General features: G+C 38.0%; 1 protein-coding gene and 1 long non-coding RNA gene across 4 annotated transcripts; one reads left to right on the top strand and one right to left on the bottom strand.

The window, feature by feature from the left end:
• Positions 1 to 7,021: 7,021 nt before the first annotated feature.
• Positions 7,022 to 11,304, bottom strand: LOC122889506. Its single transcript, XR_006380929.1, has 3 exons — positions 11,236 to 11,304; positions 10,783 to 10,871; positions 7,022 to 7,110 (listed from the first exon to the last, which is right to left on the bottom strand). It is a non-coding gene; the product is annotated as an uncharacterized LOC122889506 (long non-coding RNA).
• Positions 11,305 to 11,440: 136 nt separating this feature from the next.
• On the top strand, positions 11,441 to 60,985 carry GASK1B (golgi associated kinase 1B). Of its 3 annotated transcripts, none has more exons than XM_044224704.1 (5): positions 11,441 to 11,553; positions 12,697 to 13,833; positions 29,092 to 29,306; positions 56,311 to 56,537; positions 59,304 to 60,985. In XM_044224704.1, exons 2-5 carry the CDS (start codon positions 12,936 to 12,938, stop codon positions 59,509 to 59,511), a joined length of 1,548 nt encoding a protein of 515 aa, XP_044080639.1. In that variant the 5' UTR covers positions 11,441 to 11,553; positions 12,697 to 12,935; the 3' UTR covers positions 59,512 to 60,985. The 3 variants fall into 3 exon arrangements, with proteins under 3 accessions (XP_044080639.1, XP_044080638.1, XP_044080640.1); XM_044224703.1 differs by lacking the exon at positions 11,441 to 11,553 and adding an exon at positions 11,686 to 11,999; XM_044224705.1 differs by lacking the exon at positions 11,441 to 11,553 and adding an exon at positions 11,686 to 12,003.
• Positions 60,986 to 67,199: the final 6,214 nt, after the last annotated feature.

Genomic DNA, 67,199 nt, shown 5'->3' with positions numbered 1-67,199 from the left:
CTGACTTGCACAGGCACATGGGAAGAAGACTGGCCAAGAAGTAGCCTGGGCTAAGGGAAGTCCAGTGTGTAGTGAGGTACCCTCCCAGATGCTGAATGTGGCCAAATAGCATTGGACTGGGCTTCTCCAGGTGGCTAGGGCCAGCAACACACTGCTCTTGTGGTGGCCATATAGATGGCACCTATATCTCTTTATTTCTTGCCTTTTCTCTTTGGTCATTTGCTCTTGTTTTTAGTATGCTTATAATTTTCAGTTGCTTTTCAGATATGGATGATAAACTGTAGAGGCCTTAGATGACATTCTTCCAAAAAGTGTTGAGATTTTTAGTCAAAGCATTGTAGTGAATTACCTTGATTAAGTCAAAACTTGATTTTCAGCTTTGTTATGCCTTTTCCTGTTCTGCATTTCCTCACAGGGGTAGGTCTCAGGCCTGAAGTCTCCTCCATATTTAATAGCAATCTTTTAACACCCCTGTGCTGTCTGGTTGCTGAAATCCACCTCATTCTTGAACTTCCAGTCTGCCGTTTACTGTAGTTCTCCAGGATTGCCTTGCACATTCACAGCTCAGAAGCTGACCATCCAATTGAGGACATTTTTGAATGCAGTTTTGGGGACTCCTTCTGAAGTTCTAAAAATTTTATCTATTAATTTTTAAAAATTTTATTTATTTGTCAGAAAGAGAGAGCAAAAGCAGGGGGGGAGAGGCAGACAGAGGGGGCAATACACTCCCGGTTGAGCAAGGATCCCATTGTGGAGCTCCATCCCAGGACCCCAGGATCATGACCTGAGCTGAAGGGAGATATTTAACTGACTGAACCACCCAGGTGCCTCTATCCATTAAGTTTTAATTTCAACAGTTTGTTTTATCCTCTCTGAGTGTTATTTTTTAAAATTTCTCTTTAATATGTTTCATTTAATTTTTTTGTTGCATACTCCCTTTGTCTTCCTTTAAACATTTTGTATATACACTAAATTTGTATTTAGATTCTGATAATTTAAAAATTTCAGTTTTCTTTTTTTCTTCTTCTTTGCATGCTTATTTATATTCACTTCATACAAAGTGATAACAATTTGTGAAAGCTATAAATTGGAGAGTCCTTTCTTTTTAGAAAACTTGTAAACAGTGGGTTATGTGTTTTTTTTTCCTTATTTATCCTGGGTTTAGGTTTAAAGTAAGAAGGCCTTTGAGAGTATCTAGCCTGGCATACTGTTGAGGCAGAAGTTATATATTTTGATCTTGAATTATGCTCTCCATGGAAAACTTAAGAAAGCAGTACAAATGTTTTGTGATATACTTAGATTCACCAACTTCTTGGACATTTAAAAGCTTTAGCTGCAGAAATTCTAAACCCATCTTATTAAACTTATTTATTTAAAAATATGTATTTGAGAGGGAAAGTTACCTACTTGTTAGCTGAAATTCAACTAGTTTTAAAGGATTCTTTTCTTACTTAAGGAAAAGAAAAAAATGCATTTTTTTTTCCAGGATCCAATAAGGGAATAAGTGAAAATAAGCTTTGGTTCAGTTTGAAATTTATGATGGATGGTGGGTGAATTATTCATTAAATGAAAATGAATAATTTATAAAACGCATCAACCCATTCTAGTACCATTACTTGGCAGATGACAGATTTGGTCAGATTAGAATTGTCATATTTGATGCTGTGTGTAGGCATGCTCTTCAAGACAATGGGGAGACTTGAAATCTGAATGTAGATGCTGTGTCTGTTGGGTGTGGGCAGGTTCTAAGGGTGGCAGGTGGGCAAGAAGGTGGAGAAAGCTGAAAGTTTTAGAAGACAATCCAGTCTGGAAGGTCGGATCCTGTATATTCCTTGACTGCTAGCCCACTGAGTATCTTTTTTGGTGCTATGCCCAAAGTGACTTGATAAGGCTTGTCACATAGTAGTTGCACCAAAAAGGTTTTAAATAAAAAGTCCCCAAAAGAATAGAAGTCTAAAGATAATTAGACTCAGTCTCTGAAAATTAGAAGTTTCTCCATAATAGGGAGATACCTGGCAGAAGAACTGGCGAGATAAAGTGAGCCAATAATTGAATGACCTCTTGGGATCAGTATGTAAATGGCACGATGAACTCTGAATGTCTCTTTGTCCATAAAAGGTGAATATTTCTAAGGTCTATTTTTCCTATCACATGTCCCAGTAGTGAAGAAGTTAACATTTTATTGTTGCATGATAATGGCTTTTATTTATGGATTCATCTAATCCTCATACCAACTCCATGAAGTGCTGTTATTAAACTATTGTACTACTATTATCATAAGTTATTATTGTTCTGGGAATACTGTTAGAGACCTAGAGGGGGTGCGCCTAACCAGGCTGAAAGTGTCAAATTGCCTGAGGTCAAATCTTCAAAGTATGATCTACACTAAATACCTCGTATGACAAATGTCCCATGATTTCAATTACATTGTCAAGGACCCACCTTACGAGAGCCTCACCATGGTTACCATAGACTTATTCTCAATACCAATGGCAAAAATGACCAAAGATTTTAATCCAAGGTAGCATGCCAAATATGCTCCTGATTAATTTTAAGTACTTTGTCAAGTATAGAAGGAGATAATAAGCAAATTCTGAATAATATGTTGCATCGGTAACTTGGTAAGATGACAACTATTTTTTAAACCCGAAATTATGTATTGATCAATGTTTTATCCATCAGCATTTTCTTGGGATCTCTTTAGAGAGATCTTAGTCACTGGCATCATCTTGCAAGAAGAAAAGAGCAAGTGAATGAGCCATTACTTCTTTCTGTGTACAAGCACTGTGTTAAGTGCTTTATGTATAACAGATTTTTAGAATAACCCTATGAGCTAGATATAATAAATTTTTCAGAAGGTGAAACTGAGCAGAATAAAATATTCTGGTGTCTTAGTTTGGATTGCAATAACAAATTACCCTGGACTGGATGGGTTAAAGAACAGAAATTTATTTCTCACAGTTCTGAAGGTTGGGAAGTCTGAGATCAAAGTGATAATATGATTGGCTTCTGGTGAGGATCCTCCTTCTGGTTCCCAGATGGCTACCTTCTTGCTGTGTCCTCACAAGGCAGAGATCAGAGAGAGGAAGCAAGCTCTCTTTTGTCTCTTCTTACCGGGGCAGTTTCCATCATGAGGGCTCTACCTTCATGACCTGGTTACTTTCCGGAGGCCCTGTCTCCATTTACCTTACATTTACCTCAGGTTGGTAATTAGAATTCCAACATACTAATTTTGACAAACATTCAGTTCATAACACTTGCCAAAAGCACCCAGCTAAGAATATTTGTTTACAAATTCCTTAAATCAATGGAATTAAATGTAGATTTATTGTCATAAACTGTATTTTTGGCTATTTCTATACTATGAGAAACTAGTACAAAGATTAAAAAAAAAAAAGAAAGAAAAAGAGTGTTGTTTCCAAGCTGGTGACTACCTCAATAGTTTATTACCAACACAAAGAACTGCAAAATAATGTGCATTCTTAACCAAAGCCTTGGTTACTTCCTGGGAAAAAATGATTGAGGTGTGTTATATATAAGGAAGCAACTTGTTAATTCTTATGCAAATATTTAGTTTTCTTCTATGTGTGATACTGTTTTATATTTGCTCACTTTTCACAATTCAGAACCCATTCCAGGCTCCTCATCAAAGCTTTTTGGCTTATAATTGCTGTCTATGCTACACATTATGTGGCCCTGGGAACCCTATGACCGCCTTTTGGAAAACAGTGTGATTTTCCTATCAAAGGTTTCTTTATGGGTCCAGAGCTGGTGACGGCTTGTTGAGGATTTGATTTCTTCCTGTAATTTTCCATAGAGAGTTCCTCCACACCCAAGAGTGTTCCTGGTTTCCATTCTATGGTTTGTGATTGCTGTCTCCCAGACTCCTTCTTTTCCCAGTATCTACATGCTATAACCCTGCTTTGAGAAAGCGCCAGAATCCATAGGGCTGGGTAGGTGGGGTGCCTGGCTGGCAGAACATGTGATATTAGTGTATTCTGTCTTTTCTCAACCAACGGATGAGGTGTCAAAGAGGAAACGAACTCTCATAAAGAAGGAAAAGGTAGAGAATAACTTCACATAAATTACAAATGCTGTTTCGAATCTTCTTACAACTTTTTGCTTTATTCTATCATTTTTCTTTTGGCATTTTCCTGTCTTCTTCCTGGCCTGCCCCATTCTTTTTGGGGTTCCTCGACCAGAGCAATGGTTCTCAAACTTCAGCACACCTCGGATTACCTGGAGGGGTTGTCACAATACACATTGCAGAGCCTCTCCTCCAGAGTCCCGAGGCCAATAGGTTTGGGGTGGGGTTTAAGTATTTGCATTTCTAGTAAATTCCCAGGGGAAGTTGATGCTGATGGTCTGGGGCCACACTTTGAGAAACTGTGGTCTAGAGACTGTTTTATTATCTTAATAGTTTCATTCATTCATCCACTATTTCATCCATTCACCCACTGATTCATTCATTCATTCAATATTCATTGGGACATTACTGGCATTTAGTGGGTCTTTAATAAATGTTAAGTGGCTGTGCCTTTCCCTGAGTCTCAGAAGCATGTGGGTCCCAAGCACTCTTTAGTGGGAGTGACTCAAATTGCACTGACTCTTACCCTCTCCTGCATAAAATATGATCTCCAGCACCTCTCAGACAAGTATGCAGCTGTGTCACAGGATGCCAGGGCTTCTCACTTAAGTTCTTATCACCCAGTCAGTTCTGGTTACCATATTCCAGCTCCTCCTCTGTGTTTCCTGTCTGTGCAGCTACGTAAGGCTGCTGCACCACTGCTGCACCACTGAGCCTGCTGCCGCCTTCCATGGGAAGCCTGAGGTCCACGTGCTGCCCGGCAGTGTGCCTGAAATTGGAAGGGCAGGGACAATGGCGTGCTCTCAGACTCCACATCACATTTCCTTGCTTGGCAACAAAAGCAGCCTGCTGATGCCTTGATATCTTCCAGAACAAGATGTGAAAAATATCTCCATTCGTGTTTGCCTGTAGTTATTTCCCAGGGCTTGAATATCTAGATCTGGGAAGGTGACAATGGGTGGATGGGCAGGGAATGTGATAATAATACTTGAATCCAGCTAGTCTCAAAAGTTCATGAAAAAGGCATGTGCAGTTTTCACAACCCAACATCTTCTCAGATACGCCACATGTGCCTCAATCCCAGTGGAGACACAGCTGAGTCTCAAAACCACTAGTGCAGATGAAAAAAGGACCCCAAATTTCTCCCTGTCTCCTCTTGCTCTTTGAAGGTGTTTGTTTATAACCCCATTGCATTTCTAATAGGCCAAATTTAGTCTAGCCAGGGAGACTTCCTTCCTCTAACTCTACTCTGCAACTCATTTCTTTCAGGCAAATGATGCCTTAGGTGAAGAGAAAAGAAATCATTTGTAGCCCTGCGTAGTTTTCTGCAAGGAGCCTAAGGATTAAGACAGCTTTACCCAATCTTTACGCTTTATAGAAGTCCCAAACCACTGCTGCTTTGGTTTCCGATCCGAAGCCAAGAACGATTGAGGGCCGCTGCATCTGGCCTCGTTTCTGTGTGTGTGGCCTGGGAGTGGAGGTGGGAGGCAGAGCGTGGGGGCTTTCAGCACTCACTGCTGCGGAAGAGGGGCTCCATTGTTTAGACTGTCTAAGGGGCTTTTAGAGGGAACTCAGGGGCCTCTGATTTACCTGTCTTCTCTTATTCCATGAAGAATTATGCGTTCTTGGGTTTCAGAACTATGGAAAAATGCTGGTTATTAAAACATGCAGAAATGACCCAATTATCCAGAAATGAAAGAACAACAATATAACAATATAATAATATAAATACACTATTTCAAACATATGTCAGACATATGTCAAATCGGCTATCATACATTTTATTTGTTTCCTGTATTACGCTCATTCCATACAAACGTTGCCCTGTTTCTCGTCCTGTGACAGAAACATTCTGACCCAAACAAAACTTTATATAAGTGCAACAAACACTAACAGGGAAGAGAAGCTAAATGGGTGATTGCAGATTTCCACACTGGCACGGAGGCTTGTGTTCCTCTTTTCAGGTATAACAGGGGTAGAGGGGAGAACACCCAAAGCAATAAAATATCAAGCACTGCGTCCCCTGGAAGTATGCTTATTTGGTGTCCTTCTAGTCACACACGAGAGATCAAGAGATGGCATGCAGCGTCACTTCACAGATTTGAAAGGCTAGCTCTGAGAAGACAGCGAGTTCTTTTTCAAAGTGCTTCTCCTACGTATGGTAAGTAGATGTAGTAGTGTAGGTCAACCGGGAAGATGTCCTTCAGAGTGACCGAATAATCAGGTGTCTGATGAAAGGGCACACGTTTTTTTAATACAGCAGAACACTGTGATTTCTTTTCCATACAGTTCTGAAGACCTATATAATATAGAGCACTATTTAAGGAACTACAAAATTCTTGGTACCAATCAAACATCTTTATTTTTTTTTTAAGATTTTATTTATCTTGAGAGAGAGAGCCTGCAAGCATGGGGTGGGGCAGAGGCAGAAGGAGAGGGAGAATTTCAAGCAGACTCCACCCTCAGTGCAGAGCCCGATGTGAGGCTCGATCGTACGACCCTGAGATCATGACCTGAGCTGAAATCAAGAGCTAGATGCTCAACAGACTGAGTCGCCCAGGCACCCCAGTCAAACACCTTTATGACAACATTTCACAGATTGTAAGCCTGAGAATTCTACAGTGTCTGGACATGCCAGGTTGGGGCTGCCCAGGCCTGGTGTTAGAATGGATAGCAAAAATACTGCAAATTCCATATCACAAGCAAGACAGAGGTGGTACCTAAGAACTTAGGCTCAAGCCAGGATTATAGTTCTAGAACAGCTATAGGTCCTAGAGAGTGGGGAAGGCTGTGAGCAAGGGTTAGGGACCTAGCGAAAAGGTCTGGTCAGCACAGAGCTAGGAATAAGGTGTTCCTTTGTAGGTCTGTAATCTATGTAACAAACATGAGTCCACAACAGCAAGGAAAAGCGTGATACTTAGTTTCTCTATGACTGGAGCCCTTAGATTTTTTTCCTCTTCATTTTCTGAATGGCTCTGAGAAGGTGGCTGAGCTTGAGCCCACAGTAGGCACAAAAGGTACACCTGACAGGAGTGGAGAAATGAGAAATGTGAGTAATGTGAATGACAGATCTGGAGCCCTATGCACTGTCCAATCTTGTCCTGGAGTTCTCCTAGCCTGAAGGAGAAGCAGTCTTTACCGCACTCAGTGCTTACAACTGGAAGCCTTGGAGGATTTAAAGATTATTTTACTGCCAGTGAAACCTTAGACTTATCACCTGATGGCAAGAAGGTGTTAATTTCCTTCTGAAACTAACCATTTAGCTTTTAGAAAAGTGAATTATAACCCCCCACACTGGAAGTCTTTCCAAGTTTGGATTGCTGGGTTCTACCTCAGATCAATTAAACTAGAATCTCTGGGGAGGTGGATGGGGCCTAGGTATCTATATATTTTTAAAATTTTCAATGATTTTATTTTGCTTAGCTTCTTTAATTTTAAATGTTGAAGATATCATGAACTCTTCATTGTAAATAAAAATATGTAAAAAATTATTACTTCTGGGTGTAGTGCATAAACAATGAATCCTGGAACACTGAAAAAATAAAACTAAATTAAAAAAATTATCTGAGATCTAAAAAAATTACTACTTCTACCCCTTTTCTATATAGATGTAGAACATAAGCAAGATACAAAGTATATAAGAAGAATATTTATTTACCTACCACCTGTTTCATAAATTGTAAGTGTATAGTCAACAAAATGTCTCAAAATAAACATCTTTTCCTAAATACCATATAGGTGGAGAAATCGAACACCGCCAGAGGCTCTGGACCCTGCTCCCGTTGCTTCTTGTTACCCGCTTTTGCCTCCTTAAAGGTACAAAAAGTTTCCCTGGTAATTTTAATGAGCCATATCATGGTCTTGTTATCTACCTTTCTGCTTTGTTTTCCTCATGGATTTTTTTTTTTAATGAAAAGAAAGTACTTTAGGTATGAGGATATGATCTCTCTGATCCAATATTAATACCAATAAAAAACATTTGCAGTGTTATATGTGAACACATATATATGTGTTACATGTGAATGTTATATTGTGACAACAAACTTTTGAGCTATTATGCATTCAAGGAATTTAGGTTTATTTTTCTTTCTTTCTTTCTTTCTTTTTTTTAAGATTTTATTTATTTATTTGACAGACAGACAGTACAAGTAGGCCAGAGAGGCAGGCAGAGAGAGAGGAAGGGAAGCAGGCTCCCTGCTGAACAGAGAGCCCGACTCGGAGCTTGATCCCAGGACCCTGGGATCATGACCTGAGCCGAAGGCAGAGGCTTTAACCCACTAAGCCACCCAGGCATCCCGGTTTATTTTTCTAAAATGAAATTAAACTTCTCTCTTGAGCTTGGGGGTAGAAAATACCTTTCAGTTTCAACCTGGACCATGAGCAATAGATGGTAGTTGCTTCCCCATCCCAAAATGAGGGTCCACCATGCCAAGGGAAATAGATAGCCTGAGGTCGCTGAGGCAACTGATGGTGACTCTGTGTATCAGATCACTTGCGGGTGATGCAGACACGCTCACATGAGAAAGCCACCCACTGGCCATTTTAAATGCTGTCCAAGAGAACGGCCTGAAGAGAGAATGTGACCTCAACAGGGCAGAGGGCTGCCAGAACCCAACAGGCTGAGGAGAGACAGTCACAGTGATGTTTTTGAAGAAACTGCAAAATGCTCACCAGATGGTCAGCTTTATATACCTGTGCTAAGCCCGGAGAGCTTATAAACCAATTCATGACAATATAAGGGAGTCGCAAGAATCTTTCCACTGTAGTTACTACTTTTACATCTCCGCTACCCTTTAAGTCTGGAATAGCCAGAGACAGACCCAGAGTGGGGTGAGTGGGTATGTAGGTGAGGAAGAAGGTCTAGACAGTAAAAACAAAGAAACAAACAGTGCATGGGTGATTTCTTCTCCCCCCTTTCAGTAGGCTTTTGCTATGCTTTTTGAGGGACAGCTAATTTCTGGAAAAGGAAAATACTTAAAACTTAAGAGAAATTTTAAAAATGTTGACTATGTTTAGATCAAACATTTGATTAGTTTTCATGCAGTTGTGTGTGTGTGTGTGTGTGTGTATGTGTGTGTGACTAAAATAAGTGGAGACATTTAAAAAAATCTAAGTATGACTAGAAAAACCACGCCTGCATTTTTATGCAAGGAAGTTGGAAAGTTCTACTAGGACACAATGCAAGTTTGAATAGGTAGTGGGGAGAATGAGGAAAATGGTTTTTCTTTCTTTTCTTTTCTTTTTTAGAGAAGGGGAGAGACAGGAAGTGACTGAGTCGGGGGTGTGGGGATGGGAAAGGGGCAGAGGCAGAAGGAGAGGGAGAGAGAATCCTAAGCAGATTCCCCGCTGAGAGCAGAGCGGGACACAGGGGCTCAATCTCAAGATCCCAAGATCATGACCTGAGCCTAAATCAAGAGTCCAACCCTTAACTGACGGAGCCACCCAGGCGCCCCAGTGAGAATTGTTTCTGGTAACATCTGATGAACATTCTTGTCCACTATGTTGGTTATATCCATATATTGACTACTCCAATGATTCAGTGAGCATGTTCCTAATTATGTGATGATAGCTTCCCCTTTGATGAGGCGGTGATTCCCTGTCAAGCTGCCTGGGCTTGGAGAAGGGTCTCTGAGAAGTTTAGTAAGGTGCTGAGGAAATAAAAAATATTGACTAGGGGCGCCTGGGTGGCTCAGTGGGTTAAGCCGCTGCCTTCGGCTCAGGTCATGATCTCAGGGTCCGGGGATCGAGTCCCGCATTGGGATCTCTGCTCAGCAGGGAGCCTGCTTCCCTCTTTCTCTCTGCTTGCCTCTCCATCTACTTGTGATTTCTCTCCGTCAAATAAATAAATAAAATCTTTTTTAAAAAATATTGACTAATCTTTCAAATGATCATTCTGTCACCGTTACCTCATTTAACCATCACAAGAAACTTGTGCGGTAAGTGCTATTATTAGTCTTCTCTTAGGGAAACTGAGGCTAGAGAGGTAAGGCTATTCGTCATAAGGGACTACAGCTAGAAGGCCAAAGATGATTAGGAGCCAGTCTTTTTCCCTCTGGAGCCCATTCTTTAAATAGCCTACCCTTTAGCCTCTACTCCTCATTTTTAGGCTGTAAGAGGAGGCAGTGTGCTGGTCTTCTAATAAAAAGACTTCTGTTGGTGTGAGGGTCAGTCAAGCAAATTTACCAACTCATACAACTCTCGTCTATTTCTGAAACATTTCTTTACTAAAGAAGTTAATTTAGAAACAGCCAATGAGGCTTTTGCCTGTTATAACTTGGCTTCTGCCTTTAATTTAAGAAGCACTTTTAATTTTTGGAATCAGGTCAGTTATTCTTCTTGGTATGTGAGAATAATATCATTGCAATATTTTTAAAAGATTGTACTTGTGTATTTGAGAGAGAGAAAGTGAGTGAGAGAGAGAGCATGAGCAGAGGGAGGTGCAGAGAGAGAAGCCGACTCCCCGCTGAGCAGGGAGCCTGACGTGGGACTCGATCCAAGGACCCTGGGATCATGACCTGAATGGAAGGCAAAGTCTTAAATGGTTGAGCCACCCAGGTACCCCTAATATCATTATAATAAAACAAGTCTCTCATGGTTTCCTTTCATGAAGTTAACAGTTACTACCTAGAAAATAATTCAAGTGAGCTTTAAGAGTTTTGGAACACAAAGAAAAATGCTTCTGGAAAAATGCTTACAGTCTCATGAAGTTTAGCCAGAATCCACAGGTACTTCTAGACCATTGTCAATATTGGAATTGTTCCTCTCTTTTCTCCATGTGGCAGAACTTTTAAAAAAGAAGACGGGAGAGAGTTCGAGTGTTAAAGTAACAGCTGTATTATACTTTTTGAGCATTTTAATCACTTGGAAGCTTATTCTTTCCTTTTCTCTATGTTTCAATCCCCTTGATCTGGTTTTTTTTTTTCATTATAAAATGTAGTGTTTTTACGATTCTACACCATATGCTAATCTTTTACTGGCCTCCCAGTATCACAAACTTCTTTTCCAGTGAGACCCACAATCCCTGTCACCTTCCTACCTTCTGATTCTATCTGCCTTTGAAGCAAAAAGAATGAGCTTAAGCGAGACCCAGAGGTCATTTACCCTGCGTTTGTGTCAGGACATGCAAACTCCCCAAGCCAATTACTAACCTGTTTTTAAAGACAACCTCCAATCAGAGGGAATCCATGACTTCTCTTTGTGAGCTGTTGCACCGTGTAAGAGCTCTCTATAAATGTCTTCTTCTATCTGGGTGCACTCTTATCTCACCGGTCTATTTTTTTCCTCATTTAAGTTAACCCTTTCTTACCTTTTTATGAACCTCTAGGCCTTCTCAGGAGTGGTGGGAGACAAATGTTCTGTAAACAGTCAAGATGGTAAGATGAGTCGTAGTCGCTGGGAACTTTGGTGCTCCACTCCCCCGCTACCTGGGATGGACAGCAGGGTTATGACATTCCTCCTTTTATAAGGTATTTATCCTGCTGCTGCTAGCAAACACTTTCAATCCTTTTTAATACCGTGAGACTGAAATTTCTGAGTCCGTTTCCAAACAGGACACTAGAGGGCTCCCAGGGGTTAAAAATAAGTGGAAAATTATTTGAATGAACACTGCTTCTGTACGGCTTTGGCTTTTGTTTTTTCAGATCTTAAAATTAAAGTTTATTTTTTAAACTATAAAAAAAAAACCAACCTTGTGTGTCTTAAAACTGGGCTACCAATAGCCAGTTGACAAGTAACCGTTTTGCTTTGCAATCAGGAGTTTTCAAGAGAGCTTTTAAAGCTGAGCTGAGATATTTGAAATGTGGAACACTCTTGACCATGAAATATGTTCTACTTACATGCCTCAGCCTTTAAAAGTTCTTTGCATTACAGTCAGGGATTACATTCTTCCTGGAGCCAAGCACGGGCCAGCTGTGTAAGTAAGGTTGCTTATGAGTTCTTCTTTTTAGTAATGTAAAAAAAAAGAGAGAGAGAGAAAGCTAGAGATCCCTTTATTTTCTTTCAGCTGACTTTTGTGGGAAGAAAAGGAATGAAAGGCAGTTGGATTTGTGTTTTGTGTTTCTGTGTGTGTGACTGAAAAAATGTAACTTCTTCTGAGATATATGGACATTTGGCTTTATATTGAGATCATTCTTTATGTAGAGATGATGAAACTTACAGTGAGGAAAAAGTTGTACCATCAGATTAAGAGAAACTGTTTCTGAATTTGAATGTTAATACTTGGTGCTTCTGCCCAATCTGTAATGCAGAACTTTAAAAAATAAAAATGTGATGCCTATAGATTGTTTTTAAACACCGTCTATCCCTTGTCTGAAATCATTTCTAAATTTCAAAAAGGGTTTGTCAGATTTTAATGTTTTTCTTTCAGAGTCAAATTAAACTACTCTACCTACAAGTTATAAAATATTCTAAGATTTTCGTGGTTTGTTTTCACTAGTTTAAACTGAATATTGACTCTATATTGTCCCATTTCTCTTTTTAAACATAATTAAAAAAAATCATGGTGGTGGTATTTATGAAAGGAAAGGGTTACTCTTTTTCTTTACTGTTGAAGAGGAACTGAACTAGTTTGAGATTGTGACTCAGTTAACTCTGTTTCCATTCATTCCCAGAAACAAGCCACACTTCTCCTTGGGGAAGCTGATAGGAGTTTAAAAGGTTTGCTGCCGCGAGTGTCAGAAACATTCCCAACTTCATCACCAGCCCTTTACTTCCACCTCTACCCTACCCACTGGAGACCACTTATATACCGAAGAGGAGGCGACAGCTGAATTCAGGAAACCATGCATCATGTCAGCAGGAACGAACTGCAGACTTTAAACTCTGTTCAACATGTGGATGCAGCAGAGAAATGACCTGTCCAGACAAGCCAGGGCAACTTATAAACTGGTTCATCTGCTCCCTGTGTGTCCCGCGGGTGCGTAAACTCTGGAGCGGCCGGCGGCCAAGGACCCGGAGGAACATCCTGCTGGGCACTGCCTGCGCCATCTACCTGGGCTTTCTGGTGAGCCAGGTGGGACGTGCCTCTCTCCAGCAAGGAAGGGCAGCAGAAAAGGGGCCGCACCAGAGCCGCGACACCGCCGAGGCACCCTTTCCTGAGATACCCTTGGATGGTACCTTGGCCCCTCCAGAGTCCCAGGGCAATGGGACAACGCTGCAGCTCAATGTGGTGTACATTACCCTACGCTCCAAGCGCAGCAAGCCTGCCAATATCCGAGGCACAGTGAAACCCAAGCGCAGGAAGAAGTACGCAGTGGCCTCGCCAGCCTTGGGACAGGAGGCTTTGGTTGGACCATCCCTTCAGCCACAGGATGCTGATGCTGAAGTGCCTGGGTACGTCCAGGGAGGAAACCTGGCCAAGGTTGGGGAACGACCCTGGAGGTTGATACGGGGATCCGGAGTGCAAGTTGGGGGCTCAGATTTTCAGCGGCCCAAGACCCAGGAGAGCAACATTAGGATCTACAGTGAGAGCGCCCCCTCGTGGATGAGCAAAGAAGACATCCTCCGAATGCGCCTGTTGGCGGATGGTGCAGTGGCAGGTCTTCAGCCTGTGTCCTCTAAAAGTGGAGCGCACTTGCTGGTGCTGGAGGGGAGCTCTGCTGGCTCTGTGCCCCGCTGTGGCCCCAGTCCCTGTGGACTACTCAAGCAGCCTTTGGACATGAGTGAGGTGTTTGCCTTCCACCTGGACAGGATCCTTGGGCTCAACAGGACCCTGCCGTCTGTGAGCAGGAAATCAGAGTTCATCCAAGGTAACAGCTTCACATGCTTCGTGATTTGCAGCTGTTGGGGATTTGGGTTGATTTTCCTCTTTTCCCTCAGTCTCTCTTTCGAAATGATTTTCTCCACCCACGTCTCACATTTGGACAGCAGCAGCATGTCTTTCCATACGTTTGGCGTTCTTTATTTTCCCAACTTTGGGAGGATATGAGCGCTCCAGGGAAATGCTGTACTCAACATGCAAGGGTAAGCCCACACTGTGTAATCTTTGCTCTCCTTTTCCCTCACTGCATTTCCCAGTGGCTTATTAAATCTAATTAAAGCCAGTGGCAATTTGCATGATGAGAAGAGGAAGCCGGGTGGAGGCAAAGAACTTGCTGACAGTCAGGCATGTTATTAGAGAGGTTACTATGGAAGTAAGTAGAATTTCATTCCTTAGGAGTTTTTAAAAGTAAAAGGGAGAGGGGGTTATCTTTCTTCAGCAGATGGAAACTTTTTAAAAGGCCCAGAGTCAGACCATGTTAGATTTGACCCTTTGATTTTTTTTTTTTAAGATTTTATTTATTTGGGAGAGAGAGAATGAGAGAGACCACAAAAGTGGGAGAGGGTCAGAGGGAGAAGCGGATTGGAGCCTGATGCCAGACCAGATCCAGGGACTCTGGGATCATGACCTGAGCTGAAGGCAGTTGCTTGGACCAACTGAGTCACCCTGGTGACTAGACCCTTTGGTTCTTTTACAATTGATTTAACTCCCTTAGTTTTACAAAGAAAATGAAATGAAACCAGGTAATTTGTTCAGTATATACTAACTAGGTATATGGTTTCTTCGAGCCCATGACTAAAATTTATTGAGCTTGATTTCTAAGACTCTGTCAGGTGACAAACATTTTGGCAGGTTCTGGGTTATATAGCCAGTCACTTGGGTGTCAGGCAAAGGGGGTGGTCTGTGGCTGTGCTCACACCGTATGGAGGATATTTTCTGAATCCTGAGGCTGTTCCAGGCTTTGAATACAGTGTGGGTCAGTGGTTTGTGTTTGAAAGCAGAATAAGCCCAGAATTTGCTGGTATGAATTGAGACTGGCCCAAGAGACTAGAAAGGACCACAAGGGAATTATAAGCTCAAAGAATATTTTCTTATTTTTTCATCATCATAAAATTTAGCATTTTATGGAGTCCAGAATGGAATGTATTAAAATTCTTGGGAGTGGCCAAGAACTAATCTGTATTTTCAATGGCTTTAGGGTTATAATTTAGTCTTACAATGGGTACTTCTAGAAGTACCAGTGATTTACTTACAAAGACTTGACATTCCTTACTTATCCGGGTCCATGTCTAAGTGCTTCAGTCTCACAGGTATGTTTTGATGTCTCAAGTTCACAAAATAGTCCACCATGATTAGGCAGATGTGCAATAACCTCCCAAACATTTAATAAAATATTGGTTAAAACTCATTTTTCTTGGGTGCTCACTATTTGCTAGGCATTATACTAATTGATTCATATAGCTGATACATGCCTATATTTCTCACAACTAAGCTATAAGGTAGATCCTACCTATAAGGTAGATTCTGCTTAAGCAGAACTTAAGCTCTAAACCACTGGGTTTAGGTGACTGTATAACTTATCATCCAAAGCAGAACACCCCAGAGTAAAAGAAGATACTGGTGTGCATGGAGATAACAGGCATCTACCAAGTCTGTCTTGGCAAAGTATGTCATAGCATAGGGTCAGTCTTATTACCCATTCACTATCATGTCATAAAGGCACCTGGGTAGAGAAGGTGAATAGATCCTGAGGTATGATACTCCAATATGGTACTTCCTTGGGATACTCTTGGGTGGAAGTTGGGAGAATTAAATAATGGGTAGGAACTTGGAACTGTTCTGAATGAGTTTGAATTTACCAACCATGTGAGCCAGAAGTGTTACAGTATCTCTGAATGCCTCAGTTTCCTTAGCTATAAAAGGACAATAGTACTTACCTGATGAAGTTATTGTTAGTTAATACATGAAAAGCAAGTGGAATGAGTAATTTTCACCCAGTAGATCTTCAATAAATATTGTCTATTTATGTTACTACACTATATACATGAGGTACCAAGTTCACTGAGTTACTTACATGGCCTCCAAGCCTCACATATCATGTCTTTATATGACATAACCAGGTCTAGAACACTGGTCTCTTGATTGTTTAATTAAACTTTTCAATATTGGGATTCCTTGTATATACTTATTTTTTGCTCTTAATATCCAGGATTTTAAAAAAATATGTATTTTATACACACACACACATATTTATTTATTTGTTTAGAGCAAATGAGATAGAGAGGTGGGATGTGGGGCAGAGGCAGGGGTTGAGAGAGAATCTCAAGCACACTCCCTGCTGAGCATGGAGCCTGACACAGGACTGGATCCCACAACCCTGAAATCATGACCTGAGCTGAAATCGAGAGTTGGTCGCTTAACCCTCTGAGCCTCCCAGGCACCCCTGAATATTCAGCATTTGTCAGGATCAAGAGGGCAGTTGTACTCAATTTAAAGGACTGGTTTTATAATCCCAATATATCTTGGTATTCTTCTCTCATTTTGGACCTAAGCAGTGATGAAAAGAAACAAAAGTTGTATCAATATGACTCTCAGTGTGATGAGTTACCTAAGATTATTTCTCAAACAATACTAAATCTCTCTTTGTTTTTTTCTTTGATACCTTCTATGTAGTTATTTAGAGACATAAAATCAGGCCAATTTCCTCAGGAATCTGTGACATGATTTAAATATAGTTATGAACACTCTACACAATATAGTTCTACTCATGTAGGCTATTATATTGGTGTAAAGTGCATAAATAGATCAGTGCTGGTCATGGTAGGAGATATATAGACAATCTTAGGTTCTTGGTATCTCTCTCTATCCACCGATTTCTAGGGTTTTCTTGACAGGTCTTTCCTCTCCTGATTTCCACAGAAGGGTTTATTTTCCCCTAGCATCCTCTTATTCTTCTTTTGGTACAAGCTTAGATTTATTTCAGGCTCCCTGTCTACCTAAGGAGATGATAGATCTTACCTAGTTGGCCAGGACCCATTTTTGGTTCATTTAGTTTTTTTAAGATTTTATTTATTTATTTGACAGACAAAGATGATAAGTAGGCAGAGAGGGAGGCAGAGAGTGGGGGAAGCAGGCTCCGCACCGAGCAGGGAGCCTGATGCAGGGCTCAATCCCAGGACACGAAGTTCACGACCTGAGCTGAAGGCAGAGGCTTAACCCACTGAGCTACCCAGGTGCCCCTCTGGTTCATTTTATAGCATCTCTTTGTATTGTAGTTACTTGTTTAATCATCTTTTAATTTCCACTAGTCTCTAGGTCTGTGAAGGCAGAAACATTTCCTGTCTTGTTTATCATTTCTAGATCCTAGTGGAGAATCTGGCACAGAGTAGGTGTTCAATAAATATTTTTGGCGGGGGGGTGGGAGGTTGGGGTACCAGGTGGTGGGTATTATAGAGGGCACGGCTTGCATGGAGCACTGGGTGTGGTGAAAAAATAATGAATACTGTTTTTCTGAAAATAAATAAATTGGAAAATAAATAAATAAATATTTTTGAATGAATGCAGGAATACATCTTGGCTTGTTCTACTGATTTTTTAAAAAAAGATTTTATTTATTTATTTGATGGATAGCATCACAAGTAGACAGAAAGGCAGGCAGAAAGGTGGGGGGTAAGCCGGCTTCCCTCTGAGCAGAGAGCCCGATGTGGGGCTTGATTCCAGGACCTTGAAACCATGACCTGAGCCGAAGGCAGAGGCTTAACCCACTGAGTCACAGATGCTCCCCGTGTTCTACTGATTCTTAACAGTAAATCTGTATTTGCTTCCACTTCCAATACTCAGGAGACAAGTACGACCATTTTTAGACTTAAAGTCATGCTGAGATTTCTCCTGGAGGATCTTATAAAGAGCTCACTCTAGAGGTAATGAAAAATGTCTTTGGCAACCTCTGTGTTATGCAAATAATGAGATTTATAGAGCTTATTCTTGTGAGGACCATCAATGTGGTCTGCGGGTCTTACACTGTAATGTAATTTGATGATGGGTTTTCTGTAGGAGGAACTGTTGGATTATTTTAGGTATGTATTTCCTCTGATGATCTGGCTTGGTCTAAGAATAAATTTTTTAATATATGGGAGATTGAGTGGCCGGAAAATCCTGTAAGTAATCCTGCCCTAAGTGTTGTTTCTGTTCTCTGACTTTTGATTAATGTTTGTGAAAATAAATTCATGCCCAGAACCAAGAACATAGCTAGTTTGTATTATGAATCAAATACAGATATTTGGCGGGTGCCTGGGTGGCTCAGTGGGTTAAGCCGCTGCCTTCGGCTCAGGTCATGATCTCAGGGTCCTGGGATCGAGTCCCGCATCGGGATCTCTGCTCAGCAGGGAGCCTGCTTCCCTCTCTCTCTCTCTCTCTCTCTCTGCCTGCCTCTCTGTCTACTTGTGATCTCTGTCTGTCAAATAAACAAATAAAATCTTAAAAAAAATACAGATATTTGGCTTATCTCAGTAAATCTTTTTAAGAAATCTTTGCAGTAGAAAAATTTTTTAATGAGAAAATCCAATGCTACAATTAAATGGTCTACCTGCACCCAACCTCTCAGGTGAATCTTTCTGTTGATTGAGTCTGAAGTCTCAGCTATAGAGCTCATCTTTAGGTTTTGTTTGTTTGTTTTTTTAATTAATAAAACTGTTGTGGGTGATCCTACCAGCAGAGACCCACTAGCTCAGGTTAGCTTAGGACAGGTTTTTGGTTGTATATCTTGATGAACTGTATCTGATTCTCCTTGAATACAAAAAGTATGTATGTGAAATCCATGGACTCACTGACCTGGTGCTCTATATCAGACCATGTTCTGCGACTCCAGAGATAACCCAGAAAATGAGAATGGTGTCCTTAGGGAGAAGGAAGGTTGTAATTAGATAGGGAGTACTAGTGGTGTACCATGCTACAAAATCTAGCAATTGTCACTGGAACAGAGTCTCCTCTTGTGCATATCTACGTGGGAAATGCAAAATTGAATGGAAAGACAGCATCAAAGGGCTTTTAAAAAAAATCAATTTCTGCAACAATGATATCTTCTTCAACTGTGAATTTGTAAGGAATCTACTGCTATACATCACCCAGCTCCTACAACACATTTGGTATTATGAGCCAATGCATCACTTTATCATTCTGTAAAGAAGATACTATCGATACTTGACATATGAGAATACTGAGATTCAGAAAGATTATGAAATTTGCCCAAGGACAGTAGTGAGCAATGAAACTGAAATGTGTAACCATTCTGTCTGATACCTAAAATCTGCTTAAGTTGATTCTTTTAACCCACATCACCTCTAAGATATAACTTGGTATAGTTATGGGATAGTGGCAAAAATGGGCAAATTTTAGCCTGGTTATTTCTGATTTATCACTACTGTTTCTACTCAATTTCTGTTTTCAATTCAACAACTGAACATGGGTGATATTTTGTTAAAAGGAAGTATAACATACCACTCTGAATACTTTTGCAAGAATTTCTTTTTCTTTCTTTTTTTTTTTTTAATGCAAGCCAATGCTTACTAGATTTTCTTGTTTTACCATAAATGATTATACAAACATGACTGAATATATTGGTGTGTTTTCTGCCAAACTATCCTTGCAAAAGTTTCAAGGGTCACCAGATACTCTATGGTGCTGATACATTTAATTATTTTAACAAAATATTTTGAACTGTTTACCTAAGATTAGAAAAGCAGACTACATCTACATAAAAGTCAAGAGCATAAGAAAACCCAGCACCCCTCTGTGATCTTTGCTTGAGCAGCTTTGCCAAAGCTTCCCTCAAAGTCTGCTCAGTAATGTGAATGAATCCCAAGGGACACAATTTTGGTAGCATTTAAGCATTGTACTATTTTTCATGCCCAGTATGGGAGATACATTATGTATGCTTTATTTTTAAGATGCTGCTTTATTGCCACAGAGCTGTCACACCGAATTAAGGTAGCCTAGTTCCAGGAATTCTGTATGTCAAGGCTGCTTCCATGACAAACTGCAGGCGCCCCATCCACTTCCATTTAAATTCATTGTGGATCCCAAGTTGCTCACTGTTTTCCAACTGGCATCTCCTCATTTTATGATAAAGTAGGAGAAATCCAGTGCATATTTTCCACTCTCTTTTTGAGGACATGTAGGTAGCACCGCATTTGCTGGGTAATGGGGCGGTAGCCAGAGCAGGGAGATGGCACCTGCCAATTTCACGTTGTTTCAGGTTCTCAGGTAAGGACAGAAACCTTTTGCAGGAGTTATGAAAATAATCCAGATGCCCCCACAACCAGGAGCTACAATGACTCAAAATCCTAAAGCCTTGGACATTTGTACAAATGTTCTTCAAAGATTTCTTTGGGAGTCTAGGAATCACGTTTCATTGTTAAAATCTGGATTGAAAACACATTGTGTTACCAGAAAAGTCCCAAGAGTATTTCATTAGCAATCAAATTGAGCTGGTGAGCTTAATACTTTTCATTCACTGGTGAACAAAAGTTTGCTGAGCATCCGCTCAGGGTGGCACTGTGTTCCAGGATCCTCTTGTTTGTTTACTACATACTTTCCTAAACAAGTGAGGGGACCTGGTAACCTTCTCTGCCATGCTTCTGCGGCTTGTCCCTTGATCCCACACATGGCCCAGACAGAAAGTACAATGAATAGTTACCATAGCATGAAGAATGCATGTGCTTCTCAGTTCTGTGCAATCTGTGCCCTTCTCCAGTATCATAGTCATCTTTTTTTCTTTTAGGAAATATATTATTGAGCACCTGCTCTGTGCCAGCTGCTCTTCTGGTCACTGTGGGCTGCACCAGTGAACAAAAAGTCACCTTTTTAGAGCTGACACCAGTGGGCCATGTGGCAGTTGGGTGGCCCGAAGGGAATCTTCATCCACCACCGATGCCAGGACCTACTTAGAACCTTCCTGAGCTCAAAGTTATGATCTTTCCATTAGGACTGAATCTGTTATTGTTTCTGGATCCGTCTAAGGACCATGAAGGTGCAGAGGGACTAGACAGCCTCACTCCGATTTCATTGAATGAGTGAATATTGCAGTTGTATCCCATTGTAATTGATAACATTTACTTTCTGTGTGTGTGAGGCACTGTTCTAAACATGGAGAAGAAGCCGCACACTCTGATTCAAATAGTTTTGTCGTTCAGGGCATGGATTGTCATATTAGGTTTCTAGGGTTGCCATCACAAAATACCATAGGAGGAGTGGCTGAAATCACATAGTTTTATTTTCTCACAGTCCTGGAGGCTGGAAATCTAAGATCAAGGTGTCCACAGGTTTGTTTTTTTTCTGAAACCTCTCTCCTTGGCTTGCTGATGGCTGCCTTCTCTCTTTGCCCTCACGTGGCCTTTCCGCTGTAAGTGCCCTCACCCATGTCTGTCTGTGTTTCAATCTCTTTTTATGGCAACACCAGACATTTGGGATTAGGGCCCACCATAATGGCCTCATTTTAACTTAACTGCCTTTCTAAAGGCCCTGTCTCCAAATACCATCACATTCTGACGTATTGAGGGCTTTCACATATAAATTTGGGGGGAACACAGTTCAGTTCATGTAACTGACAATCCAGAGTAACTGAGTTTGAATCCCGATACTGTAGTCATTTGCGATCAAGTGGCTGTGTTACCTGGGATAAATTAACTTAATTTCTGTGTACCTTATTTCTTCATTAGTATATTGGGGATGATGACAATAAAAATAATGATGGTAACAGAACTTACCTCATGAAGTTGTGAAAATTAAGTGAGTTGATATAAAAAATATTTTTTTTCATATTAGCACTTGGGTGGCTCAGTGGGTTAAGCATCTGCCTTCATCTCAGGTCATGATTCTGGGGTCCTGGGATCAAGCCCCGCATCAGGGTCCCTGCTCTGTGGGGAGTCTGTTTCACCCTCTCCCTCTGCCCCTCCCCCTGCTCATGCTCTCTCTCACTATTCCCCTTCTCAAGACAGCGATCTGGGGTCTGGAGGAGAGAGACAGGTTTCCACCACCCTCATTTTCATTATTCCAGTGACTCACAGGGTTATGGAGACCAGGGAATGGACTGTTGAGCACAGACTAGATAGAACCAAGTCATGGAAACTTCTGCATATCCTCGCCTTTGTTTGTGAAGTTTCTTTCTGATCTTTCTTAACTCAATTGGGAGTGAGGGCACTTCAGTCACAGCTTAATGTGAATGGATGTCCCATTAACCAAACTTCGATTCTGAGCCCATTGACCATTCCTTGGAACTTCAGGGCTATAGATGAAAATTGAGGGATTCTGAAAAATTCATCCATTCATTCTCCAACATTTTTTAAAAAGATTCATTTATTTGACAGAGAGAGAGAGAGCGAGCGAGTGAGGATAAGCAGGGGCAGAGGCAGAGGAAGAGGAAGAAGCAGGCACCCTGCTGAGCCGAGAGCCAGACATGGGGCTTGATCCAGGACCCTGGGATATGACCGGAGCTAAATGCAGATGCTTAGCCAACTGAGCCACCCAGGTGCCCCCATTCTCCAATATTTTTGAGTGCTTGCTTTGGTGCAGATATCATGTCAGGAGTTGGAGGTCCAAAGGTAATAATGAAATAGTCCCTGTTCTCACAGAATGCTCAGCTTGGAGGGTAGAAGACAGCTAAGCAACTGCACCATACAAAAAGGGTATGACAAAGACCTCAATGGAGATATTTTGAGGAGATCTTGCAGTCATAGAGGAGGAAAATTTAGCTCAGAATGTGTGCGTAGGGGGGTGGGTGGGGCATTATAAAACTTCTTGAAGAGCTAGCGTCAGAACTGGATCTAAAGTCACTGTGGGTGGAGTGAGAGATGGGGTGGGTGTCGGAAGGGTAGAGAGAATAGATGTGTGAAAAACTTGTGAAGACACAGGTGCTTAGGAAATCTCAAAGCTCTGAAGGAGATAGGGTTTGGGAGGATTGTGGGGGGGAATGAAGTGAGATAAAACTGTGGTACTCCAGAGTGACTGGGTTTGATGTCATGTAAGGACATAGACTTTATCTTGCAGATAATGGGGAATCATTGAAGGGTTTGAAGAAGAGGAGTGATATAATGAGTTTTGCATTGTAGGAAGGTCACCCTGGGCAAGAATTCATGGCTCCTTTATCTACATTAATAAAATGAAATGGCCCAGGACTGGGTCACCCTAATGTGACCAGGACATTGTTCATAAAATATGGCTGTTTTTTGGAGCCTGGCCCAGTGACCACATCCTCACATATGTGACACAGATGTGACACTCTCAGAAGTCACATTTGATTTCTGTTTTTCTAAATGGAATATTGAGACAGGAATTTTCTGGGAAATTTCATTTACATATATAGCAGAAGTCCAGGGCAGACCTAGAAAGCAGAAGTTCCTGTCCATTAGTCAAAGGTTCAGAAAAGAGAAGCATGCTATGTTTTTAAAGTAGAACTGATGATTTAGATTGTTAAGTAGTTTGTGATGGCAGAAGTCACAGGACGTTCTCCTTTCCTGTTTCCTCAGCTTCACACTTAGCTAACTCTTAAAGAGATATGGAAATTATTTTAACTCAGTCCAATCTAGAGAAAACAAGTTATAAACTGAAAAATAGTTATGTAATTAAATAAATGTTTTTTCTTTGTTGTTTGAAGAAATGTTGTCTAAATTAGCCAGAAATCTATTCTGAGATAGGACTTGGTTGGCTATAGAGAACATATACATATGAAATCTATAGAATTCTGCTTCTCTTCTGCCTCTCCTTTCTTTAAATCATAAAAACCTAAGTTTGGTTTTTTTAAATATTTTACAGGGCTATATTTTCAGTATTTCACTGGATTCTCACACAACTGTGAGATAGATTTGGAAGGTACTCTTCTCATACCTTGGGGAACTCAGTGCTTTAATCAAGGTGGTTGAGGGACTTGACTCATATTCTGTGGAGATGAGTGATCAGTCAGGAGTAAAGTCAACATTTGTGATTTCTTTTTCTACCACACTGCATATTCTTAGCTCTTTTTCAGCGAAGTTTCTTTTCCTTATTAACTGCGACATTTCGGCACATAGCTATTCTAGGGCACAGTATTCCTCCGTTTCTTAACTTTGCACTGACAGCTCAATCTTTATGTTAGTCCTTCACTTGTTCCCTTCAAACACTTGTTTGACTGGCAGATAGTTTTGTCTGATCATCATTAGGTGTGCAACTTCTCTGTTTCTGAGGCTGGGGCTTACCAGGGATAGGGATCTTGAGAGGCTTCTATGTTTGCTGTGTCTCACTGAATTTTTTCCGTCTAAAACCCAGGCACTAATAGGTCCACTTGAGGACAATTGTAAAAATTTGTTTGAATAAGTAAATTAACAATATCTAAAACCCTGAGCGGTATTAAAATTTCATCAACTCCTTCAAATTGTCTTCTTCCTCAGGGCTGTCCCGGAATCTTCTCTCACATTCTCTGACTTGCTCACATTTACCAGCTCTAAGCCAAGAGATCTTACCTGCTTCTTCACTTCAATCTAATACTTTTAATTGCCAAAATCCTACTGGGAGAGGCACTCTAGAAAAATAGAACAGACAGTACTTAAGGGATCATTAACAGCTAGACACCTGCTACACTATCATTGGAGTTAACAGCAACACCAATAATTGCCTTTAGCAATTAGAGATCCAAGACTTTAAGGTTTCCCTCCAATGCACTGTTGATAGCTGTTGTGGAACCTGACAGAATTCATTTCTTATAACAAAGATGAGTCTAAAATTTTGATTGGCCTTTGTTTTCTTGAATAGATTTTGGAGAGTTTTTTTTTTTTTTTAAAGATTTTATTTATTTATTCGATAGACAGAGATCACAAGCAGGCAGAGAAACAGGCAGAGAGAGGAGGAAGCAGGCTCCTTGCCGAGCAGAGAGCCCGACGTGGGGCTCGATCCCAGAATCCTGGGACCATGATGTGAGCGGAAGGCAGAGGTTTTAACCCACTGAGCCACCCAGGCACCCTGGAGAGTTGTTTTAATGAAGGGCTCTGAGCTGAGCTGCCACTTTTCTTTTTGTCTTCTTTTCAAAGAGTCTTGAAACAGTCTCGGAACTTGGCCCATATGATAGAAAGGACCTTTGATTTTAGAACTGCAGAATGTTTTTACTTATTTTTGTTCACTGACAAATGCAGACAGACACTGAGAACTCCAGCCAGCACGCTTAGCGCTCACCTGCAGTTCAACACAGCCAGGCAGCCGGTGCTCAAAGGGAAGGGTGTTTAAAAATTCCAGACAAAGGAGATTGCGCAGAGGACTCATTCTTAGTGAATGTTCATGTTCATCTTCTCAAAAGGATGTCTTCTTTGTGCTTTTGGGTAGAGAATGACTTGGGAGAACATAAAAAATCAAAGGAAATATTCAAATTTTGGGAAAAAAAAAACTTATGCTGGCAAGTCGCATTTTTAAAAGCAGCTGTATAACCTTTAATTCACACGAACACCCACATATCTTTTAAAACCTGCTTTCTCACCACTCTGACAGTTAGAATTTTATCTCTTCACTCTTCAGATTTCTCTGGAGAGTGAAGTACTGCATCATTTTGACAAACCTGAATGTGAAGAGATGAATGCTCCTCATCTCTGAAACACTTCAGGATAAGTTGCTTTAACCAGTTTCCTGTTTTCAGAGGCTATTTTTCTGTCATCCCTTCAGATCTATCAAAGTTCACTTAATTCTTCTAACAGTCATATTTTACAAAAATTGGAATTCTTTCACACTCATACTCATGGCTTTGAAATCTGGAGCCATTCTGACTACCACTATCATCCGGAGGGCCGGCCATACGCACTGAGATGCAGGAAGGAGACCAGTGTGTGCAAAGGACCCACCCCACCCACGCTCAGCCTGAGAATTACTACTTGCCCTGCTTTCTTCTTGCTTTCTGGAAATCTCCCTTGCCTGAGGGACACAGATTTCCAGCAGGGCAGGATGGAATATCTTTGTGTTATGGTCAGCATTCAAAATATTTTGCTGAGGGGACATGGATGGATGTGGAGAAAACCCCAGAATATTAACTGAAAACCAATTACTCCTAGTAGCTGAAAGCTCCCTTTGGCAGTTTGGGAACAACTTTTTAAATAATAGTATAGAAAATGTTTCATTCAGAAAATTCGATGTGCTGAAATAGAGAAATGGCAAATGAAATTCAGTATCCTTAAAGACTAGATCAGGGGCTGACTGACAACAGTCTGTGGGCCAAAGATGGCCCCTTCCCTCTTTCTGAGTGGCTTGTGAGCTACAGATGCTTTCTCCAATTTGAAATCGTTGAAAAAAATAAAAAGAACAACAACATTTCTTATGACACTTGAAAATGATATGAAATGCAAATTTCATGTCTATAATAAAGTTTTATTGGAACAGTCACATCCATCTGCTGATATATTGTTTTTGACTGCTTTCATACCACAGCAGAGTTAAGCATTTTCTGGGTCAATAGTTGTGAAGGAGACGAGGCGGCCTTCAAAACCTAAAATGTTTACTACCTACCTTTGACAGGGTGTGCTGACCACTGGGTTAGGTTATTATATGACAGTTGAACTGATGCCATTTAAAAATATTTAATTGTAAGAGAAATGTTTGTGGTAAAATATTTAGTCAAGCAGTCAAACTGTATATATGACTAACTGTATAATACAAGGTAGTCCCACATAGTTTACTTTCCTCACATAATTTTTGCCTCTTCCCCCAGTTGAAATGTAAACACCAGGAAAATAAATAGAAATTGGCATTTATTGATTGATTGATTTAGGTTCAGTTCCTAGTACTATGCTTGGCACATAGTAGATGCTCCATATACAAATGAAGGCAGTCAAAGACTGATGAATTGTGTCATTGCATCATGTCTCTATAGAGTAATACTTATAGCAGAAGTTTCTGGGGTGTGCATATACATTAGGCATCAGGTTGAGGACTTCAAATGTAAGAGCTCATTTAATCCTAAAAACCAATTTGGGAAGGTACATTCTCACCCCCATTTTACAGAGGATGAAAGCAAGGCTTAGAGAGATTGCTTAACTTGTCTAATGTTACAAAGCTAAGAAGTAAGGTGACCAGATTTCAAAAGATCTGTAAGATTCCAGAGCCTAAGCTCTCACCGGAAGTTCTACTTCTTAAGTTTCTAAAAACAGTGTACATTTTGAGGTGAAAAAGAAAAGGATGGGAAAATACCAGAAGTCAGTATATAAATCACAGAACCAATTATTAAGCTCCTATCCAGGGCTTATAGATGATTTTTGTTTTCTTAGTTTTACATGCTAATGTTTTTCCACATTTCCTGAAATGAGTAGATTTGTTTTTAATTGCTTTAAAAATAAGAAACAAATGTCTTATAGGAAAGAAAAACAGCCCAGAAGGTTAACTGTTTCAATTGTTTATGTAAATCATTTCCCTATTTCTCTGTGGGCCTCATGTGAATTGCTGAGGAAATGGCCCGCCTGTCTGTCTCCTGTATTGATGTGTGTTGTTGAGGTTCAGGATTAGGTTTCAACTCCCTTTGAATACTTCCTAGCCCTGAGAATCTAAAGTGCCGTCTGTGTATAACTTTAGTCCAGAGACATCGATGGGTAGAACCTCTTGGTGTTTATCTTTCGAAGTCTGAAGTACACATATCTTTGCAAGTGATGTTTTGTCTTCCACTCATATTTGGACTCATATTTGATACAGACATTGGTCTCTACCTGTCTCCCACTCATGATGGACTGCGTTTGCCTGGGCTTTACTATTATTATTATTTGTTAAATTGATGTCGTATTTGGAGTCTACTCATTTAAAATTATATTTATCTTCTACCTAAGAAAACAATTAGTTTTGAGCAGCCCCAAAACCATTTAGGAAAGTCAAAGGAAAGAAAAGTGGTTATGGTGTTAAAAATGAAGTTCTTTAGTTTAGATCTATGTTCTTTCTCTATTTTTTTTCTTAATTGTGTGTCAGTGACTGTGGCATGCTTCCCCAAATCTAAAGGACTTCTTGCATAAAAGTCCTAGGCTGAAATTCCAAGGCTAAAAGGAAGAAGATTTTTCTTTCGAATAAAACTGGAATGCATGTGATCTGTGAACGCTACCAAAGTTATTGAGGTCACTGTAATAGCAAATTCAAAAGAGGTTAGAGAAGACGGCAGTTTCCTGTAGTAAAGACCAGACAGAGATAAGAACTCTACAAAAGGCAAATAAGCAAGATGGTAAAATAAATGTCTTTAACCAAAGGAATACAGTCATAGATCAAGAGCCTCTCAGGTTATTTAAAAGGACTTTTAAAAATTCCTGTGATGTGTCTTAGACATTCCAGTCATAATTTCAGAGGCTTCTGTTGTCCAGGCCTGTTAAGAATGAGTTAAGTGGGCTTTTCCAGATCTTTGTGACTTTTTTTCTCCCCAAGAGCATCATTCTGATTTTTAACTTAGAAGCAAAGCTGCTTAACATCATCTGTCAGTGACTTTATTTGGCAGAAATGGGGGCTGGAAAGTGATGTCATTTGTTTTAAGCTTGAAGTATCATTTAATGGACCTTCGTGATCTTCCCTGTTTATGACTTTACTTGGGCTCATCATTCTTGGTACAGTCTAGCAGTGGCCTTTCTAAACTCTCAAGAGTGAGACAAAAACAATTAGAATGATAGTTTTTTTTTTTTAACGTATTGTCTGTGTGCATGCAGTTGAAGAAATACATTTGCTTAAATGCATTTCGTGAGGTTATGTGTGAATAAATGATCCATTACCAAGAGCACTACTGTTTCCACCAAAAGAGACAAAAAGTTTCCATCTTGCTTCTTTTTTATTTCTTTGGAAATTATGGTGGTGGCTGGTGTGAGCCATGCAATTTCACTTTTAAATTTGTGACTTCCAAAAATTCTTTTTCTGTGGCCCCAGAAAATCAGACAGTTGTTATTACATATAGAGAGCAGCTCCGCTCAGACATTGAATAGATGATTATAAACACCTAGATTCTTTCCCTTTTCGTGGTGTTTGCTTTTAGAAGTGGAATAAAACCACATTAACCAAAGGACGTTGTTATTGGTAATTAGTGGCTTATTCCTGTGCCACATCAATAAAACATCTCGTCTCAAAAATCTTTCCTTTCATTGCCTAAGAGGGACCTTGAAATATCATCTAATCAAACTCTTGCATTTGGGAGGTGAGAGGGCAAAGCTATGAGTGACTGTCTAAAATCTCACACTGAGTCATGCTGAACATACTAAAGCAAATTTGTTTGTTTGTTTGGATTTTATAGATGGCCGACCATGCCCTCTCATTCTCTGGGACTCATCTTTATCTCCAACAAGTAATGAGACCCACTCTTCTGTTAAGCTCACCTGGGGAACTTACCAACAGTTGTTGAAACAGAAGTGTTGGCAGAATGGCCGAGTACCTAAGCCTGAATGGGGTTGTACTGAAATACATCACTACGAGTGGTCCAAGCTGGCACTCTTCGATTTTTTGTTACAGGTAAGCTTATCAGATCAAGTAAGGGGTGATCTAAGGCTGACACAGAGTTATGTAAGGCTAATGCTAAGAATTTTCTATACCTTGAATTTTCATGAAGCCAAAGTTTAAGTTCTATAGTGGCATTTGGTTATATAGCTTACAGCCACCGTTTCTATTGTTTTCTTTCTAGTAATTTTTTTTGCAAATATTTAATTAAGATTGGACATTGGAGAATAATAGAATGATAAATATTGTATAAGTGAGTAACACAGAATATCACAGATGTCTTATAACTCTTGTCCCCTTTTGATTAAGATCTCGTGACTCTCTTCCTCCCCTCATTCTGATTACTGCTTTTCCTTTCCTCCATTTTAGAAAAACCTGTTGGCTGCTATTGTTGTGTCACTAATTAATATTTTGTAGAATTTAGAACTGTCTTAAAACATTTGCAAAACACCTCCTTTTGTAAATTCCTCTGTGTGTGTGTGTGAGTGTGACATTTTGGGAAGGAACTAGAGAGAGGAAAAAATGTAAGAAGGAAACCAGAATCACAGACTTTCAAGGGATTAGGAACGTTCAAGAAGAGGATGATTTATGGTGTCAGCATTGCAAAACCACCAGTGAGAACAGAGTTGGAGAGCAGGGCATTTGACAAGCAGGCAGTCAGAAGTCACCAAAAACTGTTGTAGAGTCCAGCTATGAGGTTCAGACTGGTCTAAAGCATTGTATATATATTATCTCATTTTCCCCCCATTTAATTAACATGCTAACTCTGAGATAGGCATCTTCTTTCCATTTTATGGGTTGGTAAAAGGGAAACTGAAGTGTAAAGAGGTTTTTATCAAGAACTGTGGAAAGTCTGAGATCTTACCCTTCTTGCAAGCTAACAGATTAGCCAGCCACATGTTCATAGATGGTAGCAGAGGACAGAGACAGACAGATGACTTCATTACTCATGGTATAACAAATGGAACGAGCTTCATGCTCCTTTGCCTTTAGAGTCCTATTGGGATGATACAAAGTAGCCTGGTGAATGTTGCATGTAGGGGTTTGTTACTATAGAGGAACTCTAAGTTTAAGAAACCCCCAATCTTATAAGAGGTTGCTAGCAAACCTGTCCAACATTGCCCCAGAAGGAGACATTATCTTTATTATCTTCGTTAGCTGATAAATAAAATCTGACTTCCACATTAATGGGAAACAATCTTTGTATTTTCCAAGGCTGTTTGCTATAATAACATCCTTGAAGAGACAGTGCAAAGTAAAACATGATCTAAGATGTGCAGAAATGACATGGAGAATTTTTTCTAAAGAGTTACCTAACTTGTTCAGTATTACAGAGCTGGTAAGTTCCCAAATAGAGTTTTTGGTAGTTTTGGCTAACACTAGATTCCATATTTTTGACCATTATTGTATGGCAACTCCCAAGGTATTTTTTTTAGGTTAATAAAGTATTTTTTAGGTATTTTTAGGTATTTTTTAGGTTAATAAAGGGGGTTGGTGTGATAAAATGTATTAGCAATAAAATGAAAAATGAGGGCTAAGTAGGTAAACGTACTTACTATGAGGCCAGGTGTTTAGGGGAGTGGTTAGTAGAGAGGTTGAAGCTCTTGAAAATGATGACTAGAGGCAGGAGGGATAGGAGAGTCTTGAATGTGGCAGTGAAGTCTATAAGAAAGGAATGACCTTGAGATTTGTAGTTGAGGAACATAAGAGCTAACCTAGACTGAATTAGAGGGAAAACCCTTTTAGAAGTTGTCTCTAGTGAAGTTTGTTTTAATTATGGAAACTTCAACTAAATCTCCACCTACCTTCTGTCTTTGTTATTCTCCTTTCTATTGAGGAAAACTACAACCATCATTCAACAAATGATGAAGTGTTTATGCAGCACCTACTGTGCATTACACTGAAGAAAATTGACACAGGGGTAGCAAAATAGTAAAGACAGTTATCCCCTCTCCCTATCCCACATTTTTTTTTTAAATAATTTATTTATTTGACAGAGAGTGAGAAAAGGTGAGAGAGCACAAGTGGGGGGAGCTGCAGAGGGAGAAAGGGAAGCAGGTTCCCCGCTGAGCAGGGAGCCCGAGGCGGGATTCCATCCCAGGATCCTGAGATCACAACCTGAGCTGAAGGCAGAGGCTCAACCCACTGAGCAATCCAGGTGCCCCCCACATTTGGGTTTTTAGAAAATTACATAGGAAAGTATAGTATGAAACAAAAATAGATCCATGTAAGAAGGGCTGAATGGGATAATACAAAATTTCTTACTGGTACGAGGTTAAAAAAGAGAGAGAGTGCTTTGCCATAAAATAATAAAGGAGGGAGAGTTTGAGTAAGATTGCAGGCTACAAATGATAATAAAGAGGATAGGCACAAATGTAAGGAAGGACATGGGGTTGGCAATGTTCATAGGATATTTAGGGCATCCTAAATATACCATTTATCTGACGGAGAGTCATTTGGGGGAGTAGTGATACTCCCTGTCTATAAGAGATACGATAGAAAACAGAGGAAAAAAAGCTTTTTCTCACAAGAGGTGTGTTCGCATTGTAACCTTTGTGTTCATTATCTTGATTGAGCAAGAATGAATTCAAACTGACACACAGTCTCCTGAGAACGTCAGCAGCCTTTGTCATTGTGCCCATTGTCTGTGGTCTTGAGGATGAATGTAGACACACCACTATTATATAAGTTTTCAAAGAAGACAAATATTTTGAGAACTTAAACTAATACTGTTAATATTCTAACAATTATGTGACACTTGCTATGTGCTTGGCACAGTTCTAAGCACTCTCTCTGTCCTGAGCACTAAGATACTAACTTATTTAATCCTCATAACAGTCCCATGAAGTGGATCTTATTATTATTAATATTTTGGAAATGAGGAAATCAAGGCAAGGAGAAATTAACTAATTTGGCTAGAGTCACAGAGCTGGTATCCAATAGAATCTGTAGTCCAACTGAGGAATTCTGGCTTAAGAGACAAACTTATAAGCAAAGCTTCCTCCTATTCATTTTATAGGGCAATGGTGCCTTCATCTTCCAATTTCTCAAGTCAAAAATTTGGGAGTCATTTATATGCCTCTTGATACTTACCCTCATATCCATACGGTGACCAAGTCCTTGAAATATCTCCCCAATCCACCTTCTTTTAGGTATGGCTTATGCTCGTATCTGAGTTCAGGCTTTGTCATTTCCTAACAGGATGAATTCCTCCAGTCCACTCAAACTATATAATCCAAGATCACCTTTGGCTTGAAATCCTGGACATCAGGTTGCTGTTAACTCTGCAGCAATGGATTCTATTGGTAGATCAGTTAGTTCTATTTGTAATCTACTCCCTTGTCCCTTCTGCCCTCAGGAGCTTGTGAAGGTGTCTTTCATATTCCTCATAATCCATGAGGATGTGATCTCTGCAAGGCTTTACTGGAACCTAAGTTATGACACCAGTGGGAGTTCCCAGTTTTGGCTCTGCCTAAAGCATTGAATCTAAAAGTCAGAAGTTAATTCAATTGTTAAGAGTTAATTTGGTTGGTATCTATCAAAGTATATCAAATTATATATATGAGGATGGTATCTGAGAGAATAGACTTACATTCTTTCATTCATCCAACATTTACTTGCTTCCCACAGTACAACAAACAAAAGGCTGATTTCCTCTAGATGCTGCAGCATTTTATAATTTTATCAGTAAGATAGAAGAGCAAGTGTTTTCTTCTTTCTTGCCAACCTTGGGAAGTGGAAAACTGATTAATATTTTTACTGATTTTATGGAGGGTAGTAAGGTCTTGCTTATATTTCCAGTTTTTTCATTATGAGTGACATTGAGGATCTCATACTTTCAAACATGCATTATTTATAGTTCATTTTTTGTGAGTTGCCTGTTCATATAATTCCCATTTTTTTGCATTCCATAGCTTTTCCTTATTTATAAAAACATTTTGTATATCATGAAAATTATTATCAATCCAATAATCTCAAATAATTTTTTTATTTTGTTGTTTTTCATTTGACTTTGCTCATAGTAGATATTACTCCAGAGAAATTTTACATTTTTTATATGGTGATATCTTTTTAAAAATTATTTTTTTATTTTTTTTATTTTCAGCATAACAGTATTCATTGTTTTTGCACCACACCCAGTGCTCCATGCAATCCGTGCCCTCTCCAATACCCACCACCTGGTTCCCCCAACCTCGCACCCCCCACCCCTTCAAACCCCTCAGATTGTTTTTCAGAGTCCATAGTCTCTCATGGTTCACCTCCCCTTCCAATTTCCCTCAACTCCCTTCTCCTCTCTAACTCCCCTTGTCCTCCATGCTATTTGTTATGCTCCACAAATAAGTGAAACCATATGATAATTGACTCTCTCTGCTTGACTTATTTCACTCAGCATAATCTCTTCCAGTCCTGTCCATGTTGCTATGAAAGTTGGGTATTCATCCTTTCTGATGGAGGCATAAAACTCCATAGTGTATATGGACCACATCTTCCTTATCCATTCGTCCTTTGAAGGGCATCTTGGTTCTTTCCACAGTTTGGCGACCGTGGCCATTGCTGCTATAAACATTGGGGTACAGATGGCCCTTCTTTTCACTACATCTTTATCTTTGGCGTAAATACCCAGGAGTGCAATGGCAGGGTCATAGGGAAGCTTTATTTTTAATTTCTTGAGGAATCTCCACACTGTTCTCGAAAGAGGCTGCACCAACTTGCATTCCCACCAACAGTGGAAGAGGGTTCCCCTTTCTCCACATCCTCTCCAACACATGTTGTTTCCCGTCTTGCTAATTTTGGCCATTCTAACTGGTGTGAGGTGATATCTCAATGTGGTTTGATTTGAATCTCCCTGATGGCTAGTGATGATGAACATTTTTTCATGTGTCTGATAGCCATTTGTATGTCTTCATTGGAGAAGTGTCTGTTCATATCTTCTGCCCATTTTTTGATATGATTATCTGTTTTGTGTGTGTTGAGTTTGAGGAGTTCTTAATAGATCCTGGATATCAACCTTTTGTCTGTACTGTCATTTGCAAATATCTTCTCCCATTCCATGGGTTGCCTCTTTGTTTTCTTGACTGTTTCCTTTGCTGTGCAGAAGCTTTTGATTTTGATGAAGTCCCAAAAGTTCATTTTCGCTTTTGTTTCCTTTGCCTTTGGAGACGTATCTTGAAAGAAGTTGCTGTGGCTGATATCAAAGAGGTTACTGCCTATGTTCTCCTCTAGGATTCTGATGGATTCCTGTCTCACGCTGAGGTCTTTTATCCATTTTGAGTTTATCTTTGTGTACGGTGTAAGAGAATGGTCCAGTTTCATTCTTCTACATATAGCTGCCCAGTTTTCCCAGCACCATTTATTGAAGAGACTGTCTTTTTTCCACTGTATATTTTTTTCTGTTTTGTCGAAGATTATTTGACCATAGAGTTAGGGTCCATATCTGGGCTCTCTACTCTGTTCCACTGGTCTATGTGTCTGTTTTTATGCCAGTACCATGCTGTCTTGGTGATCACAACTTTGCAATAAAGCTTGAAATCAGGTAATGTGATGTCCCCAGTTTTATTTTTGTTTTTCAGCATTTCCTTAACCATTTGGGGTCTCTTCTGGTTCCATATAAATTTTTGGATTATTTGCTCCAGCTCTTTGAAAAATACTGGTGGAATTTTGATCAGAATGGTATTAAAAGTATAGATTGCTCTAGGCAGTATAGACATTTTAACAATGTTTATTCTTTCCATCCAAGAGCATGGAATGGTCTTCCATCTTTTTGTGTCTTCTTCAATTTCTTTCATGAGAGTTCTGTAGTTCCTCGAGTACAGATCCTTTACCTCTTTGGTTAGGTTTATTCCCAGGTATCTTATGGTTCTTGGTGCTATAGTAAATGGAATCGATTCTCTAATTTCTCTTTCTGTGTTTTCATTGTTAGTGTATAAGAAAGCCACTGATTTTTGTACATTGATTTTGTATCCTGCCAAATTACTGAATTGCTGTATGAGTTCTAGTAGTTTGGGGGTGGAGTCTTTTGGGTTTTCCATATAAAGGATCATGTCATCTGCGAAGAGAGAGAGTTTGGCTTCTTCATTGCCAATTTGGGTACCTTTTATTTCTCTTTGTTGTCTGATCACTATTGCTAGGACTTCTAATTCTATGTTGAACAAGAGTGGTGAGAGTCAGCATTCTGGTCATGTTCCTGATCTCAGCCGGAAGGCTGTGAGCTTTTTCCCATTGAGGATGGTATTTGCTGTGGGTCTTTCATAGATATATTTTATGAAGTTCAGGAATGTTCCCTCTATCCCTATACTTTGAAGTGTTTTAATCAGGAACAGATGCTTGATTTTGTCACATGCTTTTTCTGCATCAATTGAGAGGACCATGTGGTTCTTCTCTCTTCTCATATTAATTTGTTCTATCACTTTGATTGATTTGCAAATGTTGAACCATCCTTGTAGCCCAGGAATGAATCCCACCTGCTCATGGTGGATAATCTTTTTAATGTGCTGTTGGATCCTGTTTGCTAGGATTTTGTTGAGAATTTTAGCATCCATATTCATCAGTGATATTGGTCTGAAATTCTCCTTTTTGGTAGGGTCTTTGCCTGGTTTGGGGATCATGGTAATGCTAGCTTCATAGAAAGAGTCTGGAAGTTTTCCTTCTGCTTCAATTTTTTGGAACAGCTTCAGAGAATAGGTGTTATTTCTTCTTTGAAAGTTTGGTAGAATTCCCCAGGGAATCCATTGGGTCCTGGGCGCTTGTTTTTTGGGAGGTTTTTGATCACTGCTTCAATCTTGTTACTAGATATCGGTCTATTCAGGTTGTCAATTTCTTCCTGGTTCAATTTAGGGAGTTTATATTTTTCCAGGAATGCATCCATTTCATCTAGGTTGCTTAGCTTATTGGCATATAACTGTTGATAATAACTTCTGATGATTGTTTCTACTTCTTTGGTGTTAGTTGTGATCTCTCCCTTTTCATTCATAATTTTATTAATTTGGATATAAGGTGATATCTTAGTTGACCTTTTTACTTTCTGTATTTAGCATCATATAATTTTTATAGAGAGGTGTTTGTTAAAATGTTTGCTGAACAAATAAATGAATAAATGAACATATGTAGGCCATTTTTCATGAGTACTATAGTAGTTAAATTTTATACAATAATCCTCATCAATTACACTGAGATGTTTATTTTAAAGTCAAATATATGTCTTATTTAAATGGTGATTGTGAATGTGTTGGGAATGCATTGAATAGAGTTTGTTAATAATTTTAAAAAAGTTCTGCCTGAAGTAAACTAAAATTACTTGTTCTATGATGCTACAACAAGGCAAGAGAATACAGAACCCAGTTGTTAATTTTCTGTACACAACATTCTTTTTGTTTTACCCAATTAACAAATCTACATTCATAAAAGCTGTGCCATTTTACTGGGTCTGTAAATGTGATAGAGGCACAAGTAACCTTTTATTCTTGAAGCGTAGGGGTATGAACTGCAGAGACAAAAATTCACCTCCGTTAGGATGCCAAAGAAGAGTATTCTAGAGAGAATCTGAGTTTCTAAGACATGGGAAATTTCTATCAAAAGGTCAAATAAAAAATAGGAAAGGATTTAGGATGTATAAAACTTGCTTTTTGAGCTTGTAGATAGTCTGTATAATGGTTAGGAACTGAGATTCTGGAACCAGTCTGCTACAGTTCAATCCAAATGTCTAATACTAATTTTTTAACATTGAGAAGTGTCTACCATGGTTCCGTCAGGAATAATAACAATGTTTACAGAGAGGGTTATTGAGAGAATTCAATACATTTACACACATGAAGAATTTAGTAAATGTCTGTTACATAATAGGTTCAGTGAGTATTACATGTTAAGAAATTTATTATTCAGAAATAATAGTAGAGATTAATATCAATAAAATAAAGTATTTTACCATTATTTTATTCATTAAATTATAAGTCATTCCCAAGTTGTTATATTTTCTATTCTTATATACTTATATTAGAGACCTTAGCCCATTAAGTTTTAATTGTTTTTGACTAGTCTGTCTTTTTTAATAGCTGTGAATTTCTTAAGGGCAAGTCCCTGTCTTATTCAACTCTGTAACCTTTCAATTAGTAGCAGAGTAGCTGAGAATGTCACACTCAGGGCGTTATTTATTTGATCAAAGAAAACTACCTAGTTATATTAAAATATTAAATCAAAAGTGTCCAATTAAAAATGTTAAAAGTTGAAGCAACAACAACAAAAAAAAGTTGAAGCAACAACTTCAACTTTTGAATTGTAATAAAGAAATAAATTTTGTTAAAATAAGAGAATTAGAAGGTTAGAAAATGAAAAATCAAATGAATAAAAAATATTTAATATTTTTCCTATTTAATGGAGTTCTTTGTGTACTTATATTTTCTAAGAATAATTTATTTGATGAGCAATTAAGGAGTGTTTAGATAGAGGAGTACTAACAGAGATGTGTTTTGGGAGATGTTTTCTTCCACCTTCAACAAAACAAATTACATATATTTCTTTCCACTTGGACTTGACAGACTTTTTTGGGCCCTTTTTTATCCCAGACACTTGGCAGGTTTAGTGCTGGTGATAGAATAGCTGAGATCCCGTCCCTGACCTCGAGTTATGCAGTCTAACAGCAGAGACAGATAATCATAACAAAATGAATCAGGTGTCATAATTAAGTTTAACATCCTTTTGAAACAAATAAGATGCTACTAGTTCTTTGAGATTTGTAGCGTGTAAACAGAGAATATGACATTTAATCTAGAAACTGAAGACCTTGCAGAAATCAAGTGAGTCCAGGAGACAGGAAGAGGGTTTCAGAGAGAGGGATTCTAACAAAGGGCAGAGTGGGAAAATCCATTAAGTAGTTTTCTCCAGGTGGCTGTGAGTAATAAACTTATGTTCATAAATTCAACGAACAACAATAATATGAATTGGTATGCCTTGTCATCCTAGAGTTGTCTTTTATCAATCAACTCTCCTAGCTCTTACCTGGCTTCTAATGATTTAGCTTCTGAATATAATGCATTAAATTAATAGGTGTTAATCTTTGATCTATTCTCTTCCACTATTCTTTCTATGCATCATTTTTTTCACTTAATGATATGATAATAGTAAAAGTAAAAATTCCAATCAACTATCATCAAACCAGAGAAAATATAACTTTTCATTAAAAAATATTTATATCTGTGGGAATATCCAATGCTAGGCAAAGAAAGATTCCAACTATGGCCTCCATGGTAGATTATGAAGGTCTTCCAAGCATCGCCTCCTTTTATCCCTACTACTCAGTGACCAAGGGTTTTGCCTCCAACTTTCAGAGATCACTCACAATAGGTGCTCTGACAGCAAGAGGCATAACAATCCAGGGTCTTGGACACTGGGATTTCTAATAGTTTGGGTCAGTTTCATTGTTTTGCAGAAGTAACACATTGCCGATCCAAATAGGCTGTAGCCTTGTATTTATTGTTAAGTCCAAGCAAGCAAATAATATAGGTTTTTGTTCATTTGCTAGCAAACAATGAGACGTGATGCAAGTCACATACTATCTTGTCTTCAAGTAGCGATGAAAATGATTAGCTTGGGCAATATTAGTTGCTGAGCTGACTGGGATTGAGGGTGCAAAGATGGTCAAGGGTGAGAGGGTTTTGAGAAGACATATTATTGCTTCTAATTATTGAAAACCTTCACAATTTGTTTTTATGATGAGAATCACAATGGTTCACTTGATTACAGAGAGTTATTTCCTAAGATAAAGGACACAGGAGTGTGATATTCTAGACATTAAAATTGACCAACTCTAAACTTCGAAGGTATGGATGTGCTAAGAACTAAAATATATCGCAGTTTCTACAGAATTTTAATTGTATAAAGTGTGCTCTTTCTTACAAATCAAATTCAAATGTCTGACTTTGACATAGTTTTTACTATACACATGTCCATGATTTTTCACTAGGAGAAATTATTTTCAGTATTATTGATGCTATAATACGAGGAGAGATTATCTTATTTTAAAAGGCCTCAGAACACTTACCAAATTATTTTGTGACATTATAATTTTATTCTTCAAAGTATTACTTATCATATGTGAGCAAATTGGCCAGAAAAGCTGGTGTTTACTGGGCAGCTATGTTTAGATAGAGACAGAGGAGGTGATGTAAAAGAAGTTTACAGATTTGCTTCTGTATCAGAGAACACAAGAGATTTTTGCAGAGAAAAGGATATAGAAGAAATAGCTAACCTATGCCAAGAAAGTATGTTTATTAAGGAAGATTTTGGGTCATCTTCCTTGTTTGAGGAGGTCTGACATACATTTTTATCCATTTATTTGATTATACAACTTTAATTCATGACTGTTTTAAAATAATTCATCATAATTGGAGAGGGCACAAAACATTTTTATGCGTATGTGGCAAAACATTACTTCACTTTAAATGACAAATGGTCATGTCAGTCTCTCATACTTGATGTCTAGAAGCAAATTTGTCACCTCATGCCCGACAATTTGCCCCCTTGACTTACCTGTTCCTTCTCATAATATTACTATTTTAAAAATTGGTCAGGTCAGATATTTTTGAATCATCTTTGAATCTTTGACTCTTCTTTGAGATACACTAAACTTTGTAGTTCCTTAGGATCACTCCACTTATGTTTCCCTTTTCTTCCCTATTAATGCTATCCTAATCAAACTCTTATCAATATAGGTCCAGATGTTGTAAGAGACTTCTGGCTAATCTCTTTGTCTCTATCTTCCCCAACTCAACTTATTGTGTAAACTATGGCTGAATTTATTTTTCCTACTTTCCTTTAAATTGTTTTAATTGCTTCTTGCAAAAAACAAAAACAAAAACAAAAAACCAAAACCAACCAAACAAAAAACTCTGAAAAGTTCCATTTGATTGGAAAATATTTTTTCTAATTTTAATTTTAATTTTTTTAAAGAATTTATTTATTAACTTGAGAGAGAATTAGTGGTAGGGGTGAGAAGCGCAGGGAGAGAAAGAAGCAGAGTCCCCACTGAGCAAAGAGCCAGCTGCTGGCTCAATTCCAGGACCCAAACATAAAGACCTGAGCCAAAAGCAGACGCTTAACTATCCGAATCACCCAGGTACCCCTGGAAAATAAATTTTAAGTGCCTTAGTGCATTAGGGACACCTGGATGGCTCAATCAGTTAAGCGTCTGCCTTTGGCTCATGCTATGATCACTAGAAAATAAAACATAAGCATGTAACTATTATAACACCCAAAAGAAAAATTTGCAATAATTCCAGTAACATCCAGTAACTGGTCTAATTTTTAATTGTCTAATAAAAGCTTTATTTATTTATTTGCTTGCTTGCTTATTTATTATTTCAGTTTGTTTATTGGAACCAGGATTCAAATAAAGCCTGCACTTTGTGATCAGTTGATATGTCTTTTTTTTTTTATTAAAGATTTTATTTATTTATCAGAGTGAGAGAGAGGGAGAGAGCGAGCACAGGCAGACAGAATGGCAGGCAGAGACAGAGGGAGAAGCAGGCTCCCCGCTGAGCAAGGAGCCCGATGTGGGACTCGATCCCAGGACGCTGAGATCATGACCTGAGCCGAAGGCAGCTGCTCAACCAACTGAGCCACCCAGGCGTCCCGATATGTCTTTTAATGTATAGACTCTGCGCCCACCTTTTCCTTTTTTTTTCCCTTACCAGTTTACTTATTGAAGAAAGCATTTGCCTTGTTTTCTAGAGTTCTAGATTCTGGAGTTTGCTGGATTTACTTCCATGATGCCTTTATTTGTCTTCCTGTCACCTATATTCAATAGACATTGGTGTGGAGTTTAGAGACTTGATAAAATTTAGATTTAACTTGTTTTTTCAAGACTTCTATGTAGATGGTGGTATATTTCTCTACTAGGAGAGATAATGTCTGGTTGGTCTTTCATTTTTGTGACAGTAGTAGCTATGGATGCTCAATGTTGATCCATCCATTCACTAGGCATTGAGAAATGGGAGGTATTCCAATTCTCATCACTTCTTCATTTATTATTTGGAATACTTCTCTAAGGAGTAGTTTACCTTCATCTCTTACCTGGTTCTCTCATGGTAGATTTGATATAAAACCTGGTTGTCTAGTGGTACAAGTTATATAGAGAAATGTTAACACTGAAGAAACACCATAACGTGACCTTGTAACTTCCTTCCTGTTCTCATCTGCTCATCAGCCATGATCTTTTGTGGTATTTCAGTACTGTAGACTGAGAACCCTGTAGTTAGCAAACACACAAGGAGGTATGTGCTTGTTAAGTTCAGGGTTGTGTATGCCTCTGTGTGTGTGCTGTGGTTTTGTTTACTCACTGCCTGTTGCACCCTCCACCCCCACTTTTCCCACAGATTACTCACCACTGCTTCTACTTCCCCATCTAATGTGCAGCCTGGCCCTCAAACTCCAGTCAAATCCTTTCTCTGCAAAGTCTTCTGGAACCACGTCAATCATATTAAGCTCCCTCTTTCCTCTGAATATCTAACATCATTTAAAAAATGTTCACAAGTTTTCAATACATTATAATCAGAGGGCAACAGCACAGAATCATAGGGATATGCAACAGAAATAAAACAACAGCATTGATTGTTGTAAGGCTCGATTCATATCCCAGCTTCTTCAATAGTCCGGTCTGTAATCTAGGACAAGTTCATAATCTCTGAGCTTTGATTTCTTTAATACTGAAATGGAGAATGGTCTCACTTCACTTGGAGATTGATATGAAATAAAATCTTTATCACATGAAATGTTTATCATGATATCTGACTGCCTATGGTCTGAATGTTTGTGTCTCACCAAAATTCATACATCGAATCTTAGCCCCCAAGGTGGGGTATGGGAGGATAGCTTTAAGAGGTGACTAGGTCATGAAGACAGAGTCTCATGAGTGGGATTAATACCTTGTCAAAGAGGCCTGATAGAGTTCCCTAGTTTCATCTACCCAGTAGGGAAAGAGTGAAATGTTGCCAGTTTGCTATTGGGAAGGGGGCCTTTATGAAAAACAGACTGTGTTGGCACCTTGTTCCCATACTTCCAGCCTCCAGAACCATGAGAAATAAATATTGTTTATAAATTACCCAGTCTATGTTATTTTATTTATTTATTTATTTAAAGGAGAGAGGGTGGTGGTCGTTGAAGACATTGGATCCTAGCCTTACAGCACAGACCATAATGTTTTTTTGTTTGCATTTATTTATTTATTTGACAGAGAGAGAGAGAGAGAGATCACAAGTAGGCAGAGAGTCAGGCAGAGAGAGAGGGGGAAGCAGGCTCTCCGCTCAGCAGGGATGCTGAGGCAGATGCGGGGCTCGATCACAGGACCCTGAGACCATGACCTGAGCCGAAGGCAGTGGCTTAATCCACTGAGCCACCCAGGCACCCTGTTATTTTATTTTTAATTGTATAATTGTAGCGGCGCAAATGGACCAAGGTACTGGCAGATGGAAAATACTCAATAGATCAGCACAGATCTCATCTAGAATCACCCTATTTATAAGAATTTGAATGTATATATGCACACATAGCTCTGATTTCTTGAATCTCCAAATCTGCAGGTCCTTAGAGTAGGCTTCATGTTTGTTTCTCTGTGAATTTTCTGCAGTAAAGAGCTACTCATTATAGCGTATGGTACTATGTAGGGAATCATGAGCTCATATAATGTTGTTTCTATGGACCAGCCATTCAGGTCAAATTGGAATAAAGGGTTGTCATTTTTGCAGAGATGAGGGCATTTCAGAGAATACATTCAGACATGTTTGTTAACTGCAGGATTCATACCATATAGAATCTGGGAAGCTAGTTGGGATTATATTCAGAGATTCTGTTCCTCAAGATCTCTAGTCCCTTTGTTGAAACATAAAACAACAAAAACAACAACAACAAATCCCCCAAAACTTAAAGAACAAAGACTAACATAACAAATACCATGTTTCTACCTTCTAGGATTATACTGTTAACTTTTTGTTGTTGTTATTTTTGTGTATTTGCTTTTATAATTTACTTTAGAAACACTAACACATTAAAAATCAGTTAAACTCCCCTTTGACCATCTCTTCAAGTCCCCTTCCTGCACTTTCTTTGAATAAATGGTCACTGTCATGAGTGATTCATTCACCCAATTTTAAAGGAATATTACGTGCATAGTAAGTAGATATTTGTGTGTTTTTAAAAACTTAAATACATTAAGTGCAGTTGGCCACATGCTATTCCTGTCCTTTTACCAGTTAGAGAGAAGCAGGGTTTAGGCAGGCTGTGGTTTTATGATGCCAGTAAAAGGGATGTTGTAGGAGGTAGATATTAGGGAGGTTCTATTCCTGAGAACATAGGTCTACAAGGCAATAGCCAAGAAAGTTTTCCTTAGACTGAAAGAGCATCTTAATATAACAAATACCTTAGGGCATTTATTTATTGCTTCTGGCTACTTTGACACCACATGAAAGACTTTGCTTGGCCTCGTAGGTGTTTTATTTAGATAGTTTACTTTATAATCTTTTGTTCTTTTTCCTGTTCTCATAGCTTAGTACTTTTTATTATAATTTATAAACAAAAATCAGGATTTATAAGCAAACAGTACACTGCTCATGGGATTCAGTTAAATTGAACTAACTTGAAGAATTTTTGTGTTCTGTCTAGACAATTCCAAATCAATCTGTGAGGCTCAGTCATCATGTGAGATTTTGTGACTTGGCTTTGAGTCTGACACGATGTCATTTCTATGCCTGGGAACTATTGTACTCTTGTTTCTCAGTGTGATTCCTTTGCAGATGTCCTCTTGGTTAATCCACACAGCCAATTCCCCTTTGATTATTCATGGAATACATCCCATTTACACATGTTTGCTCCTTCAGAATCCTCTCTTCCAAAGAGAGTCTGATGTAGGAAGTCTGTGAAACACCCCCCTTCCGTGAAGAAACTGACCTGCTAGATTGTACCTTGTTCCCTTAACAGTTAGGCCTTCTCAAAACCTTGGGGAGATTAGGAAACCAACAGTAGAATTATATTGGTCTGTATTTCAAAAGGCAAATAGTTTCACTTTTTATGGCCGTTAAGTGGAATGTACGTCTGCTGCTAAAAATTTTCTACAAGAGTATGACAGGATTGAGAAAGTAAACACAAAGGCAGTGGCCTGTGAGCCTCTGATCTGGGCTTTGATATCATGGCTCTCGTGGAGGACTGTAGAAACTACATTCTCTTCACAGCATCAAAGCTATTTATTTGATTTTTCATGGAGACAACATCAAAGAAAAACAATTATCTAGCCATACTGACCCTGGTTTATCACAGAGGCATGGCTTTTTGGCCTTTACAACAAGAATGTGTTTCTCTGTACACTGATCCACTTCTCGTTAAGACTTCCCTGTGTCTCAAAGCATATCGCTCCTGTTAAGGAGAGTATAAGTTCCTCAGACATCGGCTTTTAACTTAGAAGCTTTTAGAACCTACTGTCTAGTATTTATTCTCAGAGATTTCTGGCATTGATTATACTAAAGCCTTATTTGCATAAAACATGGACTAGGAAATTGGTTCACATAATTTTTGCTCTTTTATCATTCTGAATCAAAGGGGAAAATGGTCAAATAAGTTATATTCATGAACTTCATATTGCTAAGTGACAACCTAATGAGCATTCATGGGTCAATTCTAATTTAATTATTAATCAAAAACACAGTATATGTTATTTAATGATACACATTTTTGCTTATTTCAGCACTTGCCATGGAATTTATAAACTCTGCTGAAATTGAGTAGTGCATAGTTACTATGTCTCAATCCTAAATCTTGATGTATTGATAGCTGGGGGAGAAAGATCAGGGATTTGAGGAAGTCTGTGTGATTCCCTAACCACCTTTTGATATTCAGAGATTGTTTAATGTATCCTTTGAGCTAGCTGTGGGATTGGTTTCCCCATTAATCCTATGCCATTGAACCACAGACAGTTTGAAACCAACCTTAATTGCTATGTTCCAAGAAAACAGGAGATCTAAGCCTCAGACCTGGATAAATCCTCCAGGAAGCAAATAAAAAACCATGGATAACTTAATACACTAGTATTTTCATAGGAACACCTGAGAGGGCAGGCAGATATTCATCTGGCCTCAGTATAGATATTTTTTGATATAATTATTTTTAGAAGATTTACTTTAAAAATAATTTTGCCCGACAAAGTAGACTCAGAGAGGGTTAAGTGAGAGGTGGTTCATAAAGATTCTATTGGTTCCATCTTCTTGTCAACCATATTCAAGTTATTTAATGAACATAGATAACTAAGAGAAAATGGAGCTCAAAAAATTATTACTAAATAGGACTGTTTGGGGTGATGTCTTTTTTTTTTTTTTTTGCCATTTCAGAGGATCCTTGAGGTCAACACTATTCCCATAATGATGTTAAGCCAGTTTTTACTTTTTTTCCCCTCTATGTTGATGTTTGCAGTAGTGGGGTAAACTTGTTGGTGCCTTAGCATGAATCAAAGCTGGCGCTACATTATACCAATACCTGTCCTACCTTTCATTGCCACTGTGCTCATGTGAAAAAGTACATGCAAAATACGCCTGATTCACTTAAGAATGTCCTTGATAAAGCAGTAAAACCATTAATTTTCTTAAATCTGTACCTGTAAGTATGCATCTTTTAAAAATTCTGTTTGAGGGGCGCCTGGGTGGCTCAGTGGGTTTAAGCCTCTGCCATCAGCTCAGGTCATGATCTCAGGGTCGTGGGATCGAGTCCCACATCGGGTTCTCTGCTTAGCAGGGAGCCTGCTTCCCACTCTCTGCCTGCCTCTCTGCCTACTTGTGATCTTTCTCTCTCTCTGTCAAATACATAAATAAAATCTTTTAAAAAATTTCTGCTTGAGGGGAACCTTGGTGGCACAGTCAGTTAAATGTCTGACTCTTGGTTTCAGATCTGGTCACGATCTCAGGGTTGTGAGATTGAGTTCTGTGTCAGCTTGAGATTCTCTCTCCCTCTCTCTCTGCTCCTCCTGCTTGTGCTATTTCTCTCTCTCGAATAAATAAATTAAATTAATTATTATTAAATAAATACAATAAAAAAATTTAAAAATGGGAAAAATAAAAATTCTGTGTGATAACACAGGAAGAATGCCTAAGGTACTCCTAATGCCTCCCACAGTGTGGTAGTTGCCTGGAGGAGAACTACTTAGGCAGTTGTTTGACTTGTGAGCTGAACCAGCTGCTTTTTTTCATTAAACATCATTTTTACTTGGAAGAACAATTTTATTTCTCTTATTATTTTGTTGGAAAGTATAGCAATTTCTTTAAAAATATGTTAACGTGTAATGGATGGGTCAGTGTTATTTTTAAATAATACGTAACAAGTTATTTTTTCAGGTTTAATTTCTATATAATAACTAGCTCACATGAATTCATCCTTTTTGGTGTCTTCAATAACTCTATGTGTCAGAGATACTTAAAAAACATTTGAGAAGCAGGGCCTGGGTAATTTTTCTGAAAAAAACTTCCGTTTGTCCAAATAGTAGCTCATAACGTCAAAGGTATTACGTCTCTGTGATTCTTAGATTCTGTGATTTTGATTTGAAGATTCTGATCTTCTTACAAGAAAAAGGGTAGTAGAAAACATGGAGATCTGGCCTAATGAGAGGTCTTTTGGCAGTTAGCTCTCTGCATTAGATAGGTTTGAGTGGGTGAGCTGAGTGATGCCCATATTCATTCTTTCATTTTTTCAACAGACAGTTTTTGAGTATGTGCACTCTGTAAAACATGATGGATCAGGCACAGTGAATCATACTTAGAAGCATCAGACTGTGATCTTCATGAAAGCAAAAAGCTTGTCTTTTCTACCCTGGAAGACATTGTGATGAGTCAGGCAGAAGTTGGTAGAAGTTCACATCATACACTAGTTTTGTCTCCTTGGGCAAGTTACTTACCATCTTTGAATTTTTTCCTTACTTGTAATGTGGGAAAAGATGATGTATGTCCCTTTGGGTTATTTTGATAATTAGAAACTTTATAATGTAAAGTGAGTTAGCAGTATCCTGGGATTTTTGTATCCAAGCTGCATAAAGGATTTACTTTATAGCTACTTGCTATCCCAAAGAGAATTAAAACACATTGTCTTCAAACGGGAACTTCTGTAAGTACGTAAGTGCATGTAGCAGTAATCTTTGAAAAAGGTTGAAACTCAACTTTATTTAGTTTTTTTCCAGTTCTATTGAAGTATACTTGACAAACACAACTATATATACTTAAAGTGTAGAGTGTGGTGATCTGATGTTTGTATACATGTGAAATATTTACCACAATCAAGGTAACTAACCGCCTATCACCTCACATAGTTACCTTTTGTATCTGTGTGGGAGAGAATGCTTAAGATCTTCTTTGCAAATTTAAAGTATACAATACAATATTATTAACCATGGTCTGATCCTCAGATTTTACCCAAATGGCAACTAAAAGCTTGTACCCTTTGACCAACATCTCTTCATTTCCCCACTTCCCAGCCCCTGGAAGCCACCATTTTACTCTCAAGTAGTACTTATTTTTCAATAACCAGAGAATAATCAATCTGTCAGAATTAGTTAGCTTTTTATAAAGAGAACCAATTTCCATTGAAAGATATAAGTTTAAATGGCTTTTAGATATGTTATATTAGATTGTGTAAATCATTGTTGAAAAAAGAAATAGTCAGTAGCATTGGCAAAGACGGTCAAAGAAGACTTTATTGGTGATGATGGTTGTAGGTATAGGGACTACTGTAATGGGATATTCCAGTGGGCGAGAGAGACTGGGCTCCACCCTGAGTACAGCATGGGGTCAGTGGGAAGGCAAATTATGAAGAGGAAGTGCCAAGAGTAAGAGGAGGTCTGGTTTAACTGGTCTAACCAGATTCTTGCTGAAGACAGACTAGCAGACTAGGGCAATCAGACATATCCCTGGGGGCCAGTGGAAGATGAATGCGATCAGATATCAATGGTGGCGGGGTTCTGGTTAAACTAACTTACGGGGTTCTTGCTAAAACTGGGTTGTATATGGAAGTGCCTAGATGGGCCTAGGAGAAAGGTTCAGGAGCCTGATGAAAGTGACATCAAGCAAAGGAACTTTGTCACTATAATCACAATTGTGTTTTTGCCTAGTCATTTAGATTATCTTATTTTTGCCAATATCCTTATAGTAAAATACTACATTATAGGGGAAAATAAAAGTGATAGATATTTCATGAGAATACTGAAAGTTAATACAGTCAAGTCAAGGAAAGAAAGTTTTTAGTAACAGTATTTACCTCAGCTATAAATATATGTAATCTAAAGTGTTTACAACCCTATTTAGTGTTAAATTGTTAAAAGTGGTGTTTCATATCCTCAAAAGAAGGCACTTTTTAAACATTTTACTTATATTATTCTTGTTTTAATTTTCTTTGTTTAATATAAACCCATTCCATAAATCAGAACTTTATAAAATGTAAAAATTATTTCTCTTAGTTTTCTTTATAAGTCTTTACAGGAAAATGGGTGTGCCTTTGGCGGAGTCTATTTCCATGCAGCTCTACTTGTGCAAATTACAGATTGTGGATTTTCTTTCTCTAAAAATAGATTATCATTTGCCTGGTGACTCTCTTTAGTCTTTCTGGGGCAGAATGATGTTTGACTTCTGGTACTTATTCAGAGGTACAGTATCTGGGTTCTAAACATTACATCTATAGAAATAGATCCAAATATATCATAGCATTAAACATGTTTTTACTTCTGCATAAAGAAATACTATTCCATCTTTACTTACGATTCAGTAACATGGAAGAAACTAGACATGCTGCATTGAATTGGTTCATATTGATAGATATTTTTAAATGTGGAATTCTAGAGACTTGAGTAGTATAGAGCAAATGACTATTCTTTTCAGAGGCAGAGGCAAAAGTGAGCCTACGGCCATTGTTAGGTGTATATATTGAGAACTATTTTTACTTTTCTTAGTGTTCATCAGATATTCTGCTAGTCACATTTACATGCAGAGTAATTTAATGGGCACCCGTTGCCATGGCAGCAAAGAACGAAAATGAAATCTATTATTTTATGAGGCGCCAGTTCCCAAGTGATACAGGTACAGGCTGGTGAGAACACTTTTGCTTTTGCTTGTATAGAGCAAGGTGAGACACTAAGTCTGTATTAACAAGTACCATGGGGACTATGGGATTTGTTTGAGGTTGCTCTTCTCTATGATCTGGTTTACATTTATACATTCATTAGACTAGAGGGATCCATCTAGTTTCGCTGGTAACATGGTAACAGTACACAAATTCACATCGACACATTCACGTACAAGGCTTTTCTAATTATGTGTTATTAGCATATAAAAAAGTAAGTCTATATGTTTCCGTGTTTCTCTGTACCTAGGGTAGGGCTGATACTAGTTGTGATCCTCACTGTCTTTATGCCTTTTTGAAATAAGATAATTGTTGAAAATGAGACCATGAGACTTCCCCCTCCTCCATGCATTTCCTAAAAACAAATGATAATTTGACAAAATGACAAAACAAGTTTTCTAAAGACAAATTATCTCATTGGACAGTGAGGTAACTGGGAATCAAAGGAATATTCCAGGAAACTGTTAATTATAGAAAAGGATGCCCTATTGCTTTTCTGTCCCATCTGCTTGTTATGTATTTATGAAATGCCTAGTACTGGCAAGGTGTTATGGCAGACTCTCTGTGGGATATAACAGTTTGTGGTCCATGGTTAGTGAAATTAAACCCACATAAGGGAGTCAACCAAGAGAAATGGCAAGTGCAGGCAGTTCCATCTTTTGCTCCCTTCCCATTTTTTTTTTCCCCTTCATTCACTGGATGCTACTTTAAAAAAGACCCATGTCTTCCTTTGCCACCATCATTTTGTATTTGATTCTTCCCAGTAGAAAGCAGGGTTTTGAAGGAGTTTTGTAAATAGTGAAATTCACAGTGAATACCAACTCTCAGGGGTTCTTTTTATAATATACACTTATCAAGTGCCTACTGTGTGCCAAGTATTGGATGAGTTACTATGGTAAACTGTTAACTTCTACTTATTACATGTTTTATTGCCTTATTTAAATTTTCTCTTTAAAAATACAGTTTTCTTTGTAAAAGTACGAATTTTAAGTGGATAAAAACAAATGGCTTGAAAAGAGATGGTGAGATCTTAAGATATTGACTCACCAACCAGAAATGCACACATACCTACACACATATGCTCACTGAGACATTGCAAGAGGTATACAAAAACGGTAGTAGAAAAATCTACAGGGTTATGTAATTTAACTAAAAGAGTTGAATGAGAAAAATATTTGGATCGGAGGAATTTCTAATTTATGTGAGGAAGAACATCTTCATTTTCCTCTCTCTTCAGCTTCCAAGTACACTCTGTCTTGATTACCTTCAGTTTTTGTTCTTTTTAACATTTCCCTCTGATGCCCTGCTCCCTTGTTTTTACCTTCCTTCCAGCTGTACATGAGAAAATGATAGTGAAAATTGAAGACTCTTGAGAAATTTGGCTTTACCTATTGGGCACAATACTTTTATCCACCATTTGCTCCGCTACCTGCCTTCACGTTCCCCTAATCCTCGACAGAACTGTCCTGCATTATCCTACTTAAAATGTGACTCATTTTGAGTGACTCAACCTGCCAATTTATTAGTCCATGACAAGTACAAAAATCGCAAATAAGCACTTAGAAACTTTGATGGCCATTTGGTAGGGGAATTTCATCTGTTGATTCAAATATTTGGCTGGTATTTTGTATTTTATTTCTCTAGTAATAAATTATTATTATAATTATTATTACTATAATTATCAGGATCATTTAACAAACAACAATCCATATAGATTGTGGGGCTGAAGGAAAGAAAAAAACAAAAACCCCTGGTCTTTCACTACAGACATTCTGAGAAGCACTGGTCTCATGTACTCTCAGTTCTTCTAAAGATGTCTTTTGATTGCCTACCTTCATGCCTTTATCTATTTTTTAGTTAATACTTCCTGTCCCTCAAAACACAACCATAATATCCTCTCCTTCATGTGTTTTTACCTGAACTCCTACACTGCAGTTTTTTGTATTTCTGCTGAAACTTTATAACCAGTATTTACTGAATGTAGTGACATTCAGTAATTTAGTATTCTATACAAGTGCACTTGCTTTTTTTTTTTTTTTTCCCTCCACCACATTGGCTGCATGTGAGAGAGATAATCAGGATGGAGAAGGGCATGGATATCTGGGTTAGAATCCCAAGTTCTGTCATTTATGAAATGAGGGACCTTGGGTCAGTCAACCAGCCTCCTTGTTCCTCACTTGCTTCATTTATCAGACAGGACTGTTGGCAGGTCCTATCCCTTCGGGTTGCTGTGAGCATTAAATGCAATGATACATGTAAAGCATTAAGTGTACAGTTCCTGGCACATACTAAACACTCAGTAGATGACTGCTCTTGTGTTTTTCATTAATATTAGCAGCACTCTTAGAATATTTTTTTCTTGCTTTTGTTTAGACATTGCCTGAAATTAGTTATTTAATTTCATTGCTTTGAGGAAAAAGAAGCCATGAAGCCATTGCTTTGATAGACCCACTTTTTGAAGACACAGCTAGAATGGATGGTGTGCAAAAGGGTGGAAAGTCATTGGATTTCTATAGATTCTTATGGGGCTTTGGAGAGCTGGTCAGTGCAGCAGAGGCATCCTTGTTTAGGCTCTGTAAACTTAACTGAGTCACTCAAAAGATACTTTTTTCGTGCAGGCAAAAGTTACACCCCCAAAAGGAAAATAGAATTTAAAAAAGGAATTTTAGAAGAAGGCAGTATATCTAAAAATATTCCCACAACCACCAACAAAAAATTTGGCTGGAACACCTGGATTTTTCTGAGTATAATTTTAGTTAGGTAAACATTGAAAATATATATTTTCCTAAAAGAAGAAAGAGCAATTTTATGGAAAATCATGGTTGGTAGTAATCTTCTGATTCAGAAGATTAATTCTGTAAAAGATTTTCCTTGTTTTAAAGAGTGAGAGGTTGTGAATTTGAACAAGTTGCATTAATGATGATCAATACTCACAATCGCTTAACTGGTAAGATTTACCCCCAATGAATCTTCTTTTAGGAAAATCATCTAAGGATATAGACCCATAGATGTGAACAATAGTGATTAATTATGTGGTAGTTAAATGAAATGATAGTTTTACTATGTGAGCCAAAAAATATATATTAAAACCATATTATAGATTCACAGTTATCTAGGATATGCTTTATTAGGCTTTAAAAAAATAGGTAAACTCTCTTGGAAGTAAGCAGAAATATATTCAATATATAACTAAATTAAATGCCTAGCAATATGGCACTGAATTTAAGGGAGTGGATTATGGTTTTGTGGTCAAATTATTTTTGGTATAGTGAATGTGAATTCAAAAGGAAGACTACAAACAAAATTCTGAGAAAAGCTAGGGAATAAGATTTAAGAGCTACTTAAGCCCCTGCTAGACAAGGACAATAATACAAAGACATAATTTACTTTACTTAGAGGATAAGAAAAATGAAGTGAAACCCAGATTATTTGAAGTCTTACAACCCAATTCTATATTTGTAGGTGTACACACTTACACCACCCCACACACACTCAACACGTATTAACATACCTACCAACTTCACATGTACGTCCAAATAAAAGGGGGCGGTGAACATTTTCTGGACAAGAAGTTGAGCCGAACACACACCCATTTTTAATAATAAGGTCTGTTAGACTTGAATAGCACAACAGTCTGTCAGGGAAGTGGTGAAATCATCACAGACTGTTGAGTGATTCAAAATTAGATCAGACAAAGCACTTTAAAAATACACTGTAGGAAACAATCTAATGCTGGGAAGGCAATAAAAAAAAAAATGACCTATCTCGGTCTTTTCCACCTCTAACTTTTAATGTTTTCTTGTAGTTTAAAAATAGAAAAGTATAATATTTATAGGAGTACTGAGAGTTGATATCTGGACTCTGAAGAGCTTATTATTTAACATTAATATTTTTGACTCATGGCTTTTTTGTAGAAACAACAGAAATGTAGCTATATTTCTTAGTCCTTTCTTCACTGATATGAAATCAACAATGAAGAAAAAGCTCAGGGTTCGGGGTACCATTTATTAAGCGGTTGATAGATTAGTCCTTAAAACTAAAATGCCTACCATTTATCCTTTGTAACAGACCTTGAATGTTGTGGTCAAAATTAAATAGGATTTATGGGTTTTTTTCCTATTATATAATGCCATTATAACAGGTTATAAGCATATGATGATGTTGGAGCATGGTATAGAGATTCTTTGGGAATTATAGAAGAGGGGAAATTGGATGAGAAGCAGCTTCTAGAAGGATTATTTTTCATGTTCTCCCTGACTCCCTGATCTTAAATAATTGGCAATCAAATGCAATCTCTTTACATCACTTGATTTCTCTTATATTCAAAGAAAGTCAAGGTACTACACAAAGTGGATCAAATTGTTTGAAGTGAAAAGACTCAATAATTTTTTCTTATAGTTCTCATTTGTGCTTTTTTTCATTTAACTTATAGTGATTTGCTTGGGTTGCTCTTGCTTACCTTTGGGCAACCCCTGTGCTCATGTCAGACAAAGACACTTTAACCAGAGTGGGAACTTACTGTTCTCTGCAGTCAGCCTAAGTGACATTTTGGATAAATCATTGCTTAGACTTATAGCCCCATGGATCAGTTGTCTGGAACCAGTCCAGACAGTCCTCCCTTTATCTGTAGGTTGCTTTTAGATCAGCAATGTATCCTCTGCATTATCCAAATGCTTCTTGGCTCACTAACCACCCCTTTTCCATGTGACTGGTTTTATATAAATGTCACAGAAAATTGGCTTAGACTGACCTCTTTTATAATCCCTGTTTCTCAAGATATGCTATTTGATAGAAAGTTCACTTATGTGCAGAAAACAGAGACAAAGGTCATTTGTCCAGTTCTTAAAGTTTGCTGTGGTAGGGAGGCAAAATTAAATGACCACTTCATTTTCCTCTGGGAGTAGTGATGGTGTGGAGGTACTGAGCATGGGCAATATTTGCCTTGGTGCCTTACCCCACTGATGGATAGGAGATGGTCAAAAAAAATTGTTGGATGAATGAATGAATGAATGAATCATCATTTCAAAGTAGGCTAAATTTTGGTACTACACTTTCTTTTATCTTTTTGGTACTACACTTTCCGCATTCCTTATTGAGCAGTTGACCTCTTAAGTGTGGCTAGCTCCACAAGATCTGTAAAAACAGGGAAAGAGAAATAATTGAAATTTAGTGCCAAAGGAATAAAAGTGACAGTGTTATGTCCAGCCATCTTTTGAATCATAAGCATATGTATTTTCTTTGATTAACCTTAAACTATTCGACATGATGTATTGGGAGGAAAATCTTGGAATTTTGGAGACAAATATACCTGTGTCTGCACTTGATCTTAGCCAAAAGGCCGAGAAACGATAGCTGTGTCTAAATCTTAACTTTGCTACTTACTTATATCCTACTCAGAGTGGACTATTTTAAGATTTTTATTTATTTGACAGACAGAGATCACAAGTAGGCAGAGAGGCAGGCAGAGAGAGAGGGGGAAGCAGGCTCCCTGCCAGGCAGAGAGCCCGATGCGGGGCTTGATCCCAGGACCCTGGGATCGTGACCTGAGCTGAAGACAGAGGCTTTAACCCACTGAGCCACCCAGACGCCCCCAGAGAGGATTTTTTAACCTCTCTGAAGCTCAATTTTTCTTCATAAGTATGGAGAAATTGCCTTTTGTCTTGGAAGCTTGTTTTGAGGTAAATCAATTCATACAGTATGTATGTGTGGGTCTCAACAATAATAACTTTTCATCTTTTGGAGTATCTTCTAGATGCCTGGGTGAGGGCTGGATGGTGTATAAACATTTTCATTACTATCCTCACTAATTGTACAAGGTACAGTACCATAGTATCATTCCTATTACATAGGTAATTAAATTGAAAGTCAGTGATGTAAAGGAATCTACACAAGGTCATAGAGATTGGACTTGAAACTTATCTAATTCCTAGCCTGAGGCTTTAATTTACCCTGATTAATAAATATCATTTCTTTTGTGCCCAAAGGAAATGGAAATAACACAGGTCTCCCTTTCTAATTAATTTGTTTACTTCTTCTATAGGATAGAAACCCTATCCCCATAATAAAACCTGCTGGGCCCAATAATTTTGTTCATCCTGCTCACTTATTTAGAATCTAGCTGTGGGCTCCATATAGGTAGTGCTTCTTGTTATCATTGCTGGATGTCACATCTTTTCAAAAGATTTATTCCATGTTATTTATTTCAGGTTATATAGTGTAATTCTAAAGTCCAAAAAGGTTAGAGGATGCAGTTAACTTTTAGAGCCACTGAGATAAGTTAGGTTTTCTATAATCCAGCTGGAGGAAAAAAAAAAGAGCCATAGCCTTTAGGTATATAAAAGTGCAGTGGTAGGGGTGTCTGGGTGGCTCAGTTGTTAAGCGTCTGCCTTTGGCTCAGGTCATGATCCCAGGGTCCTGGGACTGAGCCCCTCATCAGGCTCCCTGCTCTACGGGTGCCTGCTTCTCCCTCTCCCACTTCCTCTCCTGTGTTCTCTGTCTTGCTGTGTCTCTCTCTGTCAAATAAATAAATAAAATCTTTAAAAAAAAAAAAGTGCAGTGGTTTCTATCTTCTGCCATGAATAGAGTCAGAGATTCTTCTGGCCATGTGTCTACATATGATGTCAGTGGGAACTTTGAACATTAAGGGTGGAGATGTCTAACTTGGATGATCTGACTTTGGAGCTGTTAGAAGCTGGAAATGCTTTTAACCATGGCTGAGTCAGAGGGATATGAACCTTGGACTTCCTCTGACAGTTGCCTTTAATTAAATGAGCCTGGCCTTATTAGATTCTGGCAAGTCAGCTATTTAGAAAGCACCAATTCTTCAGAAATCTTATTTTCCCAAGTTTTGTTTTCACTCAGCATCTTAGATTTTGTTTTCGCTTTCCATTTTCAGATTTATAATCGTTTAGATACAAATTGCTGTGGATTCCGACCTCGAAAGGAAGATGTCTGTGTACAGAATGGTCTGAGGCCAAAATGTGACAACCAAGATTCTGTGGCTCTAGCACATGTTATCCAGCGAAAACATGACCCAAGGCATTTGGTCTTCATAGACAACAAGGGTTTCTTTGACAGAAGTGAAGATAACTTAAACTTCAAATTGTTAGAAGGCATCAAAGAGTAAGTTTTAAGAGGTAGTAACATCTATGGGACATCAGATTTCTATTAAATAAGTGGTAAGGTTTTGAGAAAATTCAAATGCTATGTGTGACTGATCTAACCCTTGAAAAGGATTGTGGATGTGGAATCTGGGGATGGAGGCCCAGAAATGGGAAACAGACCTAAGCAGAACAGAACAAGACTGCAACCATTGTGTCACTTTCACCAACCCATGCAACCTACAAAATTCCTGCTATGTTTCCTTGGCCCTTACTGTGAAAATCCATGTGGGTAAAGTTGGAAGCATGCAGGGACCTCTGGAATGGGAGCTGGCAAAGTAGGGATACGGAGGTGGCCAGAAGCTCCATTATCAGGATATGGGACAGGGGGACTAACAAACACAGATACTGATGTGGTGGGATGTCCAAAGGTATAATAAATTCAAGATATTTTTCTGAATGTGGCAGGAAATTGGACAAAAGTATCTTGAGGTTATCTATTTGGAAATAAAGGAAACTAATGCATTTAATAGTGGCAGGAACACACTGTAGAGTCTAGGCCATTCAATTTTAGCTATAGGGATCGAGGCTGGATTTCAGGCCCCAGGTCATAGCCACTCTTTCATAGCCTTCCTACCTTAGAAATCAGAGTGACCAAGACACGGGTATGTTTGAGACTTGGAAATAGAGGGGTGCATTAGTGAAAGAGTGAACCAGCTGTGTGAAGCTAAGCGACTCCTGGAGAGCAATGAAGGAGTCTAAAATTGAGAGTAGAACCCGAATCTTTCAAATCCAAGTCCAATCATTTTTCTACGGTAACTTGTGTTATTCAAGCTGTTCCTTTTATTTTTGTTAACAACACTCTGAAGCATGTTTCATTATTTCTTCCCAGCACTCCGCATTAGGTAGTGTGGTTTTTGTGTACTTCCAGGACTAGAGACAATACTATTCCCATGAGAGTTTCAGGAGCCCCAGTTTCCTGAGTTTTTGCCACGTCTTGCCCATTAATACTCGTTCTCACATCTCTTTGTGGATTGAAAGTAGAATATATGACAGATTCTTTCTTTAAAGTGGCTAAACTAAGGGAATTTTATGTGTAGAAAAATTGAAGGCATCACTTACTGAGTTGATATTGTGGGGTCTTCTTAAGTCTTTAAATTTTCTCTTGGAATTAGGAGTGCCTGAGAATATTGTTCATCTATTCAGTACATTCATATTATTATGAATACTGTTTTATTTATCCTTTGAAAGAAGTTAACTTTAAATGCAATATGAGGAGTAATGAGTCGAGTCAAAAAATTTTTTTTTGAATAAGTAAGTCACACATTGAAAAGCAAAAATGAAGACTTTGCTAGCCCAGATTTATGCATAGAATATTCCTATTAATCAGTGTAATGCACAGACAGGTACTTTTTAAATTTTCTTTTGTTAAAAGGATTAGTCACTAAAGAGATCCATGGTTTTCACGGTTTCATCTCATACATTCTGGTACAGCTAAATTAGTTGAAGGGTCATAGAATTTATAAATCATGGATTATAAATATTTCATAGAGCAAAAATGCTTACTTAATTAATACCATAGCCACTAAATTATATAGTACATGTCTTCAGGGAGCTCAGAGCATCTTATCAGCATTAATTAATTCCACACCTACTCAGAGTCATTAAGCACGTCCAGCTCTGTGCCCTTTGGTCTTTCTGCAGCATCAGAGCACTTGGGTTCCTTGCATTCATGTCCCCTGAATGCCATCCTTAGCTCACTCCACTGAAATTTGGAAAAGGCGTTTAGGAGGACTGAAATTTCCAGCAAACTGTATTCTTCAAACAAGGATATATTCTTGGTTTAGTTGTTAAGGAGCAACTACATTTGCATGAAATTTACTATGCAACCCCAGTATTTTTACTGTGCTTTCATCAGTATTTCAATGAAAGCTGGATGGGGTCAATTGGAGATTCAGCAAAACACTCCTTATGAAACTTGAACCTTGATAAAGTTCTTCAGATAATGTACATGGTAGGCAGCTTGTTTTTACTTTCTAAATGAAAAGCAAGAAGCACAAACCACTCTCTTAAGGTAGTGCAACAAGGACCTTTCCAAATTGGCCTCAGGTGTTCCAGAGGTGGGTCACAGTGAAATGCCTGCTTCTAAAACATGAGTTTTGTTAAATTTATTTGAAAACACTTCAGTATTCCAATTTAGTAAATTGCTCCCAGATTCTCAGAATTCCTAAAGTATAATCTGAATCAGAAGTAATTCTTTATTTAATTGAGCATTATGGAATGATTCCTTTCTCTTCTTACCACCTACATTTCAGATTATTTCACATTAAATTCAGTCATGCATTTGTCAGCATTTTGCTTCTCATATCTTCTTGCATAAAAACCCCACGTTGACGCTTATGAGGATACTATTCTATTTGACAGATTAAAATGGTTTCTATGGGTGAAATGGAGCTTAAGATTGAGGAAAGTATTTTTGCCAGGCTAACAGAACTCTTTTTAATTCCACGCCTCTCTTTGCCTACAGATAATGACTTTAAGTAAGATGTTAGTATGTCAGGTTCTCAGTGGAAAGTTCAACATAGAAAATTCAGTTCCCTTGAAACATATTCTTCTAGTATATTATTATTAAGAGAAGTGTCAGCTTGACAGTGACAAAAATATTTTCATTCTCCAGGTACTATTTGAGAGCGTGATTTATGCCAGATTAATGAAAGGCAAAGCAATTGGGTAAGGCATAATATTTCTAAGCAATTACTAAGAATGAAATATCATTTTATCTTCTCAGGTTTCCCGAATCTGCAGTTTCTGTTTTGAAGAGCCAGCACTTACGGCAGAAACTCCTTCAGTCCCTGTTTCTTGATAAAGTTTATTGGGAAAGTCAAGGAGGCAGACAAGGAATTGAAAAGCTTATTGATGTCGTAGAGCAGAGAGCCAAAATCCTTCTTACCTACATCAATGCACATGGGGCCAGGGTATTACCTATGAATGAATAAAAGGATCTTCTGGTTAGATTACTAGATAAAGTTATGCATTTTTTTGTTTTTGTTTTTAAATAGGTACACAAGCCTTAAGTCTTTATAGGAATGAGGCAGTGTAGATGAATATATAAAGTAAATAAATTTAACCAAGTGTTTATGATGGGTCTGAGGATGATAAGCAGGCTTAAAATCTTTTAAGAAATATATTGCTCAAAAAACGTTTGTTCACATTTTTCTCTAACATCATGTCACGTGAGTCTCTACATCTGATTTTACAGGATGGTTGCAATTATTATTCCAGCTAGCTTTGTTAAAACATTTGTCATGCACTTAAAAGAACAGTGTAAGACATAGGTACTGATCCTTCAACAAAGCATATTTTATGCCACATTGACTGGTCTGCCCAAGTACTGATGGAAAGGGTTCTTAACACTCTTCAGTCTGATTGTTGAAACAGAGCTGTCCCAGTACGACCCAGAGGCAGGTCCGCATTGGAAAACTGAGGCATGTGATTTGCAAAAACATCAGAGTGTACGATGATTCTGCACAGAAATGGAGGGTTATTTGCAAAAATGCGCCACTATATATTCTACTGTATCTATAAAGTGATTGGCCATCCCTGTGAATCTGAGAAGTAAGAATCATAGTTTCCTTTTTTTTTTTTAAGATATTTATTTTCTCTTCAGTATTGAAACTATCCATATTTGACAATTTATGCATTAGGTAGTTTTGTTTTCTCAGTTTTGGTCCAGTGGCTTAGACCTTGAATAATTTTAGGTTATGTTACCTATTTGAAATTTTACTTACAGAATGCCTTTTTTTAATAGATGCTCTTTTAACAAATTTTGTCATTTTTACAAATGATATATTCTAGTTTTTGTATATTTTCTTAATAATAGTGGTGTTCTTCAGATTTAAATGATATTGCCCAGATACGGACAATAGAACCAGGTATGGAGTGCATTTAAATATATTGTTTAGCTTATTCTAATAGGAGAAATATGAACAAAATAAATTAAAACCTGACTCTCCTCAGTGAAAGCACATGACTAGAATCAAAATGGTGAATTTGGACAATGTTGAGCTTCAAATAATTTTCCCCAAATACCCTCTACCAACTTCTTAATTAGGCATAAGACATGGACATACAGCATTCACATGTTGGGTCTTTGTGTCCTGGGAAGATATGCCTGTCATTACATATGATAAATATTCATACAGAGGTTTTAAATCTCAAACAAGTCATCATCCCTGCCCCCCACCTCACCCACTCCTTATGTAAAAACTGTTATACTCACTTCTTTTTCCCCTGAAAGCTGAAGAATACAATTTAAGAATATTGTAATGCTTTCTAGTCTCTGTTTTCTAAGTTCTGTATGTTATTGCTAAAACATTGCATTTTCTATGTTCTAATCAAGGGTCATTTAACACCACTGTAAAGTAGAACTATTTAAAACATTACAATAAAGACTAGTCTTTTTAAAAAATACATACCTATGGATTCTAATTTATGCAAATATATAGGGGCAAAATGTCAAAACAACACATGGTAACTAGAAGAGAAGATGGCCAACGAGAGAGGGATCATTTGACCATCTAATCGTAACTTTCCTAGACTCATATTAAAGAACTACATTTAACATCCGTATTTGCTGTGCTGACCATTGGAGAAGTGGTCTTCAGACCATTCTACTCTTCCATTATCCCTCTGAGGTCCTTTTTCTGGTTTCACACATTCTGTGCACTCTTTGGTTTGCCCAAGTCTCCACTTTGACTTGCTATCTTTGAGTTTTTTAAGATTCCCCCTTTTCTCTCATTAATCAGCATTTTAATAAAAAATTGGCCTACCAAAACCTTGGAGACCAAGGTTTTGTTTTGAGCCACTGACTTGAAAGAACTTTGTCAGGTTGCCTTATACTTTGTCTTATCGAGATGGCATACTTGCATTTTAATAAGCTTTTTATGGAATAGGTCATCTTTATCCAAATTTGTGAAATTAGTGGAGAGAATCCAGTCTCTCTAGAAATCAGCTTTCATGTTGTGTACCAAGCTACACAGCCTTTGGGTGGCTTGGTTCTCCCTAATGTGGGTCTGGCTTTGCTTATTTGCCTCCAGTGATTCTGACATGCTTAATATTAAATGAAAGGTCCTGGAACACATGTTTATTTTAGTCACCTTTGCTTTTTAACAATGTGTTTTGTTTTATAATCAGTGAATAATTCATGCTGTATCATTGTTGAATAATGAATAGCTACGGGGCCAGGCTTTTAATTCTAAGTAATGCTCTTCTTTTCTCTTACTGAAACAATGAGAGTATTCTGTGCCTTTCTAGTGCACTCAGATTATACTGTGGTTTCGTTCACATAAGCATATTATGTGGTTTATTTATAACTTGATAAATTTGAAATAGAACAATTTACATTGGCAGAAGTACAAAAGTTTATTCTTGTGTGAATTATTTTCTTTAAGCTGATAATATGAAAATAAATACATATCTTAAAAATCTGTAATAAAAATATTAGAAATTAAAGATGCGTGGCTTTTATTTTTTAGTTGGGTTTTTTTTGGTACATGCATTACTTTTCGGAAGTTAAGTACAGAAGACTGTCTGGTATCACTGTCCAAGATAAAAGAAACAAACAGTTAAGAGTTTTATTGGATTGTGTTTGTATATACATATATTTGATATTGATACTAGTGATCGCTTGCTTTCCCTGGTGTACGTAGAGCATTGTCTTAGCTGGTATGCAAATTAGTTAACAGATACCATAATTTTTGTTTTCCTTTGTTGGAGATGAGTTTTAGAATTATATAGTTAAGGTTATCTTTATAAAATTCGTATTTATTAAGTTTATTAGGCACTCTGGGGAATTTATCAAAATATAAAATGCTTTAGATTTATACTTAAAACATTTATAATCTCTGAACTTGTATAATAACATGTTTATTCCATTGTACCTTTAAATATATATTACATTCTATCTAATGAATAAAATAACTTAGATGTAGAATTATCTACACAGTATCATAGGAAATTCTAATGTTTATCTCAGCATAGAACAAAGGAAGGCACTCTTAGGGCACCAGTCTGAAAAAATGATATGGAAATTGTACGTGGGTCAAAGAAAGAGGATAAAGACTGTTCTCTAAAAACCGGTATCATCAAGAATTTAGAACTTTCCTTCATAGAAGATAATTTAATTTATTAGAAAAGTTATCTGACACTTGGAAACAGCCAGAAGAGATTTTTTGAGTGTTCTTTCAGTGCAATGCTGGCCTTGCTTTTGTATTGAATGGTCTACTTAACAATGTTGTAGGGCAGAGGTTAATGTGTAGATTTTTATCCCATAGAGATGCAAATAATTTCTGCCTGGTGGAAAAGACAACGCTAATGGTTTTACAGTTTATTATCTGTTGGACATTAACCAGTTTTATATCTAGGCTAACAATCTTATCCTGATTTGCCTGTAAATACTTAGCTTTTGAAGTACTCTTTGAAATGATTTTACCATCCTAGTGGTTCCCTTACTGATGAATTATTTAAATAAAATCTTTGCCACATGTTCATTTCACATTTGCATAGGAAATGGGGTTTTACCTTTTTTGAAAATTTTGCTTTTATAAACTTTTGACTACAGAGTCATATTTTATTTGCTTGAGAGTCATGTTGTTAAATTTTTGAAAAATTTACTTTAGCAATCTTTCAAAACACAGTTATTAAAGAACTGAATGGTACCATGTGATTAATATTTGGAGCTTATTTTCATTTAACTTTTAAATTTTTTAATGGTTATCAGTTGATTATTTAGTTCAAAGGTCTGACTCAGAAGGGCTTGTTGGCAGACTCTGTTTTGCAACCTACAAAAATGCCCAGGGTAAGTGAATGAAGTCACAGAGAACTTTTCTTACAACAGCACTGCATATGATTAAATTAGTTCAACATTTTTTTTTATCTTAGAAAGTTACCTTTTTACCATCTTGATTCCAAAGTACATTTAGTTTCTTCATAAAAATGTGCACAATCACATATTAAGAAATCTCTATGCATCTCCTTTCTAAAAAAGTAATCTGTATTTCTTAGCAGTACTTGTCAAGATTTCTAAAGCTTTTGAGACAAAGAGCTAAAAAATAAAACCTCCCTTGTCAGTGGCTTTAATCACATGCTGCAGCATAGCTAGCTGTGCCATATTTCAAAAGGCAAACTGGGCTGCAGAGAGTGGGACCAGTCACTAAATGAGACTGAAACAGCTGTGATTTTGCAAGATGTGCCAACATTTTCTTTAGCTCCAGGACACCAGACATTATTTGGCTCATAAAGTACCCTATGTTATTGGCTCAACTTCTGTTTAGGAGAACAAGAGATGTTGTTCTGTATCCTTGTTTGAGGCCCTCAGGGGTATTAAAATGGAGTCAACATTTATTTTTTTTTTACCTCTCAGTAACTTAAAAAAAAAAATCAACTGTGATTCGGATACCCTTTCTAACTTTGTGAGAATTAAAATTTGTAAGATTCAGGTCTTTCTTAAGAGAATGAGGAAATAATTTACAGCCTCTCTTAAGAGTCAGCCTTCCAAATTTAATCAGGTAACAAGTGAGAGTTATAATATAGGACTGTGTTTTGATGACTCTTAGGACAATGATATTTGCTACTGATATTGTGTCATTCATTTCCTTTGTCTTATGGTTGATTGCATGTAGAGATAGCATGTTGTGTTAAGAGGTGTGACATGGCAGCCTCTGGAGTAGCAAATTCCCAATTAAAGACACAAATTCTTAATAAAGTCTTGACTTTAGCCTGGGCTACCTACTAGATAGATGTCAGTAGTAACATGCCTTCAAGTTGTGGCAACCAAAAATGTCTCCTGATAACTGCAAAATGTCTTCTTAGGTGGCAAAGTCATTCCCTGGTTGAGACCCATTAGTTCTTCATGTTTTAGTACATTCACTGATAGAAAGTCTTTCATTAAAAAGTAAACCTTTTATTTTATTTTACTTTTTTTTGGTCCTTTCACATTCAGCTTATAAAGGAAAGTCCTTGTATAGACTATATTGCCACACTGTATGACATCACTCAGAGCTCTTTGAGGTCTGATGGTTTGGAGAAAGAGATCAATAAAAGAAGCCACATGACAGGAGCAAGAGACATATTAAGCTTTGCAATAAAAATTTTAGAAAAGTGAAGCATAAATCTAAGAGCCTATGACAAATTAAATATCAGGGTAAAAATTTTGGAATAGATGCTGGTTGAAGTAAAAGTGCTTGAAAATCTGTGCTCTGGGCGCCTGGGTGGCTCAGTGGGTTAGGCCACTGCCTTCGGCTCAGGGTCCTGGGATTGAGTCCCACGTCGGGCTCTCTGCTCAGCGGGGAGCCTGCTTCCCTTCCTCTCTCTCTGCCTGCCTCTCTGCCTACTTGTGATGTCTCTCTCTCTCTCTCTGTGTCAAATAAATAAATAAATAAATCTTAAAAAAATTAAAAAAAAAAATTGCGCTCTTCCTCTGTTCCAGTGTCCAGTATCTGTAGTCTTTGAGAAGATGCCTGGAATATAAAGAAGCCATACTCTTTCCAGGGACCCTATAGCCCTGTGGGAACCTCCTCTGACAGAGGGTCAAAAGAAGTGGAGGGTGTTACCTTACCAGCAGGAGGGGAAGAAGAGTAGCAAATTGCATTAGAGGGGACTTGGTCCTCTGTGATACAGTTAGCAGCCAAAGGGCAGTGAAGAAGGGTAAATAGAAGAAAGAAATGGAATATCAACGGGGTAGGCTATGTGATGCTGTAATAACAAAACGCCATCAAATCTCAGTGGCTTAAAGTGATAAAGGTCGGTTTCTCACAGCATTGGTACACCACAGCTTGGCAGGAGAGCTTTCCTTCCCATAAACACCTAGAGAACCAACCTGTTGAGGCAGCCTGGATGTTTCTATTTCTGTACCTGAGGGAAAAAACATTCTCAAGGGCTTTGCACTTTGCACTTTTGTCCAGGACAAAAGCAGGGAATTTGAACTGTTTGGTAAGTAACACCAGTAACTACAGCAGATGGTGACAACTGCAGTAGTGGCTCTGAGTATATTTGAGGCCAAACACGACCTAAATGTATTACTATCAACTAACCCTCTCCTTCGGGAATAACCTTGTGCTCCTGACACCACCTCAACTGACCTCTGCTTGGGCTTCCAGGACATAGTTGATAGGTTCAGGGGTGTATATGTGTCTTAACCCTGGGCCAATCACATCTCTTTATTTAGCTCTGTTTCCTGTCATAATTGGTTGGTTCAAACAGAACACCTGACCTAAGTAGGTCACTCAGAAAACTTGCCTCAGAATTTTGGAATGGATAAACAGAAAAAGAAATGAAGACCCAAGACTAAAGCAATAATGGGTAATGTTCTGGAGATCTTAGTCAGACATTTCCTCTATGTGAGTGCAGAAAATTTAACGTAGATGGAGTGAAACCCTGAGAGGTGTTGGTAGCTGAGATGGGGAAGTCTGGTATCTTGACTTCTTGGTGTTAGCTGTTTTGGAGGTCTGTTCCAATTTCTGGTTTCCTCAGAGTCCTTTCTTAATTCACCTTTTTGCTTCAATTTAATCTAGGTTGATAGCTTTTCTGATAATTGCAACCAATGGTAAATCTATAATTAGTTTCTAAGGTAACTAGGTCTTTTTCTAATTTATCAATTTTAGGAAGTGTGTCATGAGTTCTTCCTATGACAGGTAAAGATGTTCATGCTCTTAAATTTCTCCTCCCTCTTCTCTTCTTTCCTTCACAAACCAACTTCTAACATATTTATTATCGTGCTTACATGTTCATATTCTTAATATTTACCTTCTGGTTTCCACTTTGTTACAGGAACATTAATTTTATATTTGAATGGATTTTCTGCCCACCATCAATTACAGCCACTCCATTCCTGAGGTTTTTGTTTGTTTTCCTCATTCATCTCTTTGCAGACTGGCTTCATCAAATGATTTTTTTTACAGACTTACCCATGAGTTCCATATTCAGTGAGCTTTGCTCATTTGTGAAAACATTCTGTTTGTTTAAGTATGTAACAGCCTGGTGTTATAGAACTTGGGTTCCACACTTAAAAAAAAAAAAAATTTTTTTTTTCAAAACAAAATGCCCTTGGAAGTCTGTAGACATTTTAACATTTGGCATTGAACATGGTAGATAATATTTCAGAGGCCAGACTGTGTTTTTATTTTATTTTGTTTGGCTTTTTTTTCCACCATGACTTGTATGTGATTTGCTTTTCTGATTTTGATGCATGTTGAATTCTTTTTTTTTTAATATTTTAATTTTAGTACATTCTCAGGATGTGTCTTAAAGTTGGTCATTCTGCATCATATTTTCCTGGAACACAACATGGAATCAAAATATTTATATTTTCTTTCATTTCAGGAAGAATTTTATAGTATATATTTGAATTTTTTGGGGTTCTATTCTATTTGTTCTGTCCTCAGGTAAAGACAGATTTATTATGTGTGTATGTAATCTGCCACTCAATCAACTGGTTTTTCCTTATTTGCTTACTTCTCTGTATTTTTTTCACAAAATGTACTATTCTATCAAGGATTTCCTTTATGTCCCTGACTTTATTTCAGCCACATCTATTCTGCTTCTTCCTGCTTCCTATTAGTCTTAATTTCTCCTAATGATTTTATTATCTTAAACTTTCTTTTTAGAGAGCTCAGCTTTTATCTTTGGT

This window comes from Neovison vison, chromosome 11, assembly GCF_020171115.1.
Source record: "Neovison vison isolate M4711 chromosome 11, ASM_NN_V1, whole genome shotgun sequence".
NCBI classification, from domain to species: Eukaryota; Metazoa; Chordata; class Mammalia; order Carnivora; family Mustelidae; genus Neogale; species Neogale vison.
This window is presented reverse-complemented; position numbering and strand designations above follow the sequence as displayed.

Coding starts and splice junctions, on each gene's coding strand:
- GASK1B (XM_044224704.1), top strand. CDS start 12,936: ATGACCTGTCCAGACAAGCCAGGGCAACTTATAAACTGGTTCATCTGC. Junction 29,307..56,310: donor TCTTCGATTTTTTGTTACAG/GTAAGCTTATCA, acceptor TTCCATTTTCAG/ATTTATAATCGTTTAGATAC. Junction 56,538..59,303: donor TTGTTAGAAGGCATCAAAGA/GTAAGTTTTAAG, acceptor TTATCTTCTCAG/GTTTCCCGAATCTGCAGTTT.